The sequence below is a fragment of the Haliotis asinina genome, chromosome 4, assembly GCF_037392515.1.
Source record: "Haliotis asinina isolate JCU_RB_2024 chromosome 4, JCU_Hal_asi_v2, whole genome shotgun sequence".
Classification (NCBI taxonomy): Eukaryota; Metazoa; Mollusca; class Gastropoda; order Lepetellida; family Haliotidae; genus Haliotis; species Haliotis asinina.
In genome coordinates, this window is record NC_090283.1 from 20,025,159 (window position 1) to 20,097,247 (window position 72,089).

The window sequence follows — 72,089 nt, forward strand, 5'->3', positions numbered from 1 at the left end:
TTCGATATATACAGGACCTACCGTATATGATCTTTCTTCTACTTGATATTGCTAGCTAATGGACGCCTATCGTACATTATCTTCCTTCTCCTTGGCATTTCTAATGGATGCCTATAGCAAATTATCTTCCTTCTTATTGGCTTTGGTTATGAATGCCTACTTTAGGCTATCTTGCTTCAAGCTGACATTTCTAATGAATGACTATTACAGATGATCCTCTGTCTATGTAGTATTTCCAATGGATGCCAGTCGTAGATTATCTTTCTTCTACTGGCTTCCTATTCGATGCCCACCGTGGACGACCTTTGTTCTATTTGATATTTCTAATGGATGCCTATTGTAGACGATCTTGCATCTACTTGGCATTGCTATTGGGTACTATTGTAGATCATATTACTTTCTGTTTGCATTTTAAATGAATGCATGTATTTGATAGGAAGGTTCAAGCCATAACGTTAGCGAAAAATAGAATGTCACAACTTGTAACTAATATACGGAAAGCATTTAATGATTACATACACACTCATTTACCCGTTTTCTAAAGAGACCAGCTCTGACTCACTTAAACATATGTAACATATTACTTACGAATGTCACGTGACCAATACGTATAACAAAGGGTGACTATTGAGGGAGATACAAGTTGCGATCGCGATAATCTATTGCATCATACTATTGCTGGTGATGATGGTATGCTATTGCTGGTGGTGATGGTATGCTATTGCTGGTGATGATGGTATGCTATGACTAAGTATTGCAATATTATTGAACCATTTCTTTTTTTTCTTGAATAGTCTCATTTGCCATTTCCCACATGAATGTATAGTTTATATGAAATAAAAGAAGCTGAAGTAGTTTCAGTCTCTGCACTTATAGGAAACTTGAAATCAAGATTAAGCAAACAGTCAAGACAATCTCAGTGACGATGCAAGTTACCACTCAGCATCCTGTATACTGCGCTGCGCATTTATCAATGGACGTTAATTATTAAACTATCGATAGCCACACGCACTATCGATACCCCTGTGGTTTCTTTTTTTCTATCATTGATTAATGCTCTTGGGGACTCAACAAGTGTCACGCATCTATGGTTCGATGCATCTTTTCCGCCTTAAACACATCTCGAATGTAATTAATGAGTCACTTGGCGACGTGGTCTAGCCTTAACACACTTTTTCCACAAGAGTATACGTAACAAGGTGAAACCTGAAATAATTAGTGAACACAAACGACTGAAGCAAACGTTAAAGGATTATTGTTCATGAGCCAGATGTCACTCTAAGGTATATTGCTTCACTTGTTCCCACCTTTTTAATTGTATTGTGATTTAGTGCATCCCAAAGGAGAACTCCCGTGTCGTTTTTACATCCAACCGAGCAGGTCAACCATGTCAACGCCATGGCGTGGCTAGAGCCCTGATGAAGATTCTGAGGTGCATCAACGTGTTATCACTAATATCTACAGAATACGGGGATGATAACGTCTACCTCTGTATTATGAAGGACACGACAAAGTTACTGGAGGTCAGGAGATGCCAACTTATTATCTACCGTGACCAAGGTAAACACCTGTCCGTCTTTGGCCTTTGATCTGAATATCTACTGTCTCCTGTTGATATGTCCACAACATTGTCTTGATATCAGTGATCATCATGTATACATATTTCTTCAATAACAAAAACTTCTTAATCATAAATGTTCGCCCTTTATGTGTATCCATTCAAAGACGCGATGAGTCTGTCATGTGTTATTGTCCCTTCTGAACATCTTCTCAGTCAGTAAAACGAGCAGTAAAACACCCACAGGTTTGTTTGGAAACTCTTCGGGGTATCGAGAAATGTGTATCGATCATTCTTGACTTGTTTTTGCATGAGGCCGGTGTAAAATTGATCTGCAGCAACCCTTGCTTGTCGTAATAGGCGATTCACTGGCGATCAAAGTGTGGTGGGTGCACTTCACTGTATCCAAAAGATATACGTGTAGGTCCATGCTCATTTCTGTCTGAAATAGACTCGATTATTTACACTGGTTAATGCTGAGTGTGGCGTTACGTGCCAAATAGATACTGTTATGACAATGTATTTACTGAATGCGTTTCCCTACATTCCCCCCGAGATACATCAGTGTCTCAATACCTGTGTATGTATCATCGTGAATGCGCTGCTCATAAACACATACAAGCAAGCAAAACAACAATAATGTAATTTTAATTACACAATAATTAAATGTGATTTAGACTGAATACATTGATAAGGTAAGGGGGAAGAATTGAATGAAGTATTGTACTGCTTCTCTAATGATATGTTCATTTCTCCTCTTTTAATAAGATCCAGCTGTTGCTTACAGCGTCACAGTGAAAGGAATAATTAACTTTACAAGAGAAATAGGATAAACGAACAAAATGTACAACAAGATTATTTTTTATAAGTTTGTTCTAAATTATTTTTTTGCAATCACCTGGAGAGTAGGACGATTTAGTACTTACGATGGAATTTATGAAATACAGTATAAACAAAATGAACGACTGGAGAATAAAATGTTTTGTTATAGTTATTTTTTACATGATATTTTTAGCTTTGACCTTTATCCGGAATTTGTTTCCTAGGATTATATTTCCAATGACGATTTCTTCAGATCACCGGACAAATTACTATGCCATTGAAGAATCACAACACACAAGCATCAAAAAGACAAATTATATGTGAACACAGCTTGTAATAGGGTTTTGTCACAGATGTTGAACTGAAATAAAAGCACTGAACTATTTTCACTGCCACAGACTACAAACTAGATAGAAATTTTGTGTAATAAAGGTGAAAACATGGAATTTCAGCGCCCACGGAACAGAGGACAAGACACCTCCACAACATTTCTATTAGTGTGTTTTTGTCTCTGTCATTCCCTAATTAGGTGTCTGTCTGACAGGTAATCAGACAGTGAATCTGTCTGACTGGTAATCAGACAGTGAGTCTGTCTGACAGGTTATCAGACAGTGAATCAACTTGGGATAAGTCCGGATAAAAACGGTTGAATTGAAGACGTGTACGAACAGCTTGCTCATCTGACGACGGACGAGTGAATGGTATGGTTTCACACCGCTATGACTGCTTCTCTTTGCTACACAGTTTCATATCTCGTCTTTTGTTGTTTTCGTGAGTAATGTGGTCAAAAGGCAGAGAGTTGGCTAACGAATTTATCTAAACACTCAAGAAAAGGAAACACCAGTGATAGACGTATCGCAGTACAGAATACATTACACACAACTATAGTGTAACATTCCCCTATAGGCCAAGGCAAACGATCCGGGTTCGTTCATGTTTTACAACTGACCATGGAAAATCACGAAATCAATCAGAGGGAAGTCAAACTTTAAGAAACTACAGGTAATATGCAACTGTATCCAGTTTGAAAAAAAAGACCCGAAAGAATAGGTGGACGACTCCTGTATTCGTGGATCGAAACAGAATTTTCTGTGTTTCAGTTTTCAGTGTCTCACCGTCATATTCGTTTTCGGAGATTTCACCAAAGATATCAGCTAAACTTGAAAGCGCCGTGACCGAAACTCGCTGACTCACATTCAGTACTCTCTACCACACTGACTGCATCGCATAGTTGATCTAGCGCGATCTTGTGCGGAAGATAGGAGGGAAGTAACTCTCTACCCACTATGCCGAACATGCAGATTGCAACGGAAATATTGTTACCTTCTTCCTTGCATTATTGGCCCTCAAGTCTAATGTAGAATTAACCTACTACAGTGTACCTGTCAGTGAATTCATGGAATAAGAGGCAAACCTGCCATGTGAGGAAGCCTTGACTGAAGATGATATCATAGAGATTGTCCGACCTACGTGTACCGCAGATGAGGAAATAAGCACTGAAGAAGACCAGACAGCTGAGCCAGTGGCTCCCACAGGAACCCGATAACGCACCTCTCGAGCGAACGCTGATGTAAGTAATTTTTCCAGAACACGTTCATTACATTCCCGCAAAATTTAAAAATCGTATTTTTTTTTTGTTGAAACCTGATCGGGTGTCAAATTGATTGCTCATCCAAGACTTTTCGCTCTCAAGCCATGCCGTCTTGTTTACCGATACTATAAATACTTCCGTTCAGCGACCAAGCGAGAGGCTTCGAGTGCGGGATAAAATTCACGTCAGAGGTTTTTTAGTTTGATTTTCGATTTTGAGGACGTATTAAAGTTAATAAAATAGGTGTTATGTCGTGGAAATCAGGCAGGAAATGTATGATTGAGAGGTACGAGTGCATAACTTCGAATGTCACCGGATTCCTAACGTACGAGTCGATGTCTGCACGACAATCCAATATGGCAGCTGCTACTCCTTTACTCTATTAATATATATGACGTGCGTGTAGATCTATGGTCTATGTTTAACCTACACTGCGTTATCGGGTTCCCGTGGTGGATCCCAAGCTATCTGAGGTCAAAACATCCTTGAACACTTTGCAAACATTTCACACCACTTAGGTGTTTGATGTTAGTGATCTCGACTTCCTTGACACTTTGACAACTAAATTGCTGAAGGCCTCCAAAAAATCGGAACTACAAACAACATCAAAGACTTTTTAGATTATAACTTATTGTTCACCAGACGTCCACATGCTAGTGTAGACACAGTTGTATGAAAACAGTAGCACACTCAACATCCGGATAATAATGGCTGCTGATGTGTGGAAACAAACGTGAGTTCTGTGCCAATGTAGTTATGACATTCCTGTGCATGTACATATGAACCTGATTGATTGTATTGATTTTAATGTGTATGTTATGACATCTATGAATGTTAATAAATGATATCAAGAGTGAATTGTTATTATTTTTAATTACTGTGAACATTTGTACATACGATAAAGGTAACTTGATGTAGTGTTTCGGATATGCATGCTACGGAATGACGATCATGACCTTTACTAAACATTGATACATGTATTATCACACAAATACCTTAATCCGACACTCTCCTGAATCCGAAATATTTCTCTGCATCCACAAGTGTCGGATAAACGAGCGGTGACTGTACATGTGATATTCCCTTTCTGGATCATATATATTCAGAGACGAAGCCTTAGTCTACTTATGCCTTAAAAAGCACACCAGTGTGTAAACAAATAAAAAAAAGCTCGAAGACGGATTACGTTCGTGTTAAATTTTTTCTCTATATTATTTTACGTCTGTGATTATCGTTAACCATATTGAGGAAACGTCGCACTTAACTATGAACGCAAATTTAGAACAGAACCCGTCACAAAGAGTTCAACCAGTGATGCATGCCGAGTTGAACAACAGCTAACCATGAAACTAGGTCACACGGAGTAGTTAACTTTACGAGGCGACGACAGCTGGCATGCACCGTGACGTCGTGGGTTACCAAGGGTAGGTTTGATTACATTGAAGCGTACTTAGATCGAATCGCTTTGCTTCGGAAATAATTCTTTAAATGACGCAGTTGAACGAAGATGATGCTGACATGTTGTTTATGAGTGCGCTAGTATATCACCTTGACTTCCACATGTGGGCGGCCGTGATGGAAATAGGAGCGTCTTGTAAAGTATTGATACGTTGTAGTTTAGTGAACTCTCAGAATATTGATCCACCACCTGGAATTATTCAGAGATCATGTGGACAGGGGCCATAAATGATGCAATTCCATACACATTTTCTCCTGATGTACTGTAAGCATTTTTGTACGTCTCTTCAGACGCAATATTTGGGGATTTCTGTTATGCTTCACAATTGTGCGTCCAAACCCTCACTTGGGGGCATGTACGTTAACAACGGCATGTACCATTACATTTTAAGTCGGAATGACAATCCAAGTTACAGGAGGTGGGAGAAACAGAAAAATCAAGACAGCTTTAACCTACGTTCTGGTTTAAACGTGTCAGAGAAATACCTCGTATCAGGCTACATAAAAAAATAAATGTTTCTGGGGAATATCTTTTTCAAAAGTGAAGAGGGCCGTAGGACTTTTTCAATTTTGATAGGAGAAAAAGGTGACGAGGGAGGGATACATTTTTACTTTGTTCCCTCAGAAATACAGCTTGGAAAGTTTAGCACGTGTTAATGAGTTGTAGATTCAGTCACACATGTTCTTACAGACACTCATTTTTATAGTGGACAAATGGATGATCGGAACGCGACAAAGTCACAATTATTTTAAATGGTAACCCAAAAATATTAAGTGCACGAATACACGTGGCGCGCGATGCCCGAGAAGCATTTCACATTATTTACTTAGCCTTATGTTTTTTGTCAGTGTGTCTCACCTAAATGTGACATCTGCAACCTGCCCTCTGTGAGTCATCCTCTGCGTCCAGTTGATGATACGTAATATGTTATCACGAACGTTTACAACAAAAAGCGACATTAATCTAAACTCGAGAAGTACACACACACGCTCGCACGCACGCACACACACACACAAACACACACAGGGAGAGAGAAAGAGAGAGAGAAAGAGAGGTATATAACACTATTCGCAAAAATACATTGTCAGTCTTTGTTTATGTTCGCACAGTTTGGCATTCATTTCATGCATAAATATATAGGTTGAGGCGGTTGTACAATGTTTAATGTTTCGACCATGCCCTTGACAGGCTATCCAAACTTCATGTTTTCATTGTTAAGTAATAACGAAACCTGCTGTTACAGTCCATGACAAACACGTGACTGCACTGCTGTATGACAGTGCGTTTGTATTCAAGTACGCTTGTGTTTAATGAGTATGTCGTACGGTCCAAATGAGTACCTCGATACTGTGCAAACAATACCTCCTGCTTGTCAATATACATGACGACCTTCACAGTGATAAATGATATGGGTGTATTCACCGAGACATGTAGCTGATCACCATCTGGGTCACTGATAAAGGTTAGCCTGTTTTTGTTCCACATTTCAATTGATAACGACTAGGTGAGTGTCGTTCGGTACGCCATACGGTTTCAGGAAATATCACAAAGGGATTTGCTTAGTAGTGATTTAAATTGTTGCGGTAGTGTAGAGGGAATACTACCGTGTGAATGTGAGTGTTTTGGACAGTGTTTGGGACACGGCGTGTAAGTTTCATTTGCGGAACGTCTTGCAAAATTCTTGATCCTAGTGAAGTTATTTAATGGATTTAAGGTGGGCGGGTCGGGGGCATTTCCATTTTTGTGCATGACCGTGACACAGATTTGAGTGTTTTTGTGAAACACGAGGTTGTACTTGAAACTGAATGAATAAAGTGTGACAGATTGGAGACAATGTGCAAGTAGCGAGATAGTGGTTGACACGAGGCAGTAAGGATTCTAGGACAGATTGGAGACAGTGTGTCAGTGGCGAGGTAGTGGTTGACGCGAGGCAGTAAGGATTCTAGGACAGATTGGGGACAGTGTGTCAGTGGCGAGGTAGTGGTTGGCACGAGGCAGTAAGGATTCTAGGACAGATTGGAAACTGTTTCAGTAGCGAGGTAGTGGTTGACACGTGGCAGTAAGGATTCTAGGACAGATTGGAAACAGTGTGTCAGTAGCAAGGTAGTGGTTGACGCGAGGCAGTAAGGATTCTAGGACAGATTGGAGACAGCGTGTCAGTGGCGAGGTAGTAAGGATTCTAGGACAGATTGGAAACTGTGTCAGTAGCGAGGTAGTGGTTGACGCGAGGCAGTAAGGATTCTAGGACAGATTGGAAACTGTGTCAGTAGCGAGGTAGTGGTTGACACGAGGCAGTAAGGATTCTAGGACAGATTGGAGACAGCGTGTCAGTGGCGAGGTAGTAAGGATTCTAGGACAGATTGGAAACTGTGTCAGTATCGAGGTAGTGGTTGACGCGAAGCAGTAAGGATTCTAGGACAGATTGGAAACTGTGTCAGTGGCGAGGTAGTAAGCATTCTAGGACACATTGGAGACAGTGTTTCAGTGGCAAGGTAGTGGTTGAACCTGAGTCAGTAAGTATAATTATGAGGATATCTACTGGGTGAAAGGCAGTAATTGTCTGGGGACAGAGTTTGATTCTGTGGTAACCAAGTATCCTGTAAAGGCGCGGACATGTGTGAAAGAATGGCTGATGGGCAGTAACTGAATGTCCAAATTTCGTAAAAGACTAGGAGTAAGTTATAGTACGTTATAGAAGAATATAGTGATTGAACCTTCGAATGTGTCCAAGACAAGTTGTTTTGAGTTATCATAATGTTGTTGTCCTACCATGTCCGACTGTGTCTCTAGAACTGTCAGAAAATGGCTGGAAAGAGACGAAACGTTATCGACAACATCAGAACTCGCGTCGTTTTAGCTATCTCAGTTTCGTAAACGAGACTGAAAAAATCCCTGTCGCAAACGGTGGTGAAAATCAATATTGAAATACATGTAGTGAAATGAGTGTCAGCCACCTCTCAGATGACACAAAGGACAGTTAACATGTGATCCAATGCCATCCCAATAGACAAGCGTTGTTGTTGAAACATGTTGTTTCTGTTTACTTATATATATTTTTGTATTGTCGGCCGTCAGAATGAAGACAACACACGACATAGACCGTGGGTATGCCTGGGTCATTCTGTTCGCCTCCTTCTGTGCAATGTTCATCTGTGGGATGTTGGTGTACTCGACTGGGGTGATGAACACCGCCATCTTGAAGGAAGTTGACAGCGACCTTTCGCGGACGTCATGGGTCGGTTCAACACTCCTGGGGACCTTCACCTTCATGGGTATGGTTACGAGCGCATAATATATTTCTTGCCAAATACGCTGTTGGGTTCGCTTCGCGTACCTGGGAAGACCTGGGCTTTTTTTTCAGAAGTCCATGGTTACCTTCAGAGATGATAAAATCAGTCCCTCCTGGATTACACGGCGAAAGTTTAAGAATTCCGCGGGAAATTTTATGCAAATTCTGAACCCTATTTTTCAATATTCTGCAAAACATTCTTCGCTTAAAACATTTAGAAAAAAACACCAAAACATTATATAGGCCTTCACAGTTTACTTCTCAAACACAGTTATAAAGTTAAGTCGACAGTACACATCGCATCTTGGGTAAGTTTGATGACAAAGCACCCACATCTTTTTCTGTTTTTAAGATTTAAACACACGCTCAAAGTTATTCGTAACATTGATGCAGACGAGCAACGTCTGGTTTCACGTAAATAACAATTTTACATTTAAACGAAATCTGAAATAATTTCAGTTTTCAAAATGATCGAATTTGAGAACGTAATTACACTGTCAAATTCATCTAATATTATTTGAAAGATGCCTAAAACTTGCCTTATTAAAGGTCACATGCAAACAAAAAAAACAAACATTAAAACACAGTTATCAGTTGTTCATGATAGATAAAATTGGTGATTGTGAAAAAACAAGTAAACAAAATTACAGGCGTATAATCGCAAAACAAGTGTGTAACATTTTCTACTTGCGTTTACCTCCCTCGATATCGAACCCAGTTAGGGTCGGTGGATGTTCACCCGTGTGTAACGACGCCTTGTCATTGGCCATTGGTTCAGTTGCCGATACGCTTAGTCGGCTCTTTGTTTACAAGTCGGAGAGGTGGCGGATAAGTCCGATAGATGTTAACTTCAAATTGCAACTGGTCAGTAATGGAAGTTGTGCATTGCACACATATTGCCATTAGCAAACAGGCAGGCAGACATATAGCCGTCAATGAACTAGACATTTTCCCAGTAACAGAGTCTGCTTATCACAATCAACATGGTTTTTTTTGTGACAAGTAGATTATTTCCTTGTTTATGTACACAACCAAGATTAGCCTACTGCTCACGACCTCATACTCAGGGCAGGCATAGTCTGTCAAGCTCCGCTAACCTGCTCACTACGCATTCGTTTTGAGCGCAGCGCAGCATAGTTGGTGACACCACTTTTCCCCACAGCGCTGGGGAAAAAATAGTGAATCGTTTAAACTCCGATTTCACGGGCCTTTTTTCCATCGCGTTTTTTTTCAACTTTATAGAATGAATTCACTTTGATGATTTGTTTCGGCAAGTGCATAAGGAAAGGTATCAGAATCTGCAAAGTTGTGTTTTACGTTGTATGTGACCTTTAATACAGCATCTCTCATCATGATTATTTTGAAAACGTTGTCAGTGCAAATATGTGAGTTCCTTTTATGCGTAACCGATCCAACTTTTGACATCAACACTATTTTTCATTTGGGCTGGGGGTCAGTTTTCGCTCAATTTTTATAATAAGCAAGACGTTTTTCTGCATGGAAAGATAAATTCCGCCATATTTTCTGCAACTGCAAAATCGCGGAGTCCAGGAGGGACTGAGGAATTGAATCGGGGGGTTCAGAATCGGCATTAATAGCATGCTTCTCCGATTCACAGTTTAACATTATTTACCACTGTCGTGTAGCTGGAATATCGCCGAGTGTTGACTTTAACCAACAAACAAACAAGTCACACCAGACTGCAGGATTTAAATAAATATAAATAAATAGCCTGCACGAGCACCCATGTGAAAAAGCATTTTCAGGCTATTTATTTATGTTTTTGGGGCGAACATTATTTTTTTTGAGTTACAGGAAAAGTTCTTCAAACACATAAATTGACAGATTAGGCTATTTTCAACAGTCTGCAAAGGACAGTTATGTTTTTAGACAAAACCTGGGACCAACTTTTTGTCGATGTCCCAGTAACATGTCACCCTATCACCCATCTGCTCTGTCATCTGCTCAATTCTTCACACAATCAATAAACATCCAAGCAAAGAGTAAGCATTGCGCAAGAAGAATATGTACAATGTGAGCTATATTCCAGGTCCCTTTGCGGGTCTGGTCACAAAGAAACTCGGCTGCAGGCTGTCCTGTTTCGGCGGAGGAATGCTAATCCTGCTTGGACTCGCTGCGGCATCGTTTGTTCATGACGTCACTGGACTCATTATAACGTATGGAATAATTGCAGGTGATCATAGGATGTGCACCAAGGGCTAACCACCAGAGCATGGATGCTAATGTGTTAGAAAAGCAACGTTTTAAGTAACACCAACCCACCTCCCCCCCCAAAAAAAAAGAAAAGAAGAAAATTAAAAAAGCAAAAACAAAAAACGAAACATAACATCGTAATAATCATTATATATGTAATATTGCAATAATACAGTTTGCCCGCTTCAAGACAACCATTTCTCTCTATGTTGATCGTCCAGTATTTTCAATGTACAACAAAAACCCTATTTAGATACGATGTCTATGTTCCCTTTGTATTCGTTCTTTCGTTTCTTTTCATTCCTTCTGTTCATAATTGATTGTCCTGTATTTTGGCAGGGTTCGGTGTTGGTCTGGGTTTGAATTCCGCTGGCGTGGCCCCTGGCCATTACTTTATCAAAAACCGAGGGCTAGCGTTTGGTGTGACTGTGTCAGGTGCAGCTATGGGGATGTTTGCTGGAGGTCCTCTATGCCAGATGCTGATCCAGGAGTACCGTCTCAGCGGCTGTCTTCTGATCTTAGGAGCCATCGCCTCTAATATGTGTGTTGCAGCCTGCCTCCTGAGACCTGTCCCGAGCACCAGTCAGGAGATTATCGTAGAAACCAAGCATGAAGCGGACACAAGCATGTCAGACACATTCTTCAACGAGTCAGGTGCATCAAAGGAAATATGTTCAGTTGATCGTATCGACAGCGTCGCATGTGTAGTAGAGCCATTGATGTTGGACAGTTGTAGTTATAGTGGTGGCGCGAACTATCAGGAAAAACAAATCATAGTTGGGCATTATGTTAACGGGTCAGATCAGGCTGTGCCTCTCCCGTTGACATCAAGAAATGAAGACGAATGCTTCATTGACTCCCAAAGCTTTACGGGCAGGGAATCCAAAGAAAATAGCTTACACAATCTTTCGGTTTATGAGGAAGAATCACTATATACGTCCCGGAATTGCTTCAAAAGGATAAGGAGAATGACTATACTAAACAAATATGGTTTCATGAGCTATTGTCTCAGTTATCTGTTCTGGGCACTCGGGGAAGGAGCATGTCTCTTCCACCTTCCTAACTACGCCGAACATAAAGGCAGTACAGAAACCCAAGCAGCTAGTCTTTTCACGGTCATGGGAGTGACAAGTCTGAGTTCAAGACTCCTGACAGGGTTCGCAGGAAATGACGCCTCGGTGGATTACATGACACTTCACATGGGACTTCTGGGAATCAGTGGACTCCTAGCACTGTGTTTTCCTCTTTTCTCCACCTCCTACGTTCTTCAGATGACATTTAGCGCAGCATATGGGATGTATAGTGGCGGCCCCAATTCCCTTGTCAGCCCAATAACAATAGAGCTTGTAGGTTTGAAACATTTAGCTGTGGGAGTAGGGATCGAAAACTTCTTTTGTGGAATTGGTTTCTTCGCTGGACCTCCTCTTGCAAGTTAGTATAGTTTGATATGTTGCTTAATTTCTTACGAATTGTAGTACTATGTTATTGGATATAAATTATAACAATGACGATTTTTTAAGTGATAATTCTTGCACTGATGAGATATCTACATATTGGGAAATATCTATGGATTTCAAAAGAAAATTCACTGTGGGTATTGTTTCTAAGTTGATACTGTATGTGAGAAAATGAACAGCAGTCATAGATTATTAATGATAACGCGGAGGCATGTCTGAAAAACAAAATATCTGATTGGCTGGCTACCAGATAGATGTGTTCTTATCTTATTCTTCAAAATGAACAGCCATTTCGAGTGCCATTAACTCTGACAAATTCTGTATTTCAGGTTTCATATATTCAGCGACAAGACGTTATGACTTCACGTTCGTATTTGCAGGTGAAATCAATACAGTAAAATTCAGTCCTTTTCAAACATTTCTAAATTCTAAGAAATAAGGAAAAAAGCACTATATTTAGAAAGCTTCGAGTGACAATATTCCCAAGCTTCACAATGTTTTTAAGGTTGTCTTTCAGTTTAGGGAGGTGTTGAAAACTGTTGGAATAAATTTATGGTACTGTTATAAATTTTGTGAATATTAGACCTCACTCCCTTGTTAGCTCATGTACTTGCACATTAAAACTTACATGTACCCCACATCCTTAAACCAAATTGTGCCCACAAGAAGAGGCAGGTCTTTCAAAGTTTAGTTTTCCTTTGTCCATTTCGTCATAAACATTCAAATCTGGATCCTGGCATTCAGCAAGCTGCGTTCGTGGTAATAAGCGATTTACTGAATCGGGTGATGAAAATCGCTGACTTGGATCAAATGACCCAACTTTTATAGATGTCCATGATGTTTGTGACTGGACCATACTCGATTATTTAGAGACCGCCTCCATTTTGCTTGACCAGTGCGGCGATAAACAGTAAACAAAGAAACGAGCGAAGTTGATTTCTTTCGAAGGAAATATTCACATGCAAGGAAATGTCCCTCTGAAGTGTCTGAAGACATGCTTTAGTTGAGTTTAACTAGGTTGGACTAAGTTGTGCAATATGCATTTGGACGAAGCTGAAATACATTCATAAATGCATCGTGACAATTCCAAGATATATATTGTTTCGTGTTGTCTCATGATTTGGAGTATGCTAACATCTGACCTGTCAAGTTAATTTACTCTTATCACAGAGTGTGGAGATTTTCTTTTCACCATAACTTGTATTCAAAATCTCAAGGCTGTTATTAATTGTTCGTGCAACATGAACAAGTCTTTCTAACAAATCATTCCATGAAGTGCCAACCAAACTGCTATGGTTATTCAAAAGCGTGAAATAGTAGGTATTTTATGTATCGTTGATAACTTGATTATAAATGTACACAACTGATCTTTGTTTTCAGGATTAATTCTGCTTCTTGCGGCATTCTTTGGTGCCCTTGTGGCAATATTTGGGAAGCACTCGCAAAAGATAAACGATGTTCCTACGCAACATGAAGTAATGTAGGCTGTTGATGTGTCTTTGAAGGGATTGACAGGATCACCACAGAAAATGACCTGATGTTCAAGGAAGTGACAGGCGAGAGGCTGCTTCTTCATGAACTAAATGAACTTTGTGAATGAACGCCATGGATGAACTTCATGAATGAACAAAAAAGTCTTAATGAATGAATGAATTTATCTTGGGCTCCAGATTAAACATGACTGCTCAACGGCGCATTTTGAAGTGAGCCCAATCTTCAAATTAGTTAGGAAAAAGAGTCTGATTCCGAGTGGTAGAGCCTTCCACAGTTTTGAATCTGCAAAGGATAGAGCCATTTCGTCATGTTTGTGTTACTTTTACGAACTTCGTCATCATCAGCTGATCTTGGAGTTCTTGCGGGGTGGTTCTTGCGGCATGACCATCACATCTACCAATGCCATTACCATACAAAGACACCGCTGGTCGAGACCAATTCACTCTGTTATACAATTATAAAAGCACCTCAAATCACGTTGTTCCCTTTTTTGTACAGAAGAAATCAAACATGGAATACAAAAGAAATACCACTCTTTCTTGAAAGATTTGTTCGTGTGTTGTTCCAGGAAGAACGAACTTGTAGTCTCAACACAAACCTAATTATACATTACAAGGTAAATGTGTAAGTGTTAATGTTTGTAATATACCTACAATGTTATTTGACGTTTCTATCATGTCACCATTATATCAGGTCTCAGCTGTGTTTACACCTATCGATTTCGTGATAAATCATATCAGAATTCAGTCTACAGCATATGCGTAACTGTTTTCTCCTTTAGTTTTCATATTACAGTGATGCTGCCACACTTGGATGTGTGATTAAGAGAGTCAAAGTATGGAAGCAAACTTCACCTTCTTTGTCGCTATATATGTAAAAAAAAATAATTTTGATCACGAAATATCCCGATATGCGTCACGTCTTTATTGAATGCATTCATTTGTTCGGTCATATGTCCCAATTGCGTAGGTCGATGCTCATAATATTGATCATTGGTTTTCTGGTCCACATTCGATTATTTGCAAATAGCCGCCATGGTGAAATATTGCGGCGTTAAACAACGAAAACAAAAAAAAAGGTTCTGTGTGTCAGTTGTTTCGTTTGTTCGTGTCACCTCAAGTGTGAGCCGGCGACACCAGATATGGGCTCCACATATTGTATCCACGAGGGGAAACCAAACCCTGGGGCCCGTTTCGCGAAACTCTCGTAAGCCTAAGATCTCGTAACTTTTCTCGTAGCATCCATAGCTCCTGTGTTACAGTATAGGAGGTACAATGGCTACGAGAAAACTTACGAGATCTTAGGCTACGAGCGTTTTGTGAAACGGGCGACTGGTCTTCGGCCAGGCGAGTGCCGTGACGAGTAGGCTACCCTGCCACCCATTGATAATTGAATTAAGGGCACTGAAGCGTAAAACTATTCACGTCCACGCCAGATAACCATTAGTCTCAGTTTACCGCTCACAGACAGAGTGAATACGGTGCATCATCACACACAAGCATCTGCTCGCGTCGCTTAGGTCCTCCACAAAAAATGACAAAATTGCAATAGATATACAACAGCGTTACTGTTTGACGGCAATTTATTGTTTCCAGTGAGTATCATACGTACAATGGAGGTGTAATTAGTTTATGAAACCGACACCTGGGCCCGCCAATACTTATGGATCAATCATAATACACGGGAAGACTTGGCAAAAGTCCAGAATACCAAGTCGGCGCGGATACATCGGGAGGAAGACTTAACCATGCCACAGTGAAGGTGTACAAACGACATGTTCACAGTCATGGTTGAAAGACAAGTGGGTCACTGCTAAAGGTCGGTCTATGTATTCAGCTTCACATTTGAAACAATGCAGATTATGTTTCAGTTATCAGATATTAGAATGTATAAACACTTTGTTTGTTGTACTATCTGAAACAGAGTTACCAGGAGATGCTGTTTTCGTGACAACATAAATAATATGAGGTCACTCAAGGGGATCCACAAGGTGGAGTGTACTGAGTTGCAGTCGTGTGTTGGTGGACAGAACGGCGACACACTGTCATTAAATGGACGTTGTTGTTGAGTATATATGTGCATAGGCAAAAACGTGATTGATTCGGAGGTGAGTCTGTTTCCGGTGCAGGTGGATAGTGGTAAGGAGCGAGACGGAGGCTGCTACTGAGGAGTAACCAACCACAGATGGGAAAGTACGTAATTTTTCGATGGGATAACCTCGTTGCAATATTTGATCTGCTTTAGTGTTAGTTTTGTCACCGCTAGCAAGCGGAAAAGTTAGTTCATCTTACACAAATAAGTTCTATATGCGTATATCGTATCCGACACTGCATTAAAGTGGTTGAGTCTGAGACATCTCAGGCTGGTCAATGATAGCATCTAAGTGGCGGGATAGTAAATGTAAATGTGTAAATGTGACAACTGTCAAATATGGTGTGTATGGCGATATGGTTGATGAATCTCAGTAATCATATATTGCAAAACGAAATTTAATCAATTATCTTACATCTACGACAGTACTAATATGTACGTTTAACATCTACGTTTGATCCACTTGTAAGATAATGCATCTGGGTAGTCTTATCCATTTAGACGATAATATATTTCATTTGAGTTGGATTTTTGTTCACCAACGTTAATAATTTGCGCATCTTCTATGTTTATCATGACAGATCAACGCTTGGAAATAAGATTTCCTTTAAATTAGTGACCCTATAAGATTATATCAGAGAGAACTGACATTTCAGTATCTCGTATGTGGGAAGCGATGGGGCTCAAAATTCACATGTGAAATAATGGAGAAAAGCACTCTGACCAAGTCTTTTGTCTGGTACACTGTGTATTTCTTGAGCAATTTTAGTGTCTATAAGGTACAGTGGAAGGTGTCAAAACCAGCATCTGTCCAATCTGGCAAGTTGTGAACACCGGCACACAATCTCAGCCCCATCCGTGGCTTGTTCATTTACCATCAGCTCTACAATCCATCACTCTGTTTAAACCGGATTATTTCTTTAGTCCCAATGAGTGCCGGTTTATACAGCTTCCACAGTATAGTCATATGCTTCCTACATATGAGCCTAGTGCTTACTGAGTGGACAGAATGATGGGATGGGATGTGTTTTGGTATCTGTCCACTTTATCACAAGTCATGAAATGTTTCACTTGTCAGAATGAAGACAACACATGACGTAGACCATGGATATGCCTGGGTCGTTCTTTTCGCCTCCTTCTGTACGATGTTCATCTGCGGGATTATGGTGTACTCGACTGGGGTCATCAATATCGCCATCTTGGAGGAAGTTGACAGCGACCTCTCGCGGACTTCATGGGTTGGCTCGACAATGCTAGGGACCTTCACCTTCCTGGGTATGATTAATAAATCTAATAATATATATATATTTTTTTTTAAAAATACTGTAGGCCACATATTCTGCTGGACTTAAATGCATTTCATGGATGACCATGCCAGACCGCTCTATGTTCTTATGTCTGAGAGAAGTTAATTTGAGGAAACAAGATATTTCGACAACTTATTCTAAGGTTTTGTCAGCCGCGTGGTTCCAACGTTTGGACCTGGACTTGTAAAGTTGAGATAACAATGTAGAATTGAGAAGTGATAATGATAGGAAATTCAATTAATGAAATTTAGATTTACTTGTTCGTGAAATCATCATTTTTCTATCATAACTGAACATCGTAATCAGAATCACTTATGTCCCATGGCCACTTATGCGCAGGTACAACTATGTGCCTATACCTAGAGACTTTTATAAGAATCTAGTTCTTGAATGTAAATGAGTGAATAATTTGAGTTCCAGCATGTCCATGCGCAGACTATTTAAACAGGAATATTTATGAGCATCGCTGTTCACTATTGGCATACGATGACATCTGTGAACCAAATCAGCGAGCCACCACCACTGTGGTAACAGGTTGGAAAAAAGAGACTTGGAAAATGTATTCAAACAGAAACCATACATTGCTTGTAAACTACTTTCCAGGTCCTGTGGCGGGGCTGATCACCAAGAAACTAGGCTTCAGGTTAGCATGTTTCGGGGGAGGTGTACTCATCCTGATGGGACTTGTTGCAGCGTCTTTCGTTCGTGACGTTACTGGACTCATCGTAACATATGGAGTCATTGGAGGTGATCACGGAATGTATACTCTGTAATACAAGGGCGGTGGAGTAGCCTAGTGGATAAAGCGTTCTCCAGTAATTTTGCAAACACAGGTTCGATTCCCCACATGGTCACAGTCTGCGAATCCCAATTTTTGTGCTGCCGCCATGATATTCCTGAGATACTGCTAAAAGTAGCGTACAACCAAACTAACACACTCGCTCAATAACACAAAAGCCATGACAAGCAAGTTGGTGTGTCAGTAATCCTGGCGCTAAGTTTAAGTTGAAGGGACACACACAACGAGTTTTGGCACAGGCATACAAATAAGGTCGAGTCACACTACTTATTACCAAATTGAAATATTTTAGTACATTTTAGACATCGTGAAAAATATGTATACGTAATCAATCTACTCCTTTGTTGTTATCCATTGATTTTAGCAATGTGCAATGTCTTACGGTCTCATGGCTGTTTTACCTCCCTATTTGGTCTGTTCGTTGACTCGTTCATACCGTCTGTTCATAACTCATTGTCCTATACCTTGGCAGGATTCGGTGTTGGACTGGGTTTGAATTCCTCTGGCGTAGCTCCTGGTCATTACTTTGTCAATAAACGAAGTCTGGCATTTGGTGTGACTGTATCGGGTGCTGGTATGGGGATGTTTACAGGAGGTCCTCTGTGTCAGATACTGATCCAGGAATACCGCCTCAGTGGATGTCTTCTGATCTTAGGAGCCATCTCCTCCAACATGTGTGTTGCAGCCTGCCTCTTGACACCCGTCCCAACTATCACAACGAAAATGACAAAGGAAATCAAAAACGATGCGGTCACAGTAACGACAGAAACAGATACAGCGATATCAAGAGAAGAATATTCTGCCGACAGAGAAGAATTTATGTCTGCAGTAGAACCACTGATGACTGACGATTGTAGCAGTGAGGCTGTTCAACATTCCACGAATCATCAGCAAAATACATTAAAACATAAAGTTAATACGCTAGAAGGAAAGTTTCTCCCTTTGAAGTCAGCTGATGAAGAAGAATGTTTCACTTGCGCATCTAACAATTCCGGCAAGGTCATCAAAGACGATAGCACTCACTGTTGTACATTTCATGAAAAAGGATCGCCGAACCCTTTCGGAAATTGCCTTAAACGGATTAGAAGAATAACTATACTAAACAAATATGGATTCATCAGCTACTGTCTCTGTTTTTTGTTCTGGGCACTCGGGGAAGGAGCATGCCTCTTCCACCTTCCTAACTACGCCGAGCATAAAGGCAGTACAGAAACCCAAGCAGCTAGTCTCTTCACGGTCATGGGAGTGGGAAGTGTCATTTCAAGACTCCTCATAGGAATCTTAGGAAATGATGCCTCGGTGGATTACGTGACACTTCATTTAGGACTTCTGGGAATCAGTGGACTCCTAACACTGTGTTTTCCTCTTTATTCAAACACCTACGTCCTTCAGATGACATTTAGCGCAGCATATGGGTTGTATAGCGGTGGTCTTAACACTCTTATCAACCCAATAACAATAGAACTGATGGGCTTGAAGCACTTAGCTGTTGGATCAGGCTTAGGGAACTTCTTTCGTGGAATTGGTTTCTTCGTAGGCCCTCCTCTTGCAAGTTGGTATTTCCCATTTATTTCATTTTGACCTTTCTCGCAATATTACTTTTATTTTTCACAAAACCAAATTAAAATGAATAAACATATCTTGCATCTTCCAAGAAACCTGTAAACACGGGAAAGACTTATATGTTTGAAAACTAATTTGTAACATTCAAAGAACACATTGCAGTCTTAAGTGCTCAAGCCTAAGTGAATGATTCAGGTTGACCATCCTGCTCCTATTTGATGATCTATGTTACAAATGGTCATCTTGCGATTTGCATTAACTTTGGAAAACCTTTTTCATTTCAGGTTTTATATATTCAGCGACAAGACGTTATGACTTTACATTTGTATTTGCAGGTAAACTGAATACATCACTTAGAACACTGAGAGAAACGTAATTCCCAAAATATATTGTAAAATATGTGATTCAAAATAAAGTATTCCGAAGCGTGAAGACATGATACTTTCAAGCTTTAAAAGTATCAAATACCTGCTAGATTTCGTAGATTCACTATGCTGCCATTAGTAAAAGAAAAAGAAATAATCCAAACCTATGACATAATGTTCATATTTCATTTTAGAAGTGCATATCTGAAAACAATCAATGGTTGTTCTTGATGTGTCAAAGTCATCATACGAACATTCTTATGAATTTATGCTTTGAATTTACAATGAGAATTAAAAGTCATTAGCAATACTTTTTTCCATGTGTATATAACATATAATATTTGTGTGTCTTTCTCTGATTTTTTAATATGTAATCGTTTCAGGTGGCGTGTAGGATCTTAGAATTGGTAATCATTATGGAGGAAAATTGAATTTGGAATTGAAGCCACGTCACATATTTAAGGTTGTAGATAAAATAACAAACAAAATGGTCGGGAAATGTTTTCTCTTGACCACGTGAACGTCTGAATTTTGTTTTGCAGGAACTATTCTCCTGTGTGGCGCATTCTTTGCAGCCTTGGTGGGAATCTTTGGGAAAAAGTCCCTACAGATACAAGGTACTCAGAACTGTGATGAAGTTGAAGAGGTTGTTGAAGAGTCTCCATAGTGACAGAAAGTGAATCTCACAGCAAGTCTGTGATAGCGTTCAAGGACACTTCAGCAGCTGGCTTTAAAGCAGCAGTGAAACCAATGATACCTCTTCATTTGCCTTGCCAATATAGAATATGTTCAATGTGTGACAGAATGAATAGTTAAAAAGTATCTTCATGATAAAGTATGGAATAATTCCAAATCAACACGTTTGTTTGTTTGTTTTGTTTTAATTATGTTTGTTTGTTATAATATTCTTTTTACAAGAAATCAGAACTGGAATACCATAGGAGCCATTGTGGATATTTATTTACTGGGTCAACATTTCACGACATTGCATTCACATGTTTCTCTAACGTAGCTTTTCCATCTTTCATTACAATATTGTCATGACCTGTTGGTTTTACAGTAGATTTAACCAGCAAAGATCCGGCAGAAAATCGGGTTTAAAAGTGTTCTTCAACAATACACTGTTAATGTGTCTTACCTTCTAGAAAGTGATCATATGCAACAAATGGTATAATTGTGATAATGCAGGTACTTTCTTAGTAAAGAGAAAATTCTTGGAAGTCCAGAGATTCGCTTTTGCACACTCACACACCAGTAAGGCACCAAATAGTCAGTGCTCAAATTCAGCGATCTGAAACACTGAGCAAACGTGGCTCCAGACAAATATGAAAGGCCGACAAATGGTAATGTAGTTCATACCCTTTGTGTACAAAGACTCACACAGGTGTGTGCCTGCACGTCACTCAGTTACTGCAGTTTTCTGGAATAGCCCCCTTTCCTTCGATTCACCTTCTGCATAGCGATCTTAAGTCTAGCGCGGCAGTCGTAGTGCTTTCATTGTTTCGTAACAGAAGGACCAGATGGTCCACCCAAGTACCATTTTTTTTAAGAAAAGGGCCGATACGGTAGCTTAGTGGTTAAGCGTTTTTGCTCGTCACACAGGAGATCCAGGTTCAGTTCCCTACATGGGTATAATGCGTGAAGTCCATTTGTATTTCTGGTCTCTCAGTTCGTGATATTTGCCTGAATATCTGTAAAATACTCAGTTACACCCCCGTACTCTCTCTCTCTCTCTCTCTCTCTCTCTCTCTCTCTCTCTCTATATATATATATATATATATATATATATATATATACAGTTATACCCCCGTACTCTCTCTCTCTTTATATATACACACACACACACACACACACACACACACACACACACACACACACACACACACACACACACACACACACACACACACACACACACGTATATACATACGTATATACATAACGATTACTTACGGGAATATATGATAAAATCATATGTCATGTAACGGGCATAAATAGTGTCCCTGATATCTGAAATTTCCAACATGCCCACCAACTGTCTTCCATGAAACACTTCAGCCTTATAGAGTGATCTGCGTACACTCTTCAAAATAACTGAATCGATCCGTGTCTTCCTTCAAAACTGTTCTACAGATTTATCCTTTTCAAAAAAACATTTCTCCAACATTCGCTTTTCGGAACCGTGTACATAGGATACTAATTTGTAACTTGATGCGCTATAAAATGTACATATTATTAATATATTGATATAAGCGAAAGGCGTACAATAACTACCACACTGCTGGCTTCGCTCAAAGAGCGAATTGAAAAGACGCGACGTGTATTGACTTGTCGATCTCGTGTGACATGCGGAGTCCCGAACGGCAACAATCTGACCTACTTCCCACTACACAAGTTCAGATCGAGTAAGGTCAAGTTGACCCACATTATAGTTTGTTCCCGTTCGCAAATACGCGTACTGCATGGGTTGTAATCTGTTGCTTGTTCACTGAAGCGTGTTGGGTTGAAGGACGGTTCGTCTCTGCGCGTCTTAATCTACTTTGAGATGTTTTGATTGATTGGTGTTTGTTATTAATGAATCGACAAAGATCAAATAAAGCGGTGTTTGTATGGGCGGAAAGATGTGGGTTAACAGGTGAACTGGAATTTAAGATAGGGAAAAGGTTTGCTATATGTTTAGATGCACCTGTTACGATGCACTTATTGAAGATAAGGTTATGAATGAGATTAATGCTTCGTGGAATTTATTGTTTAATGGAGAGGAAGGCAGACCTGGTTTGAATAAACTTAAACTCTAAAAGCATTTTAGATGTAATTTTATTATAGACTATAATAAGACAGTCTAGATCGGCTTTGTCAAAGTTTCGATGTGGTGTAACTTCTGATTAGAGTGGAACCTGGAAAATGTTGTTTTGGAAAATAGAATTAAGTTTTAATTGTAATACGTAATCATGTTGAAGACGCATTAAATGTCACTGAGTATTACATGGTGGTCTGATAGAGAATCGTTTTAACCAGTGCACTAGATTATGTCCAAATACTGAATATTAAAAGAAGGAGGAGACAGAAGTAAGTCAGTAATATCTACTTCTGGCAAACAGAATGCATCGTCTACTGAACTGGGTAGCATATTCTTGTTTCCTGTTTCGTTGTAGTTTCTGATAAAGTAGTGCACCAGTTTCAAATATTCATTTACTGTACAAAATGGTCTTGACGAAATTCTGCTTTGAATTAAATTTGTAAGCGAATGTGTTCTGGATAATGTGTCACTGCGCATGTACCCATCCATGTCAGTTTTCTCCGAGATGGCTGTGCCCTCGTTTGATGTTATACTCACCTTGTTACTTTGTACAGGATACTCACATGAGAACTGTCAGTTGCTAAGCGACCATTATCTGACAATCCGCCATACAAACATTACTTTAATTTGTGATTAAGTATAGCATCCTTATGACTATCCTGAAAATATCCTCAGTAATTTGTTTCAATTATCATTTCTTTGGTGTCTTGCTGTGGCAAACGAAACTGTTCGGTAATATGTTCCGCAATTTGTGTAAGTTATCAGTTCTTTAGTGTCTTGCTGTGGCAAACGAAACTGATAATATGTTCAGCAATTTGTGTAAATTATCAGTTCCCTTGTGTCTTGCTGTGGCAAACGAAACTGATAATATGTTCAGCAATTTGTGTAAGTTATCACTTCTTTGGTGTCTGGCTGTGGCAAACGAAACTGTTCGGTAATATGTTCCGCAATTTGTGTAAGTTATCAGTTCTTTAGTGTCTGGCCGTGGCAAACAACTGGCCGGTTGTGATGAAACAGATCATGGCCCTGCATTCACTAGTCATTTGGCTGACGGTTCTGGGCACCGCTCTACTGTAATGATAGGATCAGAGAATATGGTCATACTTAAGGTTTTCTCATCTGCAGTAAGGGGCTGAATGTATATACAGTGCACTCAATGCAAGAATTAGAAAAGTATAAATTAGTACTCTTGTATTCATTACGGAGTTTAACTGGAAAAAGCCTTTATCTCAAACACAAGCCATTATTCGGTATCAATGTCCATGTTGCGCAACACATGTCGTTATAGAGTTAGAAAGCTCTGTCGTCGGAAAAATATTATAATACACTAAAACACGACTACTCAAAAGTTTAGCCTTACTTAAAGCACCTACTAAACACTCTCTCTCTCTCTCTCTCTCTCTCTCTCTCTCTCTTACAATACCTCGGATCATGGGCAAACAGTACCTTTAAACAGAAAGGAATATTTTGCAAGATGTAATTTTCGAACTGTTCGAACTGAAATAAGTGGCCAAATGTACACCAGTGAGTCTAAAGGTTTGACGGGTAGTATATGTACGCATACTGATATGTTGCAATTATGTACCAGTATCGTGTTTACACATGTATATCCAAGCACATATATATTCTCAATATATGCATGTCCTAGATTTGTACGTCACTACATAACCCACGTCAACATTGTTCTCTTCCTCTTTTGATCTATTGTAGCTGAATGGCGACGCAAAATCCTATTCCTTCTATAACTCTATTTCTGTTAAAGATGACTGATACCTGTGAAGGTCTACCCTGGGTGGATAAGGCCTTCAGCAACCCATGCTTGCCATAAAAGGCGACTATGCTTGTAAGAGGCGACTAACTGGATCGGGAGGTCAGGCTCGCTGACTTGGTTGACACATATCATCGGTTCCCAATTGCGCAGATCGATGCTCATGTTGTTGATCACTGGATTGCCTGGTCCAGACTCGAGTATTTACAGACAACCGCCATATGGCTGAAATATTGTTGAGTGCGGGGGCGTAAAACTAAACTCACTTACTTACTTACCCAAAGATCACTGAGTCATTTCGCATCGTGCAATGCAATATTGTCAGAACAGAGACCAGAAAAACAGTGTTAACTTTTGTTCATTTCATTTTCATCGTGTCGTAAGTTATCACTATCAATTACAGGTAGCAGCCTGCCTGTGTATCTCTTAAAGTCATAATGACATGCCCCACGTCACTACGCATCAAATAAATGGCATCTTGAGCTTTACGAACGGAGACATGAAAACACTATCGGTCTTTTAACCCTCCTGTGTTCAGCCATATGTTCTTATACCCCTCCTGTGTTCAGCCATATGTTCTTTTACCCCTCCTGTGTTCAGCCATATGTTTTTTTACCCCTCCTGTGTTCAGCCATATGTTCTTTTACCCCTCCTGTGTTCAGCCATATGTTCTTTTACCCCTCCTGTGTTCAGCCATATGTTCTTATACCCCTCCTGTGTACAGCCATATGTTCTTTTACCCCTCCTGTGTTCAGCCATATGTTCTTTTACCCCTCCTGTGTTCAGCCATATGTTCTTTTACCCCTCCTGTGTTCAGCCATATGTTCTTTTAACCCTCCTGTGTTCAGCCATATGTTCTTTTAACCCTCCTGTGTTCAGCCATATGTTCTTATACCCCTCCTGTGTACAGCCATATGTTCTTTTACCCCTCCTGTGTTCAACCATATGTTCTTTTACCCCTCCTGTGTTCAGCCATATGTTCTTATACCCCTCCTGTGTTCAGCCATATGTTCTTTTACCCCTCCTGTGTTCAGCCATATGTTTTTTTACCCCTCCTGTGTTCAGCCATATGTTCTTTTACCCCTCCTGTGTTCAGCCATATGTTCTTTTACCCCTCCTGTGTTCAGCCATATGTTCTTATACCCCTCCTGTGTACAGCCATATGTTCTTTTACCCCTCCTGTGTTCAGCCATATGTTCTTTTACACCTCCTGTGTTCAGCCATATGTTCTTTTACCCCTCCTGTGTTCAGCCATATGTTCTTTTAACCCTCCTGTGTTCAGCCATATGTTCTTTTACCCCTCCTGTGTTCAACCATATGTTCTTTTACCCCTCCTGTGTTCAGCCATATGTTCTTATACCCCTCCTGTGTACAGCCATATGTTCTTTTACCCCTCCTGTGTTCAGCCATATGTTCTTATACCCCTCCTGTGTACAGCCATATGTTCTTTTACCCCTCCTGTGTTCAGCCATATGTTCGTTTTTTAGAAATTCTTAATAAGCAGCATCAGCTATTCACATAACCTTATTATTAAACACATGATATTTCAGAATATGAAAATCCAGTCGTTTTCCTAAACATTCCTTTTAACTGAGTGTCCACTGAGTGAGTTCTTTCCAGCGTCTTCAACAGTCTTCTGCTCAGGGTCTTTCTTCTGGTGTCCATTTTCCTTTGAGTTCTGTCCAGCATCTTCCACAGTCTTCTGCTCAGGGTCTTTCTTCTGGTCTATTCCCTCAGCATGCAGCTCCACCATTTGAGTGGACAACTTCGTTCCTTCAACGAGTCCTCTCGTTGTCAGCTTGATTGCATAGTTATTACATTCCTTGCCGTTCAGAATAATTGTCTCCCTCACGAAGTCCACACTTCTATCCGGATCCTTCTCCTCTTTATACTTGTGAAAGATGTGTCTTAGGTCCTGAATCTTGAACGACATCACTACCTTCTTATCCTTCTTTCTTCTTATGTACACTGGGGCTTTGCCTGATGGCATCCTCATGATGGTCTCAACTGTGAACCTGTAGGACATGTCTTCTTCTGTGAAGACAACCTTGGCCTCACAATTAGTGTTCTCTTTTACATTAATATCACAACACGTTTCAAAAGTCAACACTTCCTCAAAAGTCTGCTCGGTGGTTTTTGTGACCTCGAGCTTTGATTCCAGTCCACAGTCGACACCACACAAAGAAAAATTAGCCTTTCCACCGACTGTAAATCCTTTCTGAAAAGTCACTGTCACACTTGCCTTTCTTGCCCGTTCCATTCTGAACTTGTAAACTTGCGCCATTTCTGTGTCATTATGATACTCAGTTATGAGTATTGATTTGTTGGGCATACCTTCCCCAATCTCTGGTGCCGTTTTAGAATCGCTCTTGATCTTCAAACCTTCCAGCTCTGCGTCTGAATGTGAAAATTGGTAATAGTTCATTGGGACGTCAATAATAAAGTCCTTCCGTCTGATGAAAAACCTTCTGAAATATCCAGAGTCTTTAATGAAGCTGCCCCATGCCCAGTCTTGAATAATCTCTTGTACATCGATAACTGAAGAAATGTCCCGGACTTTTGAATCACCTCCACAGACCATGGTGAGAAGAGCTGCAAGTACAAAAGGTTGAGGGATTCAGGTTAAGCCGCTTTCAACATAATGTTCAGGTCTTACTATAATGATCAATTTTCTGGATAACAGTTAGGATGACATCAATAAGACCATATATATGGCGATGACCCGTGAAGGTCCCAGGCTAGAATAGGCCTTCACCAACCCATGCTTGCCATAAAAGGCGACCGTGCTTGTCGTAAGAGGCGACTAACTGGATCGGAAGGTCAGGCTCGCTGACTTGGTTGACACATGTCATCGGTTCCGAATTGCGCAGATCAATGCTCATGTTGTTGATCACTGGATTGCCTGGTTCAGACTCGATTATTTACAGACCACCGCCATGTAGCTGGAATATTGGTGAGTGCATCGTAAAACTAAACTCACTCACTCTCGTGTGGACATGTTCTAAGCGCATACACCATGAACATACACCCACTCTCCTAATGTATGTGGCACGCCTGGTTCTTTGTGGGGCATAAATGAAGTCCTATGAACTCTCATGTGTCCAGCTGTCAAACATGGTCACCAACATTTCTCCATGACCAACTCATGTGTGACCCTAGGCTCTGTGTACACGACAAAAGACCACCACTTATTTCCATATTTTGTTTTATACCGTTGCTATTCCTGCTTCACAGATGTACGAGATTCTGTATCGACACGTCGGACTCGGAATATATAATTTGTTGTCTGCAACATGTATCATTGATATGCTACGCAAATTCGTGCAAGAGTTTGTGCACTTACTTTAGATTTATTTTGCGGCTTTCATGCATGTGTTCATTTCATGCTTAACTAACAGTGTAGTTGTTAGGAATATGTCTGTATTACACTTACCAGCTTCTGAAAGGAGCATGCGGGCTTTAATTTACTTATGTTGTGACTTGCATGTCTTTGGCTACTAGTAGCTGTTTAGAGGTTAGCCTAGATTCATTGTGCAAACGTCACAGACTCCACGATTCAAGGTGTACATACAAACTTTATGCAGACACACTTTTCGTCAGTGTTAGAGCAATTGAAGCACGAGGGCCAGATAGGGCAACAACGTGTGCTTGACGAAATCCGTTGCAGCTCGTTGTCGTTCTTTTTTATCTCTTCAAAATATAATTGCCAGAAAATTTCGAGTATGGAACGTGTATCTGATCGTTGTTTTCAAGATATACATTGCACATACGTGTGTCTATCCACCACCGGGTATGTACTGATTTCGTTGTCATCTGACGACCTACTCGAGATAAACACTTAATTAAAAATGTATGTCCCTCTGAAAAAAATTGTGCAAGTAAAAAATATTCAGGATAAAAAGTGTTTCATGTTTGGCGTGGTGGAGGTGAAGCCAAGTTTTGAAACATATTTTCAACTGCATACATGAAATTGTTATTAATGTTAAGGTATTAATATGTGCACGAACGATGTCGCAATGTAAACAGGTCATCTTCAAACATTTACATGCAAAGATAAAACGTTTTTCTAAGGAGGGCCATGGCCTGCCACGGGACTACTTGAACGCTATATATATTACACAGACATACCAACAATGACGGTATTATATTTGGCTTCTCGTCACGCTCAGCGGACCAACAGATAGATCGTGTAGACCCCTCATAGACACCACAACAACGCGGTGACACAATCGCTGTAACCAGGTAAACAAAACACATGTCAACATGTAACCTGCACCACCTAAAGCTACCGCCATGAATTTAAAAGGAGCGTTAACAAAACACACTCATGTAGCACTTCGTTCATTAAAAGATTATATACGCAATTGCATCCCTAGCTTTTCATATGCTGAGGATATGCAATCGTCACTACAATTTTATTCTGAACTCTTCAAGATTTTTGTTAAAGAATAGTATAATGCATCGTGTTATGAATTCCTTATCAAAGAGATACCCTAAATTTCTGAGGTTTAATATAGGTTCACCTGGGTTCGTGTTCCGGTTACTGATGCTAGTTACGTGTTAGAGCAAACCCAAAGGTCGGTGGTTTTGCGTCATATTGTGTTAATATCGTTCGACAATACAACAACTGATTAGGTCCAGTTCAACTTTTCCACCTATTCTCAGCATAAACATCCACCCTACAGTGTTTGGTAGATGTGTTGGTCGATGTGTAGACAATCAACGTTATGTACCATTTTACCAGATCTGACCATTTGATCCTGTCATTTCCACATTGAGCCACAAAGTTACCCATTGTAAAATCTATTCAATGATATCCACTTGCAAGGATATGACTGTGATAAACAAAAAAGGAAAACAAAGCAAGCTTCAACGATGGTGCGAATTTGGCAATGCAAACGCGTAAACTTTCAAGTTGCATTAACTGGCTTCTCATGACGAACTGGATAAGAATTAAGCTTCAGCAGTATGTTCCTGCAAAGAAGGCGACTAATGGGATCGTATTGCAGGCTTGGTGTCGTCGCAACCCAAATGCTCACGATATCAATCACCGGATTATCTTGTACATACAACCATCCTACTCCAAGATATTACGCAGATCAGTGCTCATACTGTAATTTGCTGGGTTGTGCTATCTAGCTTCGACTAGACAATTTTCGTTTAGTTAGGATAGCGCTACATGAATGCGGTGTTTCACTACAAATTTAACAGCGTTTGGCACGTTAGTTCTGTTTGTCTAAAGCCATCTTGCTCTAAATCATATTGATCAATAATAGCAACACCTCAAAACAAAAGTCATGTATGTACAACTCTGTGCAATGAGTATATATGTTACCTTTTGTCCTGTGACACAGGGTCTGTGGCTCCCACTACCTAGTTCTTCCGATGTCTAGTGACCAACAACATATATATTGTATCCGCCTTTAGCAGTATACCACCGCTGAACGCCTAAGCTCTCTCAACAGAGCGATCACAACGGTGTAATATTCTTGCACGCTATGACACTGGCTGTGCATACAAAGAAGATCTGTTGTCAGTGACAGGTCTGTGGTACCCTCTTCCGTGAATGAATCTGAGACGTTGGCTTTGTGTAAAGAAGGTTATCGGATTATCTACTGGGTTCGATAAAGAATCGAAATAACGATTGTTTGAGATGTTTCAGTAGAGTCAGAGCTGCCTTCCACTTTAATGACATTAGTCGTGAACATTGTTTTGTTACATAACATAACTTATCTTACGACCCCCTCATTGAAATAAGACAGCCCGTTATTTCTGTACTCTAAAGAACACAATGACACAGTTTCTCTGCACGATATGCATAATTTAAAGCTCAATGTATTTGTTGCTATTTTCTCTGATCGAAAATTTACGAATAACTTGAAAAGAGAGTAGCATGTCTGTTTAATCTCTCGCAAAAGTTACAATATACTAGAGTACTAACAAATAATAACTATAGTAGTACTATCTAGTACTAACTAGTACTGTCACCAAATAGTGAAATTACAATGGTTGATTAGGTTAATGCTGACATGGAAATGTTTTCAAGACGTTCTCACCATCCAAGATTTTTGTTAGTCACGGTAGAATTGCATGTGTGCTCCCTTTTTGGAAGTATCAGATGCTTAAAAAACATATTTCACGTACTTGTAGTTTTAGTAAGTTAGAAATAAACAAACATGGAAACTTTGCTTCACCATCAATGATCATCGAGTGAGTGCGTGAGTGCGTGAGTGCGTGAGTGCGTGTATGTGTTTCGTTTGCGTGTGGCTGCTTTTCCTATCATGGGGTACACTCGGTTGCAAAGCATACTTTTAAGCTTTAATCCCACAATAAAATAGTGTGGCACATCAGAAACTGGTTTCACACATTGCACTCGAGTCGAGCCTGGGTCTTCGAAATGAGCGAACGTTTTTCCCACATGGCAACGCAACCGCCCCGATATCAGTGTAACAAGGTATGTCACTAAACATTGTGCACGGACGCTGCTCCAAATAGCCATTGTTTGACCTCCTCATCGCCGAACGTAAGGCAGAGAAGCAACAATTACCAATTTATGACGTCAGAAGGAATCTCACTATTACCCGCCTCCATCGGAACAGACCCTGTATCAAATAGACCACAGACGCTGTCACAGTTAAAGATATCTATCATGGGAGTTGGGGTTTGTGAGTTTGTTTGTTCAAAATTGTTTGTTCAAAGGTTTGTTCATATATTATGTTTACTCAGCAGCGAAAATGGGAACCCTGTGAGATAAGTCAGATAAGTGACTTTTATCCTTCTAGCGCCTCACAGGCGGCTAGGGTAATCTGGCGTAACAAAAAATGAGGCTGTAGCGCTCCGACCATGTCCTCCGTGGTGTGGAATCAAGCGCATTACAAATACGCTTATTAAATGGCTATTGACAACAGAGGGTCATAACACCACTGGTGTATATTGTTTGATGGAAATCTTTGCAAATGGATAATGTCAAAAAAATAATTATTCTGCGGTTGACAAATTCTGTGATATCTGTATGATATCTTATAGGTTCTTATAGGTACTGTTATCATGGTATATGGTTATATGTTATATGGTATAAGGGTTTATAGCAAACTATACCTACGTAAATTGGTTTGATCTATACTGGGCGGTGATGTAACCTGCTGGTTAAAGCGGTCACCCGTTAAGCAAGAGTCCCGGGTTTGACTCCACATATGGGTACAATGCGTCAGTAACATTTCTAGTGTCCCTGCCGTGATATTCCTGGAATACTGCTAAAAGCTTAAACGCCTTTACAAGCACATTCTCTCGATCACTCACGTTAATCCATACAAGTTCTAGCAGGAAATAGAAATTGTCAAGTAAGGTGACTTGATATCTGAACACGGATGGTTTTCTAAACCCCATTATTTACACACTACCGTCACAGAGCTGCAGTTGACCGAGACATTTAAATAGCAGGTAAGGAAGCACTTCATTGTAATATAGTATAATCGATTTTTCTTCAGCAGATATTTCTGATGAATTTAGAAATGGTTCATATTTATTAACAAGGACTGGGTATACTATGGACAGCTGACTGAAGCATTCCTCGTTCAATGATACTGATGACATGGAGCAGGCAAGGTGCCATCTTTTTGGCGATCACGATCAGATCGTCCATAAGCCAGACCTCTGCACAGGACATTTGGTTACAAAATATACAAAGTTAAACGATAACCAGTATATTTTGGAAATAGTGTTTGTCTGACAGGAAAACTTTCAGAAAGCAAAAGAAAACAAAACAAAAAACGAAAAAACCCTACCCCTATCACAAAATGGTTTAGTACTTTTCAGTTTACAAACTAAACCATTATTTTACTTAAACAGGATCTGTGCGTATTTAGAAAACAGACATTGTTTCTCTCAAACAAGTTACCTTCTTTTGAAAAGTGAAAATCAGATATTACTGTTATGACGTCACTTGATTTTCAACATAAGTTTAATAGCGTTGTATAGGCAGGATACGAATAGTTATTTTGGTTTAAAAAGCATCACCATCACCATGTCTATTTGACATGTTTTCTTTAATTGTAAATACAAATGATTATGATATCCCTAAATAATTTACTAGATGAACTTTCTCTAAATATTGCCTTTCCAATTATTTTAGCCGAACAGCATCACATCTTTATTTTGAAATAGGCTGACGGTTAAGCTTTTAGCCTTGGTATATCAGTGCGCTTCAGCTTCAACCTCTTGAGTGTGGTGTGTGTGTATGAAGAAGTTTGACAAGAACAGGGGAAGTTTAATGTTGGAACTGAGACATGACGGGTAACGGCTTCTGACTCAACTGAGCAGTAATGTGTGAGGGGTGTGATAGTTGTTTTGACTGCAAACAACAATATTTTATCTATGTTACTAACTGTCTTCCCTTTGACTGATAACAAATAGCAATCTTGTACATGCTGACTCGATTACAAGCGATTGCAGCCGGAACAGACTGACCAAACCATGCCAGGGAATATCTGCATGCCCTTTTGTTTGTAAAAAATTCACTGTTTACTAACGCTTTCTTATGATCCGTAGGTACAGATTTCGACGGAAAGGTTGCCCTAGTTTCTTAACTAAATACCAACTTCTTAGGAACTTACTAAATGAAACATATTTAACAAAATGTCTACGTACACAGTTCACATATCATGAAAACACTACAGCGTCGCTCATTGAAACGCCTTTGTTTACACTTCCGTCATTTTCCTTCACCACGTGATCTCCAAGTCACAAGATCCCTAAAGTCACGTCAGCAATGTTCGCAAATAAAGATACATATAGACGTAATTTTAACGGTCAAAATCTTTTTTTCACGTGATGAATTTCTTTAGCACTTTTAGTGTACCCCATTACTGTAATGTTGATGAGTGTGACGTTAGACCACCAAATAAACCAACATGTAGGAACTTGAAGTTTGACATTTTTTGGATTCCCCAGTGCAACGTGAGACCATGTAGCATTGTTCTATTGACTGTTTAACGAGAAATGGCTTACATAGGTATTCCCACCAAATATGGCCATGCAGTTGGTCCGCCGATTAACAAGTTTGAAACCATGTCCACATATGGCCGCTGTGGCAAATACTCTGATCACCAAAAATATGTCCTTTTGGAAGATAAATGAAATGTAGGAAGAGGTATAACAGTGTACCTAATGTATGTCCATAGTGACAAAAAGTTTAAAAATGGGAACAAAGGAACATTCGTATCATTCTGTTTCCATGATAGACAATAACGGCCTTTCGTGTGCAAAAGTTGCATCCGGGTATGCTACAGTATGGTTCAAAATTATTGAGAATAGCTAAAGCATTTCATATTATTAAACGAGAACAAATCAGATAAAATTGAATGTATTGTGAAAGTGAAGTGACCTTTTCATGTTGTGTAGGTAACAATTTAATATTTTATCAAGTCTCCTTGAGCTTCACGGCACAGTCTAAGACGGGTAGGCATACTTCCTATCAGAGAGGTTAGTGTCTCGTGAGTTATGCTGTCCCAGTATCGGACCACTTCTCTCTTCATGTCTTCAATTTTTGTCAACCCCTTTTGATTCACACATTCCTTCATCATCCCCCAAATGTTCTCAATGGGATTTAAGTCAGGACTATATGCAGGAAATGGTAATGCAGTCACATTTTTCTCCTGAAACTACTGCTTGGCATGTTTTGCGGTGTGTTTAGGATCATTATCTTGCTGCAAAATCCAGTCATTTCCATAAAACACATGTGCACTTGGAAGGAGAAAATTATCTAATATGTTAGTGTAGCGTTGACTTGTCAGATTTCCCTCAAACACACACAGCGGGGTCGTACCTAATAAGGATATCCCTCCCCATACATGAAACTTTGGGCTGTATTTAGGTCGTCGATACAACGGTGCTGACGCAGACTTTGTCAATATTTTCACATTATTGGGATATACCCATATTGAGCTTTCATCAGTAAAACTCACATTTTCCCAGTCAAAGTTTTCATGTGCCAAACACGACTCAACACGCCTGTCTTTATGTTCTTGTTTCATGAGAGGAGAAGGAATTCCAGTCTTTTTCTCCCATCCAAGATCAATCAAATTTCTTCTAACTGTAGATTTTGATACAACTGTTGATCCCCTTTCTATCATTTCATACCTGATGTTGGAGATGCTTGCCCTTTGCTTTTTAGACGCTAAAATTCCCAGCCGGACGCGATCTGAGAAGTCCAATTTTCTGGGTCTCCCTGCTCCTTTCTGATGCCCAAAATCCTTTCCCTCTTTAAAATTCTTCCTAATCCTATACACAGTAGAAAGAGGAGTTCCTGTTCTCTCTGCCAGTGTATTTACATCATCAATTCCTTGATTACACAACTCAAAAATCAACCTTCTTTTATCTTCAGCAGACATTGTTGACAGTGCTGAGGAAAATGACGTCTGCTACAGATTCAGGGGAGGTAACTCTAATTGTACTATACTCAGTAGGCCAAGATGAGTTACCTCCCTTATACCATTACTTAGTTTTAAGTATCAGTGAATCAGTTGAGGTGTTAGGATAGCTCAAAGTAAGAAGAAAAATTCTCAATAATTATGAACCAGACTATATTTATCATTAGCCCTATATCTGCTTGTTTCTTGGAAAGGCAAGCCTATGCGACACGCAGCCATACTGCATGGTTATTAGAGTGTTGTAAGCAGCCGGTAAACAGCGTCGTCAAACCAGACCTACAAAACAGGTACAGTAAACTTTCAGATGTCTGTGAAATCCTTACGAGCTTGCATACTATATTTCTACCATAAACATAAGGTCTGTGGTCATTCGTTTGACCATCCACGATCCATGTTCGGTACACAGCCTGGGTACCATATATGTAAAGCCTGTGTCTTGTGTCTCCCGTCATGAGGCTTTTATAATATTGCTAATGGCTACATAACACCGCATATAATCATTTTGACTATATGTACACTTCATATGTTTCTCGACTTCGTACACGCCTTCTAATATTACATGCTGATTACATTGGGGCTTTTTTACACGTGTAACTTAGTCATGTAGCATGAATTGTAGGCTGATAGCCAATCTCATAAGTATGTGGGGCCGTGGCTCTACATTCTAGTATTTATATTCAAAATGCTGGCTTGTTTTTCTTTGATATGATGTATTACATTATAAGTCTCATATTATACATGTATATGATGGTTACATTTTAGCGTCAGTATTGGAATCAAGAATGGCAAGCACACCAACCGGTGAGTTTTCATTTCAGTTCCTATTAGTGGTGATATAATAAACAAAATATAAAGCTATTTTTGACGCCACTGGGAACCTGCAGAAACACTGTAATAAACAAGAGCATTTGTTGTTATGTACATGTCAGTGTAGCTAATTTTTGAATGTTGCAGTGAGTGTGAAGAACCTGACCGAAGAGACCGAATTATTCCTATTTGCAATCATCTACAATATGAGAACAGCAATTGGGGCAACAACTGCTGAGGCAACTGCTGAGTACGGATGAGAATTAAATTATTCTTTAATAATCGCTTCGAGAATTCTTCTTTGTCTTTAGGGTTGTTTGGGATGGTGGCGTCATGATGAAAAAACATGTTTCTTCTGATAATATTTTCCCTAAATATTAGTTTTTCGTCTTGCTGCATAACAACCTTCAACCGCCGTGAAAGCGTAGAAGGGAAGCAGTATACATCTGTCAAGCAGTAAACTTTCAGCGTATTTAAAGTCTCGATTTTGTCCCACTGTAATATAGACTTTAAACGATAAAATATATAGTTAATAAATGCCTCAGTTCCAGGGTTTTGAAGTTCAGAGCTACTGTTGGGACCAGTGAATTTTATCATGAATCGCAGGAAATTCCAGGAGGAATGACCATTATATGTCAGGTATGTGCAGCTAGTTGACCGTAATAAAATGGCTTAATAACTGACCTTGTTTCTCTCAGTCCTTACTTGTATCATTCATTGCTGTGATAAGTCTTGTTTAATATTGGTTTCATGTTCCAGGGTACAATTTCCCGGAGTCTCGATACCATCCACGTCGTGGTGTTGAAATTTTTGAACGACCCTGCTCCTTATTTCCAATGAGTTTAAGGGCTGATGGTGATCATTCGTCGGTTACCAGAATTATGTACACGTTGTTACCGACAGCTTTGCCGTGTTATCTGTTTGTTGATTGCTAGAATACACAGAGATTTACAGATTTTGCCTTTGCCATTAGAAACAAAATACCGAATTTTTCCAGCGAATTCATGCATTACTTGTTAACAGTTTTAGCGGATCAGAAATTTGTACATGCTGACTTGCGAGTTTAAAAACAGGACTAGTACATATGTAATGAGTTTGTAGATTCCTTTGAAATTGTTTGTACAGTACTAGAATGATGAGTACATTGGATTTTACCTTTCCCAACAAGTACTAGGGGGAATTATTTATATCAGTATATCCTCGAAGTCGAGTTTGGAATATACTCTTTTCGACATGAGTGTTGGTCCTACTCGTCTATACTCAGTTGCATTATTGAAGACGCACCCGAGTAATGGAAGTAAATTTTAGTTTCAATAAGCGATAACGAATAATAAAAAGGTGCACCTCTACTATTTCTTAATTTGTCAGTCACTTTCAGAGTAATTTAATAAAGGTCAATCAAATGTCACAGTCTTGTCGATTATATCAGGACGAGGGGATATGAAAAAGTTCTAATTATCACCAAGACGTTTTTAGGGTAGAAATTGTATTTTGATTTCTTGTCCTTAAAAATTCGACTCATTTCTCCCAACATTTCTTAAATAGACCCCACAATTTCATTGAAAACCAACTTTCCGATACTTCAGTGGCCTCGCACGTATCGTCAAAATGAAGTCCACATCTTGGTTCATCTGTCAGGGACATATGATCGGTTTGAAAATTCCTTTTCCATATCACAACAGTATCATAAGATTGGCTCTCGTCACCATAAACAGATTTCATCTCCTCTTGATTCTGTCGGGCAGTGCAACCCTTCAACTGCTAAACCTTGATAACACTGTATGACTCAATCTTCTGCAAGCATGGGGTTACTCCCGTTTAGGATCAACTACCAGGTGATTGAATAACGTGAAGTAAGCAGTTTCTTCTCTGTTAACTAGATGAGGATCACTGATGCTACCTCATAATTTTCAACATAACTTCAAGGCGATAATTGTATTTTTTTATGTCCCCTCGTATACTTGAAATTGTCTTGAAGTAGCATACCTGCATTGTCACAGTCTACACATTTGATTGGAAGTTTAGTCTACTCATCGCACTATGTATATACCTTGTTCCACCTCAGTAGTGGCCTCCTCGCTGTGTTACTGTATTATTACCATCCCATTGCTGTTAGTGGCCTCCTCGTTGTGTTACTGTATTATTACCCACCCATTGCTGTTAGTGGTCTCCTCGCTGTGTTACTGTATTATTACCCACCCATTGCTGTTAGTGGCCTCCTCGCTGTGTTACTGTATTATTACCCACCCATTGCTCTTAGTAGCCTCCTCGTTGTCTTACTGTATTATTACCCATCCCATTGCTGTTAGTGGCCTCCTCGTTGTGTTACTGTATTATTACCCACCCATTGCTGCTAGTGGCCTCCTCGTTGTGTTACTGTATTATTACCCACCCATTGCTGTTAGTGGCCTCCTCGCTGTGTTACTGTATTATTACCCACCCATTGCTGTTAGTGGTCTCCTCGCTGTGTTACTGTATTATTACCCACCCATTGCTGCTAGTGGTCTCCTCGCTGTGTTACTGTATTATTACCCACCCATTGCTGTTAGTGGCCTCCTCGCTGTGTTACTGTATTATTACCCACCCATTGCTGTTAGTGGCCTCCTCGTTGTGTTACTGTATTTTTACCCACCCATTGCTGTTAGTGGCCTCCTAGCTGTGTTACTGTATTATTACCCACCCATTGCTGTTAGTGGTCTCCTCGCTGTGTTACTGTATAATTACCCACCCATTGCTGTTAGTGGCCTCCTCGTTGTGTTACTGTATTATTACCCATCTCATTGCTGTTAGTGGCCTCCTCGCTGTGTTACTGTATTATTACCATCCCATTGCTGTTAGTGGCCTCCTCGTTGTGTTACTGTATTATTACCCACCCATTGCTGTTAGTGGTCTCCTCGCTGTGTTACTGTATTATTACCCACCCATTGCTGTTAGTGGCCTCCTCGCTGTGTTACTGTATTATTACCCACCCCATTGCTGTTAGTGGCCTCCTCGCTGTGTTACTGTATTATTACCCATCCCATTGCTGTTAGTGGCCTCCTCGTTGTGTTACTGTATTATTACCCACCCATTGCTGCTAGTGGCCTCCTCGTTGTGTTACTGTATTATTACCCACCCATTGCTGTTAGTGGTCTCCTCGTTGTGTTACTGTATTATTACCCACCCATTGCTGCTAGTGGTCTCCTCGCTGTGTTACTGTATTATTACCCACCCATTGCTGTTAGTGGCCTCCTCGCTGTGTTACTGTATTATTACCCACCCATTGCTGTTAGTGGCCTCCTCGTTGTGTTACTGTATTATTACCCACCCATTGCTGTTAGTGGCCTCCTCGTTGTGTTACTGTATTATTACCCACCCATTGCTGTTAGTGGTCTCCTCGCTGTGTTACTGTATTATTACCCACCCATTGCTGTTAGTGGCCTCCTCGTTGTGTTACTGTATTATTACCCACCCATTGCTGTAAGTGGTCTCCTCGCTGTGTTACTGTATTATTAACCACCCCATTGCTGTTAGTGGTCTCCTCGTTGTGTTACTGTATTATTACCCATCCCATTGCTGTTAGTGGCCTCCTCGTTGTGTTACTGTATTATTACCCATCCCATTGTTGTTAGTGGCCTCCTCGCTGTGTTACTGTATTATTACCCACCCATTGCTGTTAGTGGTCTCCTCGCTGTGTTACTGTATTATTACCCATCCCATTGCTGTTAGTGGTCTCCTCGCTGTGTTACTGTATTATTACCCACCCCATTGCTGTTAGTGGCCTCCTCGTTGTGTTACTGTATTATTACCCACCCATTGCTGTTAGTGGCCTCCTCGCTGTGTTACTGTATTATTACCCATCTCATTGCTGTTAGTGGCCTCCTCGCTGTGTTACTGTATTATTACCCATCCCATTGCTGTTAGTGGTCTCCTCGTTGTGTTACTGTATTATTACCCATCCCATTGCTGTTAGTGGTCTCCTCGCTGTGTTACTGTATTGTTACCCATCCCATTGCTGTAAGTGGCCTCCTCGCTGTGTTACTGTATTATTACCCATCCCATTGCTGTTAGTGGCCTCCTCGCTGTGTTACTGTATTATTACCCATCCCATTGCTGTTAGTGGTCTCCTCGCTGTGTTACTGTATTGTTACCCATCCCATTGCTGTAAGTGGCCTCCTCGCTGTGTTACTGTATTATTACCCATCCCATTGCTGTTAGTGGCCTCCTCGCTGTGTTACTGTATATTTACCCATCCCATTGCTGTTAGTGGTCTCCTCGCTGTGTTACTGTATTATTACCCACCCCATTGCTGTTAGTGGTCTCCTCGCTGTGTTACTGTATTATTACCCATCCCATTGCTGTGAGTGGCCTCCTCGCTGTGTTACTGTATTATTACCAACCCATTGCTGTAAGTGGTCTCCTCGCTGTGTTACTGTATTATTACCCACCCCATTGCTGTTAGTGGTCTCCTCGTTGTGTTACTGTATTATTACCCATCCAATTGCTGTTAGTGGCCTCCTCGCTGTGTTACTGTATTATTACCCATCCCATTGTTGTTAGTGGCCTCCTCGCTGTGTTACTGTATTATTACCCACCCCATTGCTGTTAGTGGTCTCCTCGCTGTGTTACTGTATTATTACCCATCCCATTGCTGTTAGTGGTCTCCTCGCTGTGTTACTGTATTATTACCCACCCCATTGCTGTTAGTGGCCTCCTCGTTGTGTTACTGTATTATTACCCACCCATTGCTGTTAGTGGCCTCCTCGCTGTGTTACTGTATAATTACCCATCCCATTGCTGTTAGTGGCCTCCTCGCTGTGTTACTGTATTATTACCCATCCCATTGTTGTTAGTGGCCTCCTCGCTGTGTTACTGTATTATTACCCACCCCATTGCTGTTAGTGGTCTCCTCGCTGTGTTACTGTATTATTACCCATCCCATTGCTGTTAGTGGTCTCCTCGCTGTGTTACTGTATTATTACCCACCCCATTGCTGTTAGTGGCCTCCTCGTTGTGTTACTGTATTATTACCCACCCATTGCTGTTAGTGGCCTCCTCGCTGTGTTACTGTATTATTACCCATCTCATTGCTGTTAGTGGCCTCCTCGCTGTGTTACTGTATTATTACCCATCCCATTGCTGTTAGTGGTTTCCTCGCTGTGTTACTGTATTATTACCCATCCCACTGCTGTTAGTGGCCTCCTCCTTGTGTTACTGTATTATTACCCACCCCATTGCTGTTAGTGGTCTCCTCGTTGTGTTACTGTATTATTACCCATCCCATTGCTGTTAGTGGTCTCCTCGCTGTGTTACTGTATTGTTACCCATCCCATTGCTGTAAGTGGCCTCCTCGCTGTGTTACTGTATTATTACCCATCCCATTGCTGTTAGTGGCCTCCTCGCTGTGTTACTGTATTATTACCCATCCCATTGCTGTTAGTGGTCTCCTCGCTGTGTTACTGTATTGTTACCCATCCCATTGCTGTTAGTGGCCTCCTCGCTGTGTTACTGTATTATTACCCACCCCATTGCTGTTAGTGGCCTCCTCGCTGTGTTACTGTATTATTACCCATCCCATTGCTGTTAGTGGCCTCCTCGCTGTTTTACTGTATTATTACCCATCCCATTGCTGTTAGTGGCCTCCTCGCTGTGTTACTGTATTATTACCCACCCATTGCTGTTAGTGGCCTCCTCGCTGTGTTACTGTATTGTTACCCATTCCATTGCTGTTAGTGGTCTCCTCGCTTTGTCACTGTATTATTACCCACCCCATTGCTGTTAATGGCCTCCTCGTTGTGTTACTGTATTATTACCCATCCCATTGCTGTTAGTGGTCTCCTCGCTGTGTTACTGTATTATTACCCATCCCATTGCTGTTAGTGGCCTCCTCGTTGTGTTACTGTATTATTACCCACCCATTGCTGTTAGTGGTCTCCTCGCTGTGTTACTGTATTATTACCCATCCATTGCTGTTAGTGGCCTCCTCGCTGTGTTACTGTATTGTTACCCATTCCATTCCTGTTAGTGGCCTCCTCGCTGTGTTACTGTATTATTACCCACCCATTGCTGTTAGTGGCCTCCTCGCTGTGTTACTGTATTATTACCCACCCATTGCTGTAAGTGGTCTCCTCGCTGTGTTACTGTATTATTACCCATCCCATTGCTGTTAGTGGCCTCCTCGCTGTGTTACTGTATTATTACCCACCCCATTGCTGTTAGTGGCCTCCTCGCTGTGTTACTGTATTATTACCCACCCATTGCTGTTAGTGGCCTCCTCGTTGTGTTACTGTATTGTTACCCACCCATTGCTGTTAGTGGCCTCCTCGTTGTGTTACTGTATTATTACCCACCCATTGCTGTTAGTGGCCTCCTCGTTGTGTTACTGTATTATTACCCATCCCATTGCTGTTAGTGGCCTCCTCGCTGTGTTACTGTATTATTACCCACCCATTGCTGTTAGTTGCCTCCTCGCTGTGTTACTGTATTATTACCCATCCCATTGCTGTTAGTGGTCTCCTCGTTGTGTTACTGTATTATTACCCATCCCATTGCTGTTAGTGGTCTCCTCGCTGTGTTACTGTATTGTTACCCATCCCATTGCTGTAAGTGGCCTCCTCGCTGTGTTACTGTATTATTACCCACCCCATTGCTGTTAGTGGCCTCCTCGCTGTGTTACTGTATTATTACCCACCCATTGCTGTTAGTGGCCTCCTCGTTGTGTTACTGTATTGTTACCCACCCATTGCTGTTAGTGGCCTCCTCGTTGTGTTACTGTATTATTACCCACCCATTGCTGTTAGTGGCCTCCTCGTTGTGTTACTGTATTATTACCCATCCCATTGCTGTTAGTGGCCTCCTCGCTGTGTTACTGTATTATTACCCACCCATTGCTGTTAGTTGCCTCCTCGCTGTGTTACTGTATTGTTACCCATCCCATTGCTGTTAGTGGCCTCCTCGCTGTGTTACTGTATTATTACCCATCGCAATGTTGTTATTGTTAATCCCTTTGATCCATTCCTTGATGTTGTCTTACGTAATCCCTGTTATGTGTGAAAAAGCTGGTTCTGTGCTGTGCTGGTTTACTCTTGCTTGAAAACGGTATAAGAAATGTCGCGTAATAGGAAATAATCAAGTTGTCATCCGTAAAGTATTATACTTTTCTAGTAATTATTGTCTATAGAAACAGCATTTGGCACTTTAACAACTACATTCTAGTTGTAGATCTCCCCGACAGTGTCCGCTCACCCCTTTACAAGGTCGATAAACTCGAACCAGCGCGCAGAAACACCTTTGTTTTTCCAACAGACTATCATACCAAAACATGAGTCTCATAAACCTATTCAGACAATGACCTACTTTTAGCCGATCCGAATTGTCTCGTGTGAAAGTGAAAATAGACACCACAAACAACTCTGGTTACACTGAATTACAAATCCTTACATAAAACAAATGGTCTTTACAAATGACGTTTAATTCTAAACTTTAATAACACCGTATTTCTATATTTGACGTCCCGTATTTCTATATTTTATAGACCCGTGAAGGTCCCGGGGTAGAACAGGTCTTCAGCAACCCGTGCTTGCCATAAAAGGCGACTATGCTTGTTGTAAGAGGCGACTAACGGGATCGGGGTGGTCAGGCACGCTGACTTGGTTGACAAATGACAACGGTTCCCAATTGCGCAGATCGGTGCTCATGTTGTTGCTCACTGGATTGTCAGATCCAGACTCGATTATTTACAGACAGCCGCCATATAGGTGGAATATTGCTAAGTGTGGGGTAAAACTAAACTCGCTCACCCCATATTTTATTTCGAAGGTCAGGCAGCATATCTTACCTAGGGGATCATCACAGACTGCCCCAGTTTGATGAGGTCGTAAAATGATTCACAATGCATCTGTCTGACTGGTTACACGTGTTATGTGTTATTTTACGCTTATTCAGCGTAAATGTGCCATGCATAATGAGTTTGAGATAATATCATTTCCGTGCCAGACCACCAAACTTTTCTTGCGACAGAGCCTCGTTTTGAGGTTTCCACTGTGTCCAGGTTTCCGTTTGTCAGAGCTCTGTGTCCGACAAAGCACACAGTACGACGTGTTTGCAAGGATCAAAAGGTGTTGCAATATACAAGTGACTAGACGCACAAATCACACTGATCAATATTTATGTACCCAGTTAAATACATTAGTCTTATACTTCTGGACTGGCTATCACACCAAGCTGCGCAGTAGGACGGAACCCAGCAAACAAGAAACGAGACTGTTATGTAATCAATGATTTCACTTGAATTGTTCGTCAGAATAACCTTTACCCTGAGTATCCAAAATCATTGACAATTCATACACATACTGGTGTTTTTGTACACCGTTCGGGGTCAACACGTGTTTGTACATGTAACAAATTCAGGATAACATCAACACAGTACTTGTCGACTTCATATAGAACATATTGTGTTTTGCAAGAACATTTTAGCAGGAAAATGTTCTTACATTCTATGTCAAGTTCTGAAAGTTATAGCCCGCGTATATGGGCAGAGAGAATGTCTGTTTACACGTAAGGAGCATACTGTGCTCTTTGCATTCATAACTTGCATAGGTATTCAGATCACGAAGAAAAAGGCTGGATTATTAATGAGAAACTAAGAATATAACAAAAATGATTTATTGGGGTATATAATGCACCAACAGAACAAACAACGTCAGTGATTTGTTCATTTGTTCAATTAGAAGATACAACTTCAGATGTCACTAAATCAAAATTGTAATCAGGATACACATTAAGATATCTTCCTTTGCTATCTAGACACCTTCCTGATTATACTAAATTAATATGTTTGAAACCAAGATAGTATACATTACGTCATGCGCTTTCTTCTCTTTTGGGGTGGTGGGGTTTACGTAGACCAAGTGGTTAAACAGTTCGCCTGTCTCTCGGAAGACCCTGGTTCGTTTCACCACATGGGTACAAATGTGTGAAGTTGGAAGTTGAAGTCCTCGCTGTGATATTGCTGGAATATTACTAAAAGCCGTGTAAGACACACTAATATTTATGACACTCATTCACTCACTCATTTGGCAGGTATAATTGGAACCGGTGTAAGAGTAGAGCGTTAATTGGCGAACACATGCGCTGAAAAAGTTATGCTCTTTTATAGACTCCCATGGTCTTTTGTTACCTTAAATGTTTTGGGTTTTTTTAATTTTTGGGTTATAATGGCAATGAGGGCTGCTATTGTTCAACTTAATGTACACTTTTCTACATCTCTGTTTTGGGGGTTTCTTTGGGTTTTTTGTTTGTTTGTTTGTTTGTTTTGGGGGTTTTTTTTGGTTTTTGTTGTTGTTGTTGTTGTTTTGTTTGTTTTGCTTTTTTATAATGATTTCATATATAAACTAGTGAGCAAAAGAAAATGAACCCCCTTAGGTTATTAATGATCGGTAAAATCCAAGCAAACATGCATTGATATAGTACATTTAATGAATCCAACCTTTCGGACAATGCACAATGTCTGTGAGAAACGCATCACAGATGAAGAGCATGTGTCATGTGGACAGATGGGTAGGAATAGCACAGTTCACAGATACAATAGTCAACCACGGAATGTCTCAGTCACTGCAAGTCTCTGGTCATCAATGTCCGTCAGCCGACAAATGACGGTATTCGGATTCCTATTCCTGAGAGTGTCTGCACATTCTAGGAGGGTCATGGTCGTCTTCTTCGGATTCCAGTGATCCCACAAGCGCTCTATGGGCTTTAAGTCTGGTGAACGTGCTGACCATGAAAGAACATGGATATTCGTGCGACGGAACGTCGTGCTGCAGAAGTGGTCCCTGTTGTTGCTGGCCATGAAATGGTATCGCCTCGATTTGACTGATATCCTCTCTGCATCCCTGGGCATTCAAGTGTCGTATTTCGACCATTCGTGTACGTTGATTCCCACAATTTCCTCCCTACAACATCACACCGCCTCCTCCAAAAGAATACACTTCTTGGACGCAGCCTTTCTCCCTTGCGACGATATATTGTGGAACTTGGCCATCATTATGGAACTTGGTGAATCGACTTTCGTCTCTAAAATCTACACGCTGCCATTAAGGCTGACCATGTGAAACACATAGCCAGGATCTGGTATTTTCACCTACGTAATTTTGGCAGAGTCCGACCACTTCTTACAAAGGAAGCTGCTGTCAATCTTTGTCCAAGGCTTGTGTCCTCAAGGATAGACTATTGCAATAGTCTTTTGTCAGGTTCGCCTTCTTGCCTCACAGATCGATTACAGAGCGTACGGAATACTGCTGCCAGCGTCACATCTCGCAGTCACAGATACGACCACATATATCCAGCGTTACAAGACCTTCATTGCATTCCTATCAAGAACAGGATCAACTTCAAAATCCTTTGCCTGTCTCATCAATGTTGGACCCACAGAGCTCCTGTCTACCTCTCTGAACTAGTACAACCGTATTGTACTTCTAGATCACTTCGATCAGGTCCTCTTGACAGTACCCAAAGTCAAACTCACATGATTTGGACAACGCAGCTTCTCTTATGCTGCTGCTAAAGAGTGGAATGAGATTAAGAGTACGTAGACGACGGTCTTCCTGTGGGGTCGTCACACGTGGTCTGTATCGTAGTCTGCCTTGTGTGCTAGCAGACTGCCTGCAACGCTGGGACAGTCTGATCATTGTGCCATGTGATTGTTGTTGGCGCCCAACTGCCTTATACCTGTGGCCCTCTCTCTCTCTTTCGCTATCAGCCATGGCATGATTTCGGACGTTTTCTGTCAGCTGAGATGTACGGTCACCGATTCGCTGCCTTTTCAAACGAGCTGTCGACAGGCATTTTGCAAATCTCCGAGGTTAACCTTTTGCTGGCTTTTCACAGAACCAGCATGCTGCGTTTGCACACATGATTAGTGAGTGTGAGCGAATCGTTTCGGCCTAAAAGAATTTTACTTGAACAACTTTGCCAGAAAGCCAAAATAAAAAGTCTTCATTTTCTTTTGCCCATGAGTTTCCATGCGCAGGCCACACTCGGTACTGAAGAAGGCCAGTCGACTTGAAACCAAAAGGTTCTAGTGTAGTGTACACTCTCTTCATTCATACATGTTATAGAATAAATGGATATGTCATAGTTTTCAAAGAGCAAAGAATGTGGTGTACTTCAAAAACACGCTGGATGATTAAATACCCCGATATTTATAATTAATTAAACAATCTCCAAAACAACGATGAAAGATTTCTATTATGTTTTTAAATTGCAACCCCATGGCCATAGCGATTTCGGCTTCAAAGCCACCATACATTTTCAAACATGACTGGTAACCATCTCCTCTGAATATACTTGCTCGGACAAGACCATGAAGACCCTTTTCACCAACTTCAACACGATTGGTTGAACGTTTTTTCCACAGGTTGGCATTCAGCATCTTTCCAACATTATGTTTTATGTTGTTCTGTCAGTTTTCATCTCTTACTTCAATAAAGTTCACCCAAATAGCACATCTTATCTAGTTTATCCATAAAGTCACTGAATTGTTTACTTAAATGCTTTGGAAAAATCATGATGAAAGCCATAATTTCTCGTCTCGACGTTGTTGTTTTTATCAGAGAAATGCACTTCCTGTACTGCTTACCAGACAACATATCATATATGGTTATCACCTTCACATGAATTCAATGGTACGTTTTTTCAAGAAACAGATAAAAGCATCTATCTTGAGAGGATAGAAATTCTGATCCTCAACAATAACAGATGAAAATGTATTAAGTCAACTATAGTAGACATTTTCATAAATTTGACCAAACGCACAAGCATCAAATGTGTTGTTATCATGGCATTTCTCATTGTCTTATGTATGTGTGGTGTTAAAAGTAATCTATTGAGATTCCTCGTGTCTAATCATTTTAATGGTTTTGGCGGCCATCTTGAAATTGGTGGCCATTTTGAAAATGCCAAAATGCATGATATCAATAAATTTAGATTCCTTGTGAGATGAGCTCCTATTTGATATATCACATGACATAATTATTGACAAAATATCTGTGTGTATAATCATTTTAATGAAATTGGTGGCCATCTTGAAAATGGCTTTAGGCTAGTAACAAAAGACCACTGAAGTCTGCAAAAGAGTGTAACTTTATCTGCCCATGCGGTAGAATTAACGTAAATGTGACAGCAGCTTCCTCAAGCCTTCAACGTGGCAAGGGTGTAGAGTCCTCGGGGAGAATGAAAATGAAACTCGAGGTCACATTGAGCGTACGGTCAGGCATGTGCGTGGTGCACTGGGAGTGAACACAAGGAAACGGGTTTTACCTGCGAGCTCAGTGTGTTATAATATTCTCCAGCAATATTCTCCAAAATTTTATGGCTGCTTCACATTCTTGTGGCTATTTCAAACAAAGAAATAAAGCAACCGGCATACGATGGCTCCTCAAATGTAACCCTAAATTTAGGATCTATGGAAAGCCACAGATGAGTTCAACTGACTAAATCTTCTGACGTCATATCCAGTATGAAAATTGGTTCGTCATGTCACAATGTGGTGATGTCATAACTGTGATTACAAAGGATGGAGTTCAGGAAGAAACTTCGCTTCTTTGTTTTTATGAGGTCACAGTTTTCTGGAGATGCGACCCAAATCCATGTAGATTTGGTTCCTGCCCGTGGGGAAAGAGCTCCATCATATAGGAAAGTTACTAAGTGGCTGCATGATTTTAAGCATGGGAAGCCCTCATGTCATGATGAACACCGCTCAGGACGTCAAAAGTCAGTTACTGCTCTCCCCAAGATGGTTGAAGTTATGGAAATATAGCGACCCGAGACGGAGACAGGTCGCCACAGGTCCACCAAGACAATGCGAGTCCACACAAGACAAAGGCTGTTACGGAGTATACAGACAGCCAAGGATTAGCCCTTGTGCCTCACTCCAGACCTAACACCGAGTGACATCTGGCAATTCCCAATATTGGAAGAATGACTGGCTGCAAGGAAATTTTCAGGTATCCAAGACCTTTCCAAAGCCATGATTTCAGAACTCAAAGACATATCAAAAACGAATACCGTATTGCATTTGATAAGTGTCTCAGCGTATGTATAGAGAGAGGAGGGGAGTACATCGAGGGAATGTGAACATTTCAGCTTAGCAGTTTAGAGCCGTATGTTTTTATACTCTTGTTGCCAACATCTTTCCTACAATGGATATAAGGATTCCTGAATAATCCAGAGCCTAGTTTTTCGAAGCTCTCTTAGCGCTAAGATAGCCGTAAGTGTTATACAGTAACATTAACTTACAACGCGAAAAACAGGAAAAAGAAATAGAAACTAAATTAGAGAAGGCTAGTCAAAATCTAGACAAAACTGACGATACAAATGTGAAAGCTAATATTTTTACTGAAATAAACCAGCTAGAAAAAGAATATGAGGATATTGTAAAATTAAGAACACAAGGTATTATTGTTAGATCAAAGGCAGATTGGTTGGAATATGGGGAGAAACCAACAAAATACTTTCTCAGTTTAGAATCAAGGAACTATTTGAACAAGTCAATTAGTCGGTTGGAGGATAATCATGGTAATGTTCTCAGCGAACAAGATGGAATTATGGAAGAAGTACATAGATTTTACAGGAAGTTATACTCCAAACACGACGTGTCTAACATAAATTTAAATACATTACTTGATGAGTATAACGTCCCTAAACTGTCCCAGGATATTTCTCAAACATTAGAAGGTGAACTTGTCTATGATGAGGTGCTAGAAGCGGTAAAACATCTTAAAAATGGTAAGAGCCCGGGGTCTGACGGATTCACTGCCGAATTCATTAAATTTTTTTGGAATGACATTGGAAAATACTTGATTAAATCGCTCAACTATGCATATACAAGCGGTCAGCTATCAGTATCGCAAAGAAGGGGCCTCATAACTTGTATTCCAAAGGAAAACAAATCAAAACAGTTTTTACAAAATTGGCGCCCAATCTCTCTTTTATCAATCTTTTATAAAATCGCCTCTATTGCTATCTCCCATAGAATTAAAAACGTATTAGAATTACTCATAAACGAAGATCAGAAAGGATTTATGTCAGGTCGTTATATCGGAGAAATAACAAGGCAGATATATGATATGATTCAACACACGGAAGATCATATGATCCCTGGTCTATTACTTATGGTAGACTTCGAAAAAGCATTTGATACAGTTGATTGGAGCTACATTGGAAAAACACTGACCTTTTTCGGGTTTGGGGACTCAATAAAAAGATGGATAAATACTTTCTATAATGGAATAGAATCATGCATTCTAGTCAACGGTTTTGGATCTAAGTTCTTTACCATATCCAGAGGATGTCGTCAGGGAGATCCACTATCTCCTTATATATTTCTTCTCTGTGTAGAAATTCTAGCAATACTTATTCGGAATAATAAACACATAAAAGGTATTCAAATTGGAAATATAGAATATCTTCTTTCTCAATATGCAGATGACACAACGTGTACACTTGATGGATCGGAAAGGTGCCTCTGCGCGGTACTCCAAACGTTAACTTTTTTTGCTCGTTTCTCTGGTTTGAAAGTAAACACTGATAAAACAAAACTTCTTTGGATAGGTTCAAAGAAAAGATCAAAACTGAAACTATGTCCAGAATGGAACCTCGATTGGAAACAAGAACCGTTCAAACTGCTTGGCATCAAGTTTTCTTTGGATTTGATTGAAATGATCGACATGAATTATGTAGAAAAACTTCGACAATGTGAAACATTAATGACGATATGGTCTGCTCGTGATTTAACTCCAATAGGTAGAAACACAATTCTTAAGTCACTGATACTTCCAAAACTCAACCACCTGTTCTCTTCACTGCCAAATCCACCTGACAGTGTTATTGACAAATTTCAAAAAAAATGTTTTAGTTTTATTTGGGGTAATAAACCTGATAAGATAAAACGATCGCAAATCATTTGTGATAAAGCCGATGGGGGAATAAAATGCCCTAATATAAGAGAGACTATATACTCTCAGAAGCTAGGTATGTTACGACGAGCCTTTACTACTAACGCTAAATGGACTTGCTTATTTTTCCTAAATACTCCCGGCGTCAAAAATCATAGTATATATGATATCTTGAGTAAACAACAATATGTACGCATCGCTTCCAACATAAATAATCCGTTTTACAAAGATTTAATACAAGGATGGTGGTTGTTCATAGAGGGCCTGAACAAAACTACGTTAACTAATACTGACATTATGTCTGAACCTGTCTGGTTTAACGATAACATACATGTAGGAAATAACGCGATTTTTATAGAAAAATTGTACAAAGTAGGTGTAAAATATATAAACGATTTTATCGATGAAAAGGGACAATTTTACTCTTATGGAGACTTTTGTAAGCTAAACTCGATCTCCATAAATTACCTAGATTATATGGGCATTATACAATCTATTAAACAATACTGTAGGAAACAAAATGTTACAAGAATACACAAAATTGCATATCCTTTACTACCATTTCATATTGCTCATTTATTAAAAACCCAGAAAGGCTCACAATACTTCTACAAAATTCTGATAAAAAAGTATCAATGCAAAAACCAAACTTTTGCCAAATGGGAACATATATTATCCCATAATATCAATGACAGAGAGCGCACAAGCTATAACTTGTTAGTTTTTCAATGCACTGATTCTACTAAGTTCCAATGGTTCCAGTATCAGATTCTACACAATATTCTACCTACAAATTCTCGCCTCTATAAAATGGGATACGTTGAAAGTGATTTATGCAGCTATTGTTCATCAGAAAAGGAATCTATAGTCCATTTGTTTTGGGAATGCCAATACATACATTCCCTTTGCAATGATTTGAAAAGGTGGCTGCTAACAGAAGCTCAGATAAATATAAATATATTAAAAGAAATGGTTTTCCTTGGCTATACCGAAAGAAATAATAACCCACTTAACATTATCACACTAATAACAAAGCACTGCATATTCACCAGGAGATTACAAAAGAAAGCGCCAAAATTCAAAGAAATCCAAAGGGAGCTAATAGATTATTATAGACTAACTAAATATGCAGCCTCCATAAATTCAAACATCGACAGATTTTATAAATATTGGTCGAGTTGTCATTTGCTTTTTAGTTAGTCCTCATGAATTGTAAATGAGTATGCGTGACTGTAAAAATGCAACAAAAATAAAGAAATTATAAAAAAAACTTACGACTGGCTTAGCGCTAAGAGAGCTTCGAAAATATAGGCCCATGCCTGCTGCTACTACAAAACGTTCCCGCTTACATCATGTCAACGGCGCGTTCACGCCGTATAAGACTTGCTGTTCTTAAGTGCTTTAATATATGTTGTTTTATTAATTTTGTTCAGCTCCTGGGAACACGATCGAATGCACGTGCTACGATAAACTTACGCGAGCAGTGGCACATGAAAAACACATTTTAGCACCTTGTGGGGTGCACGATGTTCGGATTGGATTCAGTGTGCGATGGTGACTTCTTGTTGAGTCGACACTTGACAGTTTGCATTATGATACCTGGAAAATGTCTACTATATAACTTCGTCCATTAAATTTACAAATACAAATGAAGAATGAAGAATTTTATTTTGACACGTAACAATTCGCGTCACGTATAGCCTTGGGATAAATCTGTGGTGTGTGTAGGTGAACGTTGTACAAGAACAGATGAATAATGATGGCAATCAGGCATGAAGTGTAGTGGGGACAGGTCATCTGATGAAAGACGGTGTGTGAGACGTTACGGTGCAGTATCGTACATCGTTATCAAGCTAAAAGATTTAGTTATGCAGTAAACAAGAAGATGACATCCATTAAGGTATATGTTTCATTAAACACACCTTTCTTTGCCATACCATTCCTGAACGTATTTGCATGTCATGTTGTTGACTACAAAAGTCATTGTTTACTATAATGCTTTTTTTATGTTGTTTTAGGTACAGGTCTGACGGGAAAGGTTACCCTCGTTTTCCTATTTGTCGCCGAAACTACTCGGCTTAACGGCGTTTCCCCAGCAATAAGCCGGCTCGCAGAAAACAGACCTCACTGCATAATGTTGATAGTAATTTACATTTTTACACTTTCTATTTGCCGAGTCATGTGGTCCTCCAGAAGTTCATTATCACTCTGCTTCTTTCGTTTACCGGTACGTTCTATATCCTCTGAATGGAGCCGCACAGTCTGACCCGCCAGTCTCATTCCTTCAAGGATCCCCATCGTTGTCAGCTTGATCGCATAGTTGTTGTACTCTCTCCCGTTCAATATGATTGTCTCCCTCACAAAGTCCACTCTTCTATCCGGATCCTTCTCCTCTTTATACTTATGAAAGATGGGTCTTAGGTCCTGAATCTTGAACGACATCACTACCTTCTTATCCTTCTTTCTTCTTATGTACACTGGGGCCTTGCCTGATGGCATCCTCATGACGGTCTCAACTGTGAACCTTTTGCACATCTCCCTCTCTGTGAAGACAACCTGGGCCACGCAGTTGGTGTTGGCTTTGACGTTGATGTCACTGTTTGTTTCAAACGTCAGTGTTTCCTCAAATGTCTGTTCAGTGGTTTTGGTTACGTTTAGTGTCGTCTCAAGCTTACCATTAACAACTCCAATAGAGAAGTTTGCCGTACCACCAATTGTAAACCCTTTTTGGAAAGTCACCTTTACACTCGCTTTTCTTGCCCGTTCCATTCTGAACTTGTAAACCTGGTCCATGTCAGTGTCGTTGTGGTAGTCGGTGGAGAGTATGGATGTATTGGGCATATGTTCTCCTTCCTTGGTAAATGGACTGGACTCAAAACCAACATCCATGTCTTTTAGCTCTGCTTTGGAATCTTCAAACTGATAGAAGTTCATTTGGACGTCAACGGTGAAGTGTTTTCTTCTCATGAAAAGCTTTCTGAAACGGCCTGCACTCTGTGTGAATTCACTCCATGCCCAGTCCTGGATGATTTTATGGACGTCAAGAATAGGTGAGATATCCTCAACCTTTGTGTCACCTCCACAGATCATGGTGAGAACAGCTGTAAATACACAATGCTTTGATAAATAAATGTTATTATTTGCTCATTATAGGTTTTCCATTTTTTGTTACACTTGACCAGTCAATCGGCCGTGCCTGTTTCCACATCACGGGATACTAGGACAGACTGAAATAGGGGGGCTTGTGTGGTACAACAGTGGAATAAATAGGTGGAAGACGGGTGAAAATGTTACGTGGTGTGTGGTACAATGGTGGACTAAATAGAGGGGTGAAAGTGTCAAGGAGTGTGTGGTACAGTATAGGAATAAACAGGTGGAAGACGAGTAAAAGTGTTAAAATGTGTGGTACAATGGTATACTAAATACATGTAGATGGAAGATGGTTGAAAGTGTTGAGGGTGTGTGTTAGTGTAGTGGAATGAATAGGTGGAAGACTGGTGAAAGTTTTAAGCGTTGATTGATACAATAGTGGAATTAATATGTGGAACATTGGTGAAAGTGTTAAGGGGTGTGGTGCAGTTTCGGAGTATATCGGTAGAACACGCTTAATCGTCCAGATAGATATATGGTACAAACGAGGACTAACGGGGGGGGGGGGGGGGGGGGGGGGGCATGACACATGACAGAGTGTTAATGAGGTGTGATACAATACTTCAGTATATAGGTGGGAGACGGGCGAAAGTGTTAATGGGGAAGGGTACAATGGTGGAGTAATTAGCTGGATAATTGGAGTAATTGCGTAGATGTGTGTGGCATACTGTAGTTGTGTTGATAAAAGACCTGTGAACGTGTAAATTGGTGTGAGATACAGTAAGGAAGTATATAGCTGTAAGAAGAGTGTTAAAGGGGCAGTAATAGTGTAAATAATAACGTATATTATCGTGCGTAAAAACGATGAAAGTGGAGGTATAACACAATTCTCAGTACGATATCCGGTCCCCATCTGGACATTTAATTTCTTCGTCAGTGTTCATGCTTACAGTTCCTCGCCCGGTTATGTTTCTTATGTATAGACTGGCATTCAAACTCGATATCGACATCTTGTGTTTACCAGTTGCCTGGTTACAGCGCCAAAACAACAATATTGACTCACACTCCCAAAAGACTTTCAGAGTCCGTTACAGGTTATCACTACCTGCTGTGATAGGCGAAAGGTGGAGGCAGTCTTCTGTATTATATATGTAGCCAATGTTTGATCAAACATACCAGACTTCAAGTTGTCAAAATGAATGAAATCTTCACTTCATAATCTAAATGTGAATGATCAGGCATTGATACCATCTAATAACATTGTTACTGATCGATAAATGTATTCGCCAATGCTATTCGTCTTCATTCATCGCCCTACTAATTGGAATAATTTTGTTCTCTGATGATAAAGATCAAATGTTATTTTAATCATAGGTACCATTTCAACTGGACACTTTTCTATTACGTAAATGTACACAAACATTTTGACCTATCGTAATAAACAACCTTACCATGTTAAGATCAAACGTATTCCATAGTATTTCTTGTCATGTTGAGGCAGTCTGTGCTAGTATCTAGTTAGTTTAACCACGTGTTTATACATTACCTCACAGTTCCAGCTCAGACGGTGCATGCTGTCCTCAATATCGTATAATCTGACGTGGTCCGGTCACGGTGACCTATGCTTCCTGGAAATGCAGTGCTGACGACTCCGCTGTATCGATTTTTCGCCTAGCTCGCCGGCTACCAACGTGCATGTGTTGAAACATGTTTTTCGCATATATTTCTTCCAATGTTTGTGTGTTGATACGTACATAAGGCTATGCTCATAATTAGGACATTTGAAGACAGCTGGTTTTGTAAGGAATGGGGATACGATGAACCCACTGATGATAAGTGCTGGAGACACATACTACTAGAGGTGTGCTCATGGTCACATCTTCAAAAGTCGTTGGTCAGATCATGTGTGCATCATTTGATATTTTTGCGAAAAAACATGTTTAGTGCAAAAGAAAGACACAGTAATGATGTGTCATACGATGTTAACAAATTCCATGTGGTAAATAATCATTATATACTAACTACTCTCTTTCCGTGACTTACAAGAAGACTCCTACAGCCCTCGTGCGCCATCATTGCCAAGAATCGTGGCAAACCAATCAAATCTCGCTTAGAAAACCGCATTTCAAAACATGAAAGTGGCGGAACCGTTGGACTTTGAAACTACGCTAAACTATAGCAAGCACATTTTAAACGAAGGGAAAGGGAATGGCCGTATTGCTGTTTTGCTCATGGGAAGTAGGATATTCACAGAGCCATGTTTGAAAATTCAGAGTTATCTTTCCTTGATAATGGTACTAGACTGTATTCATCTCTATGTACGTTTGCGCTTAGACAGGACACAGCAGTAAACATGGCCACGAAAGGGGTACGAGGAGTCATCCGGCTTACCACAAAATTTCATTCAATTTGATGTCAAGAGCATAAGAGCTGTGACAATTATATGAATGGGTCTTCGTGAAAAGCGCAGCGTCCGCCATTTACACAATGTTCCAGGAAAAGGTATTCATTGCTAGTTCACCTATTTTAAAAAAGCATCAAATTAATGATCGATGAATCAGCAGCTGGTGTTTGTGAAATTTGAGGCAACGAAAGACGCTTCGTCACTCCATTTGCATTGAAAGCCATAGGGACCCTGCTTGACCATACCAATCTGACTATGCGTTAAGTATTTCTTAGTCAAAGCTCCCAGTAGTGGAAACGCAGCGATGCATTTCGTCCTTGCATTTCATTCCGTCTAGTGTGTGATGTTCATCTAGAGTACTGAAAACAAGATGACATAATTAATCATTGTATTAGTCTGAAAACACACACACACACACACACACACACACACATACATACATATGCTCACATACACGCATAATGGCGTATGACCGAGTCATCATCAGCTCATCATTGTCGATAGTGGCCACTAGGAGGATCGGCTGGTCGTTTTCGTTCGATGAGTGAAAGCGTACAAATTATGAAGAATGCACGACGTGTATCAGTCTTATGTCGCAAGCTGGTTCAGGACATCGGCATTTTACAACAAACGGATACCAACTAACTATGATTGTATGCCCGCTTCACCCGCGGTTCAGCCAATATATTGGAACAGGTGTGTCGAACGGAAGAGAAAAACATGTATCTCAAGAAAGACTTTGTGCGTATCAGTTGAAACCATGCATTTAAGAATATTTGTTTGGATGATTAGTTGTTTAGCAAAACTATTCAGCAATATTACAACTATATGGCGACCGTCTGTAAATATTCGAGTATGGACCAGACAGTTTAGTGATCAACAATACGGGCATCCGTCTACGCAACAGGGATTCAGTCAAGCAATTCAGCGAACCTGCCCACCCGATCTCCGTACTCACCTCTTACAGAAAGCATGGACCAACATTACTAAGTGTGTATTATCAATGATACGACTCGAGACGTGTTTTCACTCCACATTTAACAGCAGTGGAGGAATAGAGTTCATCTGAGCTATCTTCATAAACGTGAAGGTGATCTTGACAATGGCAAAACACTTGGTATCAAAACGATGAATATGTTTTTATGGCGCCTTAGCAATATTCGGACAATATCGCGCCACTAGCGTGACAAATTTCATTTACAAAAAAGATTTTGTTTAAATGACATAGTCATGCTGGACATAATGAGGATTTCAATGCTACCTTATGTTTATGTTCTTTCCTTCTTTCGGTTCCAGAAATGGGTGTCATATCGACTTGGCGCAGGCTGGCCCTGACTAGAGAAAGCTGTGCGAACGTCCGCACCACCGCATTGATGAGCAGTGTAGGGAAGAAAAGAAACTGTGAAAAGTCTTTCCTTCCTATGAAGATTACTAGTCTGAAAAGAGAAACAGAGAGGGTTCTGTTCCATGACCCACTCGAATGTTGATTATTATAAATTAATGATAATTATACGGTTTGTTCAGCAGGTTCTTGCACAGACTAGCTCCTTCTTATGTGTCCAGTGGAATGATATATACTGTTAAATTGTCTGTCGCTTGCGACACAAATATGATTCTTCGCTCATGAGGGTGTCCCGCTTACACCCTACGAACCTCGCTCCAAATCTCCATTGCTCTCATACTCATGAATGGGTATATCTGAAAATGTTGGCTAGCACTGAGGGGTATCTGGGTTTGCTGCCAGTAACAGAGCAAGTTTTACAACCTTCATATTTCACAAGACTGCAGTTTGGCGAATTTTTCAAATTGTACGAAATGACGCGATTTACGGGGAGACGTATCACTCGCCGATTAGGCTTCTTGTTAAGAATTTGAGCCCAGAGTTGAGGCTGATTCCCATCAGGTTAACTGTGTCGACACCACGCGAACTATCGACCCTGATGGCAACACTTAAAAAACCAAATAGGATCACTATAATGGAATATGAGTGAGTGAGTTTTGTGTTACGTCACACTCAGTAATGTTCCAGCTATATAGTGGTAAATAGTCTGTGACTAGTCGAGTCTGGACCAAACAATCCAGTGATCAACAACATGAGCATCGATCTGCGCATTTGGGAACCGATGACATGGGTCAACCAAGTCAGCGACAGATGCTCTTACGACGAGCATAGTCGCCTTTTTGTGGCAATGGATTGTTGATGACCTATTCTACCCCGTATCTCCACGAGTGGTAACAGAATATTATATTCAATAGCCAGTGTGAAGTACTTTTATTATTATTTATTTATTTATTTTTATTTATTTATTGTATTTATTTATTTATTTTTTGGTTCTTTTTTATTTTTTTCATTAGGCAGCGAATCGCTGTCAAATTGCTGATGTAGCGTAGTTGCACTATCGTATACGTAAATATAACCACAAACTATTTTTTAATTCTTTGTCTTGATTTGGGTCAACTTGCATAATTATAATAATAAACTTATATAAATAACACATAGTATACATCTGACTAGTTTCTCACTGGACGCTGTAATCAGAATCTGATTATTATCATTCCAGGTAAGAAGCTGCCAGGTGCTTGAAGATTATCGTCTCATGACATTATTCGACAATCGGGTACCCATTTTCGGATGGGTGAACAGAGGCAATTTTGGACAAACCAGACCACCCAGCTAACACGCGACGTTCCCACAACGTTATGTTTACGTCAGGGTTTGGTTACGTCGGGAAATGACGTAACTAGGACGTTATTAGAACGTCCTAGGATAACGTCATATCACAACCTTGCCACAACGTTACACATTACGTTCTCTCTACGTCCTTGCAACGTATTTTTCATACTTTGGTGTAACGTACTTGTAACGTTGTCAGGACGTTCGTTTCATATATTTTGTTTACTTGACCTGTTAGAAGGTGTTTGTATTTGCAGTTGACCATCTAATTATTTATCAAGACGATATCGAATCTAGAACAACTTTTGAATAAATTTGTTTTGTTTGCTTTGTTAAATGCGTTCAACTGAAGCAAATAGATAACTTCACGTTTGAAGGTTATAAGAATGTCATTTACAGACGTTGTCACAACGTTACGGTTTACGTAACCAGGACGTCGTAACAGCGTGTATTTCAGACCAAGGTGCAACGTTCGCATAACGTTGGGAGGACGTTCTGTCCACGGCTTGCCAGCACTGACCCGTTGGAACATCGTTACATCTTATTCTCCTCATCCCGGAGTTTACTTGATGGAATATCATATTTAACAGGATCGAAGCATGTGATATTTTCTATTTAAATTACCATATAGATCTATCTCTTCAGTATATAATGAAGTTTATTCATAGTATTTACCTTATTTTTGTTGCATACAATTTATTATTATATTATACACTTGTTGTTGTGCTCTTGACTTCACTCATTTCAGGGAAGTTATGAAACATGTCTCCTTCTCGATCTTTTAACCCACAAGATCCAGATTGAGGCACATTACACATGACTTCTTCATGTGACGTCATTGCCTGTGCGAGCACTTTCCCGCTCGCTGACATCACACTTCTCGCGCGGCTGCCAGTCCTACGTGTACAGGGTTCTGTGTCTGTTCCTCACTTTTAAAACGGGCTCATCGCCATGACAGTGAGTATTTTGTTTATTGTTTTGTTTAGATTAGTAAATTATATGTATTAATTCAGAATGTACTCATTAAGAATAATGAAACTGACTCTTGATTAGATCTAATTACTTGTCCTACTTTTTACACATCCGAAATTCACAGTGTCATTTGATATATTTTTTTAACTGTAAAAATCGGATAATTACTCGGAGCTCTGAATTTCTAAATAACATATTAATGATCACTGACATCAATTTCGCATGGAATCATCAATGATAATTCTGAAACTTTGCCGATGAACCTAGAATCGGCTGGGATGTTTTCAAAAATACATGCTAACAGTAAGTGCGTTTAAAAGTTCCGCCATTTTGGATACTGAGTAGTGTTTACATACCATATCGTACGTTGATTCAGGGTAAGCGATTTTATTCTTGAGTGTTTCTCTTTGTCTGAATAATATTTACATAAATATAGTCATATTGAGTGTAGTATACCACATCTGAAACCGTTAGTTGTTACACAAGTATTATTAAACGTAGGCATAACTGTCGCATGCTCCAAGGCGGTACGGAGGCCCATGGCTAGGCCCATGGATGTAATTCTATCCTTCAAAGAGGCAAGTCTAGATAAGAGGACATTTCTGCCGTGTGAAATACCATTCCCCTCCCTCAACCCACCCACGTGGTTATCTTTTTGAAATGAAACAAATCCGATTTTACACCACGTAGCATTTTCGGAAATTTTCAGACATCTAGCCGTCTAATCATTGCTTACAGTGGCTCAATACGCTTTGAATATTCAGAGGAAGAGTATCGTAGCAGGAAATCGAAAATTAGAAATAGATACGATGCAATCATTTGATCATTCATAAAAAAAAAACTGTCGAGTAAGTGCAGCGTGACACCATGACTGACGCAAAATCACGCAGAACGACAGCAGTAATTATCGGCATTTCTGGCTTCTTCTGTCATTTACAATGCAAACGATAAATACATATAAATACACAGAGAGTCAGAATAATTCTGATTACTTACATCTCACTTTCATGTACAAAACATCCCTAAATCAAGGAAACTGCTCGCAAAATCCTGTGTACCCATGTCAGCGAGGCCGCTATTTTGAAAGAAATCGGCCCTCGATAGTGATGTCACACGTAAACATCGTTGCACATGTTAGGCAATTTCTTGGAGGTGAAGCTCAGTTGAACAAGAGCAAACACAATGGCCATATCATTCCGACTGCACTTTCAGCATTGTGATTTATATTTTTCGTTCAGATACTTTTTCATGAAACTAATTTCAGTATCTTGATATATCCTTGTTCATCATCATCATATCATATGTGGATATAGGGTATGCGTTTTCATTCATTGAAAGCTTTTCATTGTTTGAATATTTACACGGGAAATTGACTCAGTAGTGTACTATAGGATCTATCACAGTTAAAGCCTCTACACAACTGTTAGAGGATCACACGTAGCCATTACTGCAACATGTGCTTCAGTTCCTGTGATGTACAATATTCAGTATGCTGGGACACACATTGCAGTTTCATATGAACAGGCTAATAAACAGCAATTTAATTCAAAGTTATAAGTAAAACTGATAATATTGATGAACATGATTTGTACATTTTCTGTGTAATTTTATAGCCTTATGCAGACAACAACAAAAAAACCTCGGCATTCAGGGTGTTAAAAATGTAACGGCATGTTCTAATCGTGTGCTTTTGAATAACATTTAGTCTTAAAGCTAAACTATTCTTTTTTTCAGATGCACGCTGCCGCTGGGAAAGATGAGGAAGTGCAAGTCTAGAGTGAAACGTTTCTAAGCAATGTATTATACTGGAATAAATGGTTCAGTGTAAACAAAAGAAGAATCTCTGTTATTTGTTACCAGGGCTCAAAGTAGACAGTTTCGAAAAATGCAAACCACACATTCATAATTGCCGAAATGAGTTTTCGAACTGTTGATCACTTTACCTTTTTTCAGCATTCGTAATTTAAATCTAACAAAAACAACGGAAACTATGACTTTTAGCCCTGGATAGTGTTATGATCATGGTGACAACAACCCAGAAACCTAATACAAATATTTATCCTCACAATACTGTACGTTCTGAGTACGTATATACCCAAAACAACTATAAATAACGTTGTTACAACGTTATGTTTATGACGTCACGAGGACGTTATTTTTGGGTCGTATGAACGTAGAAAATAACGTTGTGACAACGTTATGTTTATAACGTCGCGGGGACGTTATTTTTGGGTCGTATGAACGTAGAAAATAACGTTGTGAGGACGTGTTTTCGACTCCACAAAAAAGACGTAAGTGGGACGTTATATGCTGACGTTCTGGGGACGTAAACGTAACGTTGAGACAACGTCCTCAAAACGTACTTTTGTTAGCTGGGCACGTGTAACAAATGCAGGTCTGAAGTCCAAGAAACACTCTGGGTGTCAAGCTGCTAAACACGATCATTCATCCACGGACTCTCCGAACTCAATGTCGCTTACCTTGAACGGATTCGTGACCTGCGGCTTCTATCACGAAATAACCTTTACTACGGTTGGCCTTATGTCCCATTCTTTAACACTGCACTAAGGTTATCTTAATGACTTGCGATCACCTTAGTGCTTCGTGACAGGAGGCCCTGAGCTCACACATGTTCACCGCAGTGTCCTTATAACAGAAGTCTTACCATTACGGTGTGGCTCTATATCATACAAAATTATTTACCTAGATGGAGTGTGATTACTGAAACGAGCTACTTCTGTTGTAGTGTTCTGTTTTCACAATGAAATATAACGTAGGGGAACCTGAACTTTCAATCTGGGTAGGCAGTGTAAACGGTGACAAACGTTTCAAGTACCGACATCTTCCCTCTGTTACCAACCCTAAACACAACGCATGATATGCACGTGCACAGTAGCCCCATACACGTGCATTGGGTTCCATTCTTGATTTTGACGATTTTCAAGAAGTTCGAGAAATCACTTAGAACATTAATTTTGACACTCATCTTCCATCACACATTTCTTAGTGTTTGTTTCTAGTCGTTTCTTTTAAAATGAAAATCGTACACATGCAAACTACATGATATACACATATCATCTTTCAAAAGCGACTACATTCCAAATAACTATGGTTGTAAGGAAGTGCATATGGTGATGCACTCTCAAAACATTTAGATATTATCAGATCAACATTGACTGACTCCGACAAAACTCCTCAATATGTTTAATCGTAAATAAAAAAATGAAGTTCACCTACTTTTTTGAAGGGTATATACGAAACTCCCAATGCCATTCGCATCAACTGACCAACACACGAAACAGGATTAGTGGCACAAGCGCCCATAAAATACACAACCTGGGCCACAGCACTGACAAAGCAAACTACTGTTGATATGTCAATACACTGTGTTCCTGGGTTGTCCACAGCTCTCCGTATTATCAATGATTGAACATTATCTTAACCATCGTCTTGCTGAACCTATATATTTTCAAAAGTTTGTGACATCCCCCTGTGTTTGATACGAGAGCTTCAGGAACTTTAGAAGAGTGAGTTCAGTCTTACGCCGCACTCACATATTCCAGCTATATGGCGGCGGACTGTAAATAATCCGGCGATCAACAGAATGGGCATCGATCTGGGAACTGGGAGTTGGGAACTGATCACATGTTCCAACCAAACCTGACCACCTGATCCCGTTAGTCGCCTCTTACGACGAGCAGGGTCGCCTTTTATGGCAAGCATGGGTTGCTGAAGGTCTGTTTTATCCCGGACCTTCACGGGTCAGTTTAAAAGAGATACACACAATAGGTGAGAATTTATGAACGTCAAATACTTTATAATGAGGAACCCGACGTTTCTGAGTATATCACTTCTAAATGTCCTTTAAATAATTACGAATATACGAAAACGTGGTACACCTCATAATAACATGTTGTCATTTATACAATGTCACCTTTAAAAAGCTACGGGCCGATCACTGTTCGATATTCAAAATCACAGTGTGTGAATAGAAAAGGTAGAACGTAAGCTGCCTTCTTTGTTTTCGTTCCTGGAATTCTATTATTATCTCCTATAAAACCACGTGACGGGCGCCCCAAACATGTATTTCTTATTTGAACCCTGGTTGTGTGAGTGGAGAACGAGTCAGGTAAGGAGACATTGTGTGTTGTTTAACGCCGTATTCGGCAATAGTCTAGCTATATGGGGACAGTCTGTAACAAATGGAGCGTGGACCAGACAATCCAGTGGTCAACAGCATGCGCATCTGTCTACGCAATTGTAATATAATGACGCCCCAACAAAGTTATTTTTTCTAATCACTGATCCCTAATAACCATGCGTTGATGAAGACAAATGCAGTTCATGAGTCATTTGATCGTTAATGAAATATTTCATAATAGAAGATATAAACCGGTAACTTTATATATCTATTATCGAAAAAAGTATGATATCAGATGTACATTTTTTTCAGCTTTTTTTGTTTTGGTCACCGTCAAAGCTTGGGGGCAAGACACGGAAACAACAATCATGGATAGGCCAAGTGGTGGGTAATTAATCAATCTGTTTGTATTTAATTTGTCTGCTGTATCTTAGGCGCCATCTGTTTCAATATTCCAGCGAATCACAGTAGCGAACACCACAGTTGTCGATCAAACGTTCTATTCACCATTCTATCTCATCGCGCCCATTCAGGGAACTCGCTGCCGGATAGGGTGGGGGTGGGGGTGGGGGTTGAGGGGGCCGGGGTCGAGGGGATGGGGGTAGGGGGACAATATATATTATTACCAGGTAACATAGTAGAAATGATGCTGCCTCCAAACCCCACCAACGACAATTCATGTGACTATCGTATGTGTATAGTCTTGATTGTCTATCGATATGGATAGCAGAAATGGAAAAAAAATTTCGATTGACAACAGTACAAGAATCTGCATTGAGACGTAGCTTTTAAACAATGAAACAAGTTGTAATCTATAAAATATTGTTTTATTTTGTACGTCTCAACCTTTAAAATGCCACTGAAACACATTAAATTTCTATTGATTATCGGCAAATATCGGAGACGTAGAAAAGAGGTGACGTTTTATGGGTTATTAAAAAAACAGCGTCCTGAAAATAACGTGAAAGCATCAATTTGCATTTTGTGTGAGAATATTATTGTCCATCACAAACGTTTAGGAACCATCAATAAAATTTCCTATCTACAATATTTCCGACCATCGCTCATTTTAGCCAACCCCAATGATGACAATTGTTACTTCACAGTGAGTGTGAAACGGCCTGGATTCTTGCAATCAGAGTGGACGGTTACCTACTCTTATTATGAAGGGAGCATAACCTCGGCGAATGCCGAGGTAAAAGGGTAAGTATTAACGTTGAAAATTCGATAACTACGTATATTTCGGAACAATGTTCTCACTTTTAGTAGACATTTTATGATTATGTAAAGGTTTTAAAGCTTTCATTTTCTCATATGGGTTTATGCCATTGTGGTCGTATTATGCCCTATCGTCTTATTATCTTGTTATGTTATTTTTACACCTTATCTGCATTACTGTCGTCATTTACAATAACCAATTTTGATGTTGTCTGTCATATGCAATCATTCATGATCACATATCGTTTTCAGTCACATTTCTCTTATTATCCCATGTAATAAACTATGAAGATTGTATTACAGTAATATCATTAGAAGATAATTTTTGTTTTCCAAATGTTTCATAAATCTTTTGGGATTCATTATCGATTGTACCATTGTGGCTATGTGTATATGAAAAGTATTGACATGGGTTCAAAATTCTTTCTAAAAGCCACTTGCCACAGGTCAAGTTACTTTAAGAAAGTATTTTATCCTGACAAAATTTCCACTTGACCTGATTTTCATGACATAATCATGATGATGAATTATAAAAGAATAAATCAACATGGTATTTCATATTAATGTTTAGTGGACTATTTATTGAAAACTGATAAATAGTCAAGAAAGATAACCCTTCTTTATTATCTCTGTGAAATTTGATAGCCATATTTTGAGCTGACAGGAAATGAAACTGCAAGCGGATAAGTAAGATACCATTATTTGATTGCCCGAAATAAAAACTGACTTGTTCCGGGGAGTTTCAGGCCCCTGACAGTATATATTTGTTTCAACAGTATTACTACAATCCGGTTTTGTTTCTAAACGAAGCGAGTTTGGACCAGATAATCCATTTCACAGGCGTGTTTTTGTGTCGATTATGCCAGGCGAGTGTGTATTGGAATGAGGTGATGGTCTTGTTCTACGACGCAGTGATAAGTGTATTGATTACTTAAAATACCCCCAGGATTAACAACAAAGTCACACAGTTTGTTAATCTAAGAGCTCTTTCATTCGAAAGGAATGAATTGTTGTGTACTTCAGCATCTTGATATTTCTCTTCCTGATGTGCTACATGTTTCAGAAATGTTGTGGAGTTCACATGCAAAGCTGATGGAAACTATTCCGATCATACGTCGGATCAAATACCATCAAATGTGAAAATTACAAGTCAGGTGAGTTTGGAGATCCTTTCTTAATATCAAACATGTTTTGGTTGTATTTATGAAGGATTTTTCTATATGGAGGTATTTAACCCATTTTTACCGAGACCAACGTGACTCTTGGCCATGTTCGCTAATACTCACAGATATGGTTTGAGGCAGAAATGACTTTTAGATATACACTAGGATGATAGCAACAATTGTGTATTTAACAACTTGAAAATTAAGACCAATCGGTAGAGTCTTTTGCTATATTATGCATTATTGCCCATTGGTGTTTGCTTCATTTTTTTCTTCTGTAATGTTAGTGATGCAATTAATTGTTTCAGGGTACAAGCGGTAAAAACCACGTTGTGAAAGTCAAGTATGGTGGTGACGATCTTGACAAATACTTCTAGTGGAGGAATTCAAGCTTTCCTCGCACAAATATGACTGTGCGTTTGTTTGCGACACATTAATGAAGTTTCTTCTAGCACATCAGATTTCTAAACAAATTCTAATTGATCAGATATTTTTGCATTCAACATCAGTCAAATATTACTTTTTATTGTTTCGCAATTTGTGGTTAAAAGTGACTGAAGAGGAAATTTGATTTAATTCTGATAAGTTGTAAACACATTTGAACTACGAAGCAATGGTCAATATTTGATTCGTTGTAATTAAACTTTTTCAGTACGAACACTCTTTTTTTTTGCATCATGGCAATAAAATACTTATTTAAAAGTTCAACCTTGTCTCAACCAATGTTTATTTTAATCCCAGAGTATATGTATCAATAGATCAATCAATAGATGGAAATGTGACAATCACCATCAATACTCTTCGATTTTGTGCAATGCAATCAGTCTTCTACCAACGATAGTTCCTGCCACTGACAATACCTCAAAGGTGTCCTGACGAGAAGACACTAATGTTCAGTTATCTCACAAATAAGCAATCATATAAGAGTTGTTGTTGTTGTTGTTGTTGTTCGTTGTTTGATTGCTGTTTTACGTTGCTCTCTGCCATCCCTGAACCGCAACCACACACACACAATCCATATACCTGGAAAAATGAAGTAAACAGTCTTGCTTGTGCATCTTTTTTTCTCAAATCGGAGACAATTGTTAACAGTAAAATTGAACATGTGTACCCTACGTCCTTTATATTCCACATACAATATCCCTTTCCAAACATGTAAACGTGGAAACAGTGAAACAATCAGAACACATTTTTTGTTTTGATCCTTTTGGTGCTTGTCGAAGCTTAAATGCTGAACATAAAACATACATATGTCTTGTGGAATCCATTAAATAAGACACGTCATGCAACGGACTGTCGCAACATTACACACGATTTGTTGGAATGTTACAGAGGTTATGTGAAAACGCCCAACTCAAATCACACCCCTTACACTAGTCTGTGTAAACATCTGTGATCACCCATGTAAGATCTCTGAAAAATGGGACTGACGAATTGAGTAGTTAAATTTGTCATCCAGCCATTCACGGAAGTGGTTATAAATCCTACAATAAGATGTGATCACACAATAGAATTGTTATTGTTTATTGAAGTAAAACTTTTTTAAATGAAATAGACAATAAATAAAGTTACAAAGACTCACAGTACAAATATCCAATGCAATACAATTGAGTTACAAATGTAAAATATTGAGTTACACAATCTAAAATCTAAGTGTCTGCAGTTACCACCATAAAGCATATATATTTTTGGAAGGCGGGCGACCATAGTTGAAAATTATACAGTTTGGTTGCATACATGTTTTTTTTGCCAAACCGCAATGTCACTATAGTGTGGAACTAACCTGAACACAAAGTCAGCTGACGGTCAGGCATTAATACAGTTAAAACGGTAAACAGCGCGTCGAGACACAACAACCATACCTGCACTATCACCACGGGAAGTGGGTCTAGTGACGTCGTCATTTGTTTTATAAGTTAGACATCGATGACGTCATTTGCAATGAACATAATGAACTCTCGGTAAATTTGTAAAATATAAATATAATGCAAATATTAAAGGTCGCATGCAACCAAAAAATCAAACATAATTAAAACACAATTATCACTTATTCATGACATATCACTTGTTCATGACATGTAATATATATATAATCGTACAATCGCGATTCAAAGGTGCAATATTTTGTACTTGGGCTTACTTCCCTCGAAACAAAGCCCTCGGAAGACCGAACCCATTCATAGAGTGTGGGTGTGCACTCTAGTGTAACGACGGCTTCCGATTGGCTGGTTCATTTGCTGATACGCTGAGGGCTCATTGTGTGTTCAGAAAGATGATCTGTTTGATGGGCATTTTAGAAGTATGGCGAGTCACAAGAAAGTAAGATTCTTTATGGATAACAACTTCTTTTATTGTACTTGATACGTCGTTTCAGTATGGATTCGTGTACCGTTGTCAAACAAAATCATACACACTAGAAGAAGTTGTTATCCTTAAAGAATGTTTATAGAGATGTTAGGGCTTGTAAATACATGTTCTCATGTTCAAAACTACTGCTTGGCTGGGAACTGTCATTCGTCCAAGCACAAAGCAGGTCTTGAAACTGACAAGAGTTTGCACAATGTTCCATCAGATCCAGTCATCCGAGAAAAATGGATGTGGTTTGTTTGCAACGTCAAAACATGTCATGTGTACAAGTACTAGTATCACACCTGCCTAACTACATTATGTGGCAGAGACAGGACTCGGGTGCACGAGTCATAAATCAATGCATTTTGTTTATAGCATATAGCCTGATAGGTGTTATGTTCAAATTGCATGTGGTCAGTGATTGAAGCTGTGTATTGCGTATTGTCTTTAGCAGACAGACAGGTGGACATATAGGTGTCAATAAACCAGATATTGAACTTTCTCTGTGACATAGGCTGCTTACCACAATCAACAAGGTTTTTTATGTAACGAGTAGATTATTTACTTGTTTGTGTACACAACCAAGATATTAGACTACTGCTCACCCCCCCTTTCTCCGGGCAGGCATACTGTTTCAAGTTCCGCGAACCTATTCGCTGCGAATGCCTATGGGCGCAGCACAGCTGTTGACACCACTTTTCCCCCCAGCGCTGGGGGAAATTCAGTGAATCGTTTGAACTCCCGATTTCGCGGGCTTTTTTCATCTTTATAGTAAAGTTATCTTTTCAACTTTATAGGTTGAATTGGCATTTGTGATGACTGGTTTCGGTAAGTGCATACCGAAAGTTATCAGAATCTGCAAAGTTGTGTTTTACGTTGCATGTGACCTTTAAATTTGGTACGTATGATATCTGTACGGTTTTGGCTACGAGACTACGTGACGAACACTCTTTATGCAGAAATAGCGAGAGACAAAGAGGTTAATTTTCGGGTAAACCTTAATAAGTCCTGAAATTTATTGTTATTGTCTGCTTACACGAAACATAACCTTCCTCCCAGACGAAACATCTCAGACTCCGTACATGTTCGCATAACTGGTTTATGCCAAAATCATAAGAAAACAAAAACAAATAGAAAATCTGTCAACATGTGTGCCTTGTGTGATTCCTGCTTAAGGTTCTGTTCTACCAGTAGCATGAATGAATCACAACAAAAGCGTATTTTGTCATTGTTCTCACAGACAATAGACGATATTTATAAATATGTCATTGTGTTCTGTGACAGCTGTTGATGTATGCAGCGCGCAATAACAGCAAACCTATTGATTTAATGTGTTAAACTCTCCAATATGGCTTGGTCGAAGAAATGCATGATATCATATTCAGGTTTAACTTACAGGGCAGACAACAGACACTCATTCCATTCTAAATATCTTTCTTAAAGTGTCTGGTCTGAAAATATGCATGCAGTTGAGCAGGTATGAACCGTCATTACTGCAAGACTCCTCTGACTTGTTTTCAAGCCTGAACTGTCATCGAGATTCATCGAAATAAATACACGGTCGATTTTCATCGACGTAGTGTGATTTATGTTTACTTAATATAATAAAAACTAGAACTGCAACAGTATGGTACAAAGCAACAAAGACTGTGAATATTACTTGGAAATATTCAATCCCCTTACGTAACTTATGTAGATATATATTGGCTTCTGACATCATAATATTGTGTCTCATGAAACGCACATGGTTTTCCCAGCGATGTAAGACTATATTTAGAATTGAAGATAGGGACTGAAAGATATGGGGCTTAGTACACACAAACACACTGAGACCTATACAAATCCATGCTGCAATATGTATATAGGGATATAAATCTGCTCTGTGTTGTATTACTTCACTCGTGCTTGACACCCTCATAAAAATATATACCGAAACTTCGCATCATGATACAAGAAAGACGTTGTCGTCCTCAAAGTGTCCTACATTCTCTTTCGCTGCAGTTCCACCGAGGATGAAAGTGAAAGAAGTGAAAGATTTGCAAATGATTCTTATTGTTGTGTTGGTTGATCTCACTAAAAACTGACCTACAGTTCAGTGTTTGCAATGCTATAATTTTAAAGTTGGCCATCGGGGCCTTTAGAATCTACAGGCCCTGAAAGAAATCCTCAGGCACATTTTGTCAAACCAATAAAAACAAAACTAGACTGTACACAGTTTCACGCTGTTTACAAAATCGATTAGCCAAACATATGGAGTCACATTTTTTTATTTGATAGACGACGTTGCACAAAACAAAGCAGAAATACCCCATTATCTTCTACAGTACACGTAAGAAAACGCAGGATATTTTGGAATGTTTATTTGTTGCCAGTGTGTCGTAATTTTAGATGATTTCTACAATAGTACGTGAGTGTACACATTTACATTCTGATATTTGCCTTGTGAACGATATTTTGGTTCCGTATTGAATAACGCAGACGAAATGGCTCCTAGGTGTGAGAAATTTGATGGACAAAATTCCAAAGGTAAGTTGACATGGAAACTGGACCGCTGACAACGTTACTTTTCACCTAATTGTTTGTCCTGTTCTACTGCTAGGACTACCAATTTGAGTAACCAGTACCTTATAACGCAGAACGGCCTCACAGGGCATGTTTCATGCATGGATTGGGTCTGGTAAATTTTTTTTCTTAAATGTTAAAAGCAAAACGTCGCTGCCAGAGGATGACAAAAGTCGACATAAATATCTATATGAAATAGCAGTTTAATTAATTTAAATCAGCAATAACCACCATACAGCTGGAATGTTGCTGAGTGCAGCGTAAAACTAAACTCACTCACTAAATCAGAAATTACTCCAGGTGTTGAAAACAAGACTTTGTACACATCTGGTGGGTTTAAAGAATTGAAATACGCGTACATACCATTGTATACCTTTCAATATTGCAGATTATTCCTGTTCCGAGGTGAAATCATAATATCCGTACGCGGTAACCAGTGTTGTTACTGGTGCAATTCATTTGACTGCACGACCTGAACCTGTGTAGCTCCAGTTTATGAAGCTCTGTGTATTCCACCTCCCTATTTCTTTTCAAATATGTCACCATGGGGCGAAACGTCACACAGAACATTTCAGGTGAATGAAGTCACGTGTTAATTCTGTTAACAGACATCAAAGATGCACATTAGTCGATGTTTCGATGCAGAACGAATAATATACAAACATGTTATTTGGGAATCCATTAAAAAAGACACGACATTCAAAACTGTCGAAACTATTTTGCAGATCTACTGATACCTAGAAAGGCTATGTGAAAACGCCCCAAAACACTACCT

The 72,089-nt window shown here is 39.7% G+C and overlaps 4 protein-coding genes across 9 annotated transcripts; 2 read left to right on the forward strand and 2 right to left on the reverse strand.

Annotated features, from left to right (window-relative positions):
* The first annotated feature begins 3,543 nt into the window (after window positions 1–3,543).
* On the forward strand, window positions 3,544–14,429 carry LOC137281357 (monocarboxylate transporter 9-like). Of its 3 annotated transcripts, none has more exons than XM_067812535.1 (6): window positions 3,544–3,950; window positions 8,506–8,702; window positions 10,770–10,913; window positions 11,273–12,364; window positions 12,720–12,770; window positions 13,771–14,429. In XM_067812535.1, exons 2-6 carry the CDS (start codon window positions 8,507–8,509, stop codon window positions 13,872–13,874), a joined length of 1,587 nt encoding a protein of 528 aa, XP_067668636.1. In that variant the 5' UTR covers window positions 3,544–3,950; window position 8,506; the 3' UTR covers window positions 13,875–14,429. The 3 variants fall into 3 exon arrangements, with proteins under 3 accessions (XP_067668636.1, XP_067668635.1, XP_067668634.1); XM_067812534.1 differs by lacking the exon at window positions 3,544–3,950 and adding an exon at window positions 4,666–4,704; XM_067812533.1 differs by lacking the exon at window positions 3,544–3,950 and adding an exon at window positions 5,254–5,395.
* A 983-nt stretch (window positions 14,430–15,412) lies between these two features.
* On the forward strand, window positions 15,413–20,866 carry LOC137281359 (monocarboxylate transporter 9-like). Of its 3 annotated transcripts, none has more exons than XM_067812537.1 (6): window positions 15,413–15,702; window positions 17,054–17,250; window positions 17,886–18,029; window positions 18,554–19,633; window positions 19,929–19,979; window positions 20,552–20,866. In XM_067812537.1, exons 2-6 carry the CDS (start codon window positions 17,055–17,057, stop codon window positions 20,674–20,676), a joined length of 1,596 nt encoding a protein of 531 aa, XP_067668638.1. In that variant the 5' UTR covers window positions 15,413–15,702; window position 17,054; the 3' UTR covers window positions 20,677–20,866. The 3 variants fall into 3 exon arrangements, with proteins under 3 accessions (XP_067668638.1, XP_067668637.1, XP_067668639.1); XM_067812536.1 differs by having other exon boundaries at window positions 15,693–16,076; XM_067812538.1 differs by lacking the exon at window positions 15,413–15,702 and adding an exon at window positions 15,932–15,991.
* Window positions 20,867–24,917: 4,051 nt separating this feature from the next.
* Window positions 24,918–30,072, reverse strand: LOC137282323 (uncharacterized). 2 transcript variants are annotated; one of them, XM_067814067.1, is made up of 3 exons: window positions 29,913–30,072; window positions 25,785–27,169; window positions 24,918–25,412 (listed from the first exon to the last, which is right to left on the reverse strand). In XM_067814067.1, the coding sequence occupies exon 2, from the start codon at window positions 27,156–27,158 to the stop codon at window positions 26,151–26,153; it is 1,008 nt and encodes a 335-aa protein (XP_067670168.1). In that variant the 5' UTR covers window positions 27,159–27,169; window positions 29,913–30,072; the 3' UTR covers window positions 24,918–25,412; window positions 25,785–26,150. The 2 variants fall into 2 exon arrangements, with proteins under 2 accessions (XP_067670168.1, XP_067670167.1); XM_067814066.1 differs by having other exon boundaries at window positions 24,928–25,508; window positions 25,876–27,169.
* Window positions 30,073–52,460: 22,388 nt separating this feature from the next.
* Window positions 52,461–53,831, reverse strand: LOC137282325 (uncharacterized). Its single transcript, XM_067814069.1, has one exon. It carries the CDS (start codon window positions 53,829–53,831, stop codon window positions 52,890–52,892), a length of 942 nt encoding a protein of 313 aa, XP_067670170.1. The 3' UTR covers window positions 52,461–52,889.
* Between the last annotated feature and the right edge of the window lie 18,258 nt (window positions 53,832–72,089).

What these genes read in the sequence shown, in the direction of transcription:
- LOC137281357 (XM_067812533.1), top strand. Translation starts at nt 5,367, where the DNA reads ATGCACCGTGACGTCGTGGGTTACCAAGG. An exon ending in GACGTCGTGGGTTACCAAGG is followed by an intron (nt 5,396 to 8,505) that starts GTAGGTTTGATT and finishes GTCGGCCGTCAG; the next exon opens with AATGAAGACAACACACGACA. An exon ending in CTTCACGTTCGTATTTGCAG is followed by an intron (nt 12,771 to 13,770) that starts GTGAAATCAATA and finishes CTTTGTTTTCAG; the next exon opens with GATTAATTCTGCTTCTTGCG.
- LOC137281359 (XM_067812536.1), top strand. An exon ending in AACATATGGAGTCATTGGAG is followed by an intron (nt 18,030 to 18,553) that starts GTGATCACGGAA and finishes ATACCTTGGCAG; the next exon opens with GATTCGGTGTTGGACTGGGT. An exon ending in CGTAGGCCCTCCTCTTGCAA is followed by an intron (nt 19,634 to 19,928) that starts GTTGGTATTTCC and finishes TTTTCATTTCAG; the next exon opens with GTTTTATATATTCAGCGACA.
- LOC137282323 (XM_067814067.1), bottom strand. Translation starts at nt 27,158, where the DNA reads ATGGTCTGTGGAGGTGATTCAAAAGTCCGGGACATTTCTTCAGTTATC.
- LOC137282325 (XM_067814069.1), bottom strand. Translation starts at nt 53,831, where the DNA reads ATGATCTGTGGAGGTGACACAAAGGTTGAGGATATCTCACCTATTCTT.